This window comes from Leptosomus discolor, chromosome 5, assembly GCF_034619465.1.
Source record: "Leptosomus discolor isolate bLepDis1 chromosome 5, bLepDis1.hap2, whole genome shotgun sequence".
Lineage (NCBI taxonomy): Eukaryota > Metazoa > Chordata > Aves > Leptosomiformes > Leptosomidae > Leptosomus > Leptosomus discolor.
Window position 1 is genome coordinate 18648499 of NC_141395.1, and position 70057 is coordinate 18718555.

The 70057-nt window shown below is 40.5% G+C and overlaps 1 protein-coding gene across 1 annotated transcript; it reads right to left on the bottom strand.

Annotated features, from left to right (window-relative positions):
* Nucleotides 1-345: 345 nt before the first annotated feature.
* LY75 (lymphocyte antigen 75) lies at nucleotides 346-50792 on the bottom strand. The gene is made up of 35 exons (XM_086465297.1): nucleotides 50708-50792; nucleotides 48068-48442; nucleotides 46895-47068; nucleotides 46458-46622; nucleotides 45750-45860; nucleotides 41870-42010; nucleotides 39958-40146; nucleotides 39135-39292; nucleotides 38106-38216; nucleotides 36768-36856; nucleotides 36240-36412; nucleotides 35827-36023; nucleotides 34195-34337; nucleotides 27798-27879; nucleotides 27022-27093; nucleotides 25477-25600; nucleotides 24570-24605; nucleotides 24141-24316; nucleotides 23008-23072; nucleotides 21670-21746; nucleotides 20427-20563; nucleotides 19292-19397; nucleotides 17144-17304; nucleotides 16338-16467; nucleotides 13649-13875; nucleotides 11762-11930; nucleotides 10399-10560; nucleotides 9339-9461; nucleotides 8715-8909; nucleotides 8125-8345; nucleotides 6811-6985; nucleotides 6127-6294; nucleotides 4754-4876; nucleotides 4145-4312; nucleotides 346-3146 (listed from the first exon to the last, which is right to left on the bottom strand). The coding sequence occupies exons 1-35, from the start codon at nucleotides 50790-50792 to the stop codon at nucleotides 2962-2964; spliced, it is 5193 nt and encodes a 1730-aa protein (XP_086321423.1). The 3' UTR covers nucleotides 346-2961.
* Nucleotides 50793-70057: the final 19265 nt, after the last annotated feature.

The following is a 70057-nucleotide window of genomic DNA, read 5'->3' on the forward strand; positions in this document are numbered from 1 at the left end:
GCCATGAGGCGCTAACGAACTGCACCTTGATTAAAAAAAAAGGCACAGAGGAATGTTCCCTTTCTGTGTAAGCCCCGAAGCAGCTTGATAAAAGCTAGGTGTATAACCATGGTCCATGATAAAGTGTGTTTTCAACTGCAAAAAGAAAGTTACTGGCATTCTTTTTAAATATATCAAAGATTTTTATTACCTCTAAAGTTTTCTTATCATGGTAACACTTTTCTGCTTTGTGATCACAGCCCCTGTGCTATGTGGTTTGGTGGTTTTTTTCTTTTACCCAGTGATTAATGAGCTGTACCTTAGCTCTGATAACTGCTTCCACAGAAATAAAACCAGTGTAAGCAGTTCAGTGTTTTATTTAACTTTTATTTATTTGTTCAATAACAATACTGCTAAATAAGCTGTGTATTTCAAATAAAGTGGGCTATTCACCTGCACAATGCAGTTGTGCTTACTCAAATAAGAATTACCAGTGATTAGACAACTTGGGTATGATGAAACAAACATGAGAAATGGGGCCTTAAAAATTATTTACATCGTTCATAAGAATAAAATATACAATTTTTTATAAAAAGTATATATTCATGCACGTTTGAGAATTAGGATTTTACTACTAATTTCCATTTCCCATTTCAGATTCACACCTAAAAATGCTCAAAGTATAAACATCTATAAAATTAGCATATCTCAAAACATGAGAATCTGTAAATAATTTTCCCACTTGTTACTGCTGTTAGAAAAGGACAATAACCAACACTTTTTTCAGTCCATTAAGTTAGAAGTCATTTGGCAAAGCACTTAGGCATAAAAGCTAAACCAGAAGATCACAGGAACCAGGCTGTGTTACGTTTCAAACCCTTCTCCTTTACGGGTACCTTTACGCAGCGGGGCAAGAGTTCTCCTCACTACATAGTAACTAGCAATGCAAGTACTTTTTCTATAAGTTACATCGAGAAAGAAGAAAGAAAATGTTCGCAATTGTGCCCAAAGTACTGAAAAAACAACAAAAGTGCTTACTTCTTTCATCAGCAAACTAACACAACGGTTCCTGTACTGTGCCCCTTCAGGCTGCGGTTCTAACAGGCTCTCAAGCGGTACCTGCAAGAAGGTCTCTATTTCTCAATACAAATGATAAACACTTGCTTATCAAAATAGTGCAAACAGGAACAAACAAAAGTGCTGTCAACGCAAGTAAACTGCGGGGGGAAAAAGGCAGTCGAACATCACGACCTCACACCGTTGCTTCAGAGAAGTCAGTAGTACTTTCCTCAGCTCGTCAGACCAAGTGTATTCCCATCCACCGCATCACACCACCGCTGCACTGGGAACGGGCTGTGTCTTTTACATCTCCTCCTTCATAAAAGTAAATGCGCCTGTTCTTTGTATTGTGCATTAAAAAAAGTCTAAAGACTTTTTTCAAAACATTAATTGAGCAAATCAGAGTAATCAATGTATACAATTCTGTCTTCCCTTTTTCCCTTTATAGCTTTCTTTGGAGTGCATAGAAAAGGCCACAGTGACACATCACGTACAAAATCAAGTTTAAGTTTTACGTAAAATACTCAAGTACTTTTAGCATTTATGTACACAAGTTTGTTCACCATACACTCTTTTTCACTCTCCTTAGATATGTCTTTGTCTTGTTTCTTGGACAGATGACATATTTCACCTATAAAGTTAGGCATTTAATCCTAGTATAAATAGGAGTCCTAGGGGAAGGAAGTGTCAGGAGGATCTCATGGCAGAGCAAGGAACACTGTCACTGCAACACTCCTGTCCTTGGGTGTCACAGTGCAACAGATCATAAAATGGAGCAGGTCTTTTCTGTGTCCTGATCTAAAGAAAAATCACTCAAGTCTAATTACAGAGTAGTTTGAAGACGTAAGATAGAATATGGTACGTCTTTCTCTAAGTTCTACTCCACGTGCAGGTTTTTAAATCTTAATTAATGCTTAGATCCAGACACTGATTTTCACTGTAAACATTCCTGCTATTTGTGACTTCAAAACTCTGTGAAAAGAAACTGAACCATTTACTTAAAGAGCAGTCACAAGATAAAACATTACGTTCATGCCTTTGCTTTTATGGGGCTAAGGCTTTTATTATACCTTGAATTCTGCTTGTGTTTGCAGTTAGCCCTTAATGGGTATTTTTGTTAGCCCCACTACGCTCTTTACGGGGTAAGAGTAGTGATCTGCCAGCTTGCCACAGTCTCAGGCTTCAAATATTCTATGTTTATTCAATTTACTCCTAGGTGGCATGGCTTTAGCACAAGGTATTCTCCATAACCCTTTATTCAAAATGTACATCCTAAGGAAGATTTTTCTCTCACCACTATAACATGATTTTTCTTGTGTGTCTTTGGAGAGAAAAAAAAAAGTCACAAGATGATCTTCCTCCACTAGAACAAGAAAACTTAATTCTAGTTGGATGGGAATGAATACTTCGCTGTCAGGTAACTCCCTTCTCCCCTGCTGTATCAAAATTTATAACTGCTTATTCCAAAAGTTGCTTCTACAGGGTACCCCAATGCCAGCAGTAAAACCCTTATATCATATCAAATGGTGCATCGTTTGGCATGAAGCTTTTAATGGATAATTGTACAAAGTAACAGAATTCATGTAGCATTTTTAAGTGCATTCATTAAGGTGATGTTGCATGAAGTACTGTTGTCATTAATTACTCCATTAAAAACTCTTTCCAGTAAAAAGAGAAACTACTGCAAATTAAAAAAATATCACAGAACTCTAGAAACCTTGCACCTTAAAGGGCTGAGGCTAAATGCAAATCATCATCATGGACTTGAATAAAAATTGCACTTGTATAAAAGAACAAAATTTAGCCCCCATTAATATCCTTCTTATTACTTTTCCGAAAAGAAGTAATAAACCACCAAGTAGTTCATTCCTTACGGCTTCACAGAGTGAAGTTCACGCTAAATTGCCCAGAAGGAACAGTTTCTCAATTGCTATCTTTTGTGAACACATCATCAGTTTCATCATCATTCATCCCTCTTTGGTAGCGGACTGAAGAGAAGGCACTCCAGTGAAGATGCCTCTTTTTATAGAGATACCACACTAATCCGACAATGAAGACTAAGATAATTAGCAAGGCAAATGCTACAGCCACCCCGGTATGATTAGAACCTGTAACAGAACAAAACACAAAGAGTTACTCTTTAAGAGGTTTGGTAAGAATATTTGGGGTTGGTGCTTAGGTAGCCACACACTAATACTGCACACATACAGTTGAAGTTATGGCAAACTCTTTCATCATATTAATAGTCTTCACTTCATCAGATGGGAAGTTAGATTCCCATATGAATCAGCATCTATTAGCTTATTTTTGATCATTTTGTTGTTAATTCCCTAATCATATTTAGGTTGGAAGGGACCTCTGGAGATCAAAACCAACCTACTAATAAATGCTGCACGCATTTCAAGGTTTGTATACTTCAGAAATTGAATGAGATCCTGGACTCTCTTGGAGTGGAAGGGAATTATGCTTCCCTTGGACCAGAAAGATCTTGTTGAGGTCTTCCTTAGCAGCATAAAGTTAAATCTATTCCTGCATTTCCACTTCAGTGAAAATGTATACAAAATCAGAAAGATTCCACTGCTTCTCAGGAACTTGCTTGCTTAATTCTCCTGTACAGGGCAGAGTACGTAAGTAGTAACATGAAGTAACATGAGGCCTGATTCTTCTGGAGCTGCAGGGCACCTTTTCCAGAAGGCTCCTCAAGACTGGAAACACAACCTGCAGTACCTGCTTACTCAGCTTCTCTTACAATCAGAAGTCTTTCTGTTCCCACCTACACAGACTCACCCATGAGAGATACCCTGTGGTAAGAAACAGTAGCAACTACACTATGCTGTCTTTTAAGTGGAAATTTCAGTTCTCTCCCTTACCCTTCAAGTGGATAGTGGGAGCCTGGAGAAGGAAGTTCCTAGAGAATTTCTCCCTGAATGCAATTTTACGGCAAAACACAATAGAAGGCTCTTGTGAGGCAAAGGTACTTGGAAAGTTCTTTTGTGAATTGCACTTCCGTTATTACGACACAGACTTTCCCCACCAAAAAAAAAAAGAAAATCCTGAATATAGTCACTACAAAATTAAGTCTTTGCTAAAATGAATGCTTCCATACCTAAAGGAGCTTTACAAACCACTCTGCTTTGACTATGACTGCAGTCAACTTTGGACCACGTGCCAGTTGTGGACAGGATAACACTGCATTTTTCATTGACTTCTGCAGTTTTATTTTCCCAGTTGACATAGTTAACTGACGAGCCATCAAGCCAGTTCAGGGACTGATCTGCTGGGAAAAAAAAAATTGCTTAGTTTAGATCACCAAAACATGCTGCAAAGCTACACAATCTATTGATTTCTTTACATTGCTAAAAGAAACAGGGCTGACTATCTAACCCATATATTAAAAGCAATAAATACAAACACATCACTTTAGCCACACTTTTTCTCCAGACCTTTAGCATTTGATGCATTTGCAACTAAACCATTAGGCACCAACAACAGTGTAAGGGAAAACGAATTTCAATGACTCCTGATTACCTTAAGTGTGCAACAGGAAGAGACAAGCTACAATGAAGTCCAAAGGGCTTTATAATGTGAAATGAGGGATTCCAACCTCAGGCAGAAGCTACTATAGGCTATCAACACTATGAAACTGTATCCTTATTTGAGGATTTTTATTTACCACATGAAACAGTCATGCTCATATATGGTTGCCACTTCTTACCCTTAGGGCTCTGAGCCAGGCCAAGCCACACATTCTTGGTAATGAGATCATTTTCCTTTATGTGCGTGCTCACAAATTTGTTTTCTTCAGCATCCACTATAGTCAGAAGGGTGGCTGAAGGATCTAAGGGGAAGAGGAAACTGGTCACAATTGCAACAAATTTTTCATGGTGCTTGTACATTGAGTTTCCTGTGGGAATAATTACTGTAAATAAAAGATTTGCTGATCTGGGCTTGTAACACTAGCTTGAAGTAACCTTCAGAATAAAGACATAAACCTCCCATTCCGTAAAACACAGCACATTATACAAGATGGCTCCTGATGATTATTCATCTGAATAACCTGGTTATTCAAGCAGGTCATACAATATAAAATGGGAGAAAACTTACTGCAACTGTGGACAACATACATGGAAGACATCAGAAGATATGCCATATTCAGAATTACTAGTCTTGTCCAAATAATAAGCCGTTTTAAAAAATGTAGTGGAACAAAACCTATGCACTTTCCTGAGTCAAGTTAATTTATAAATCAATCTTTCACTGTGCGTCAGGTATTTATACACAGTGTCATAGCAATTAAGGAATAAGAGTGAGGAGATGGGCTCAGAGTGTACCCATTCTTTACAAGTATATGCAAATACAAGTCAAAAGCTTAATTTAAAGAAAGGTCACTTTCAACTACCAGGCCAGGTAAAACTCAACAGAAAACTGCATCCAGGACTGTGACTACTTGCACCTTTTCTTCTTCATCCTACACAGCAAGTTCACATTGGAATATAATTCAATAAAAGAAAGTCATGACAGTCACTAGCTTCTAAGCTAAGGTGAATACAAATTCTGTAGACCAGACTTAACATCATCTTCCACAATACAATTCCCCACATAGCTTATCAAAGAAGAAAGAAAATCCTTTAATTTGACATAAAAGTTTTTTAGTGACATTATGTGCCTTAACAGTATCTATAAAGCACATGCTTTGAACCATTTGATAGGCTGGCAAGCTCCCAATTAGCAAGCAGCTAAAGCAAAGACATAATAAGAAAGCACTGCTAACAGCACTAACTTTATAATAAATAAAGTTAATTGTATGCAAAAAAATTAGTTTTCTCCAAACTGTAAGCCTTAAATTTCTGAATCCTCTATCAATGACTACCTGCACTTTACTTGTAGATATCTGCGTGCCAAACAACGTCAGCACGTTGCAGCATGTTATCCAAAACTTTTATTAGACATTCAAAGATAAAGCTTGCTATTACTTTTCCTAAACTAAAGAAGCATAACAGCTGAAAAGTTGAAGTATAACCACTGCGGATTTTTTTGGTGGTTGGGTTTTATTTCTTTTCGAGTAGTGGACTAATTACAAGTACATACTCAGTTTCTGGCAGACTTTCTTAGCATCTTCCACATTATACACTGAAAAATTGTAGAACGCCATATCAAATGCATAACAATGATCTTTATACTGTATCCATTGTAGGGTACCACTAATCTGTGGGCATCCTGGGGCTCTGCTCACTTGCTTTGGCTGTAATTGTCTCTCTGCAAAGACAAAGAAATTGGTATTATTTCTGCTGCAGGAGTTTGTGCATGGTCTCCTTGTAGTAACAGGACAGTACGTATTAACAAGGACTGCTCCTACCAACAGCCATAATTCAATTAGCTTACATTCCTTCTTCATATATCATTGATGAATTTATTTGAAAATGAGCATAAGACAACTCCCAAAGGCTTCGGAACCATTTTTACTTGCCTTTTATGGTTTTCTGAAGTTGTATGTGTTTGATAAGCACTTTGATTCAGAAAAGAGACATACAATTTGATATTCATATCACAGGTGATCAAAAAGGGACCAGGATTGCTTTAGATTTTCACCACTGGAATGGAGAGAATTAATCTCCCTTAAGTATTAAAAAGTGTTTTACCGTTCCTGATAGACAACTCTTCTTAAAGAGGGAATCATGTGTAGTATTTCAGCCTTCATTTCTACTTCTAAATACAACATGGAAAGATAGAATACACAGGACTATTACACAAAACATTAAAAGTAACACTTACTGTTTGGAGGGCTATAGCAAATGGCACCTTCAGCAACATTTGTACATTTTGTACGGTTCCAAGACCCTTTAGTATCCAACAGAACACAGTTCTCTGTAGTATTCGAGTTTTCTAATTCCCAAGGATAGTAGTCAAAGTCACTTCCATCCGACCATTCAAAATTAGCTTTACTTCCCTAATTAAAGAAAAAACCCAGAAATTTTTAAACCACAACATATGGTTGTGGTTTAAATCTCGTCAGTCATTAATAAGTCACATAGCAGTATTTATCCCTTGTAGAGTGAGAAATTAAAATGCAGGTGGCCTATTTTTTAAATCCATACTAAATAAACGTACAATATAGTTCACATTTTCCAATCCATTCTTAACGTAGGAATCCCGATTATTTGTGGGAACTGAGAAAGTGAGGCATGTTTGTAAGTTTAAACCTGCAATGTGCCTTGTTTTATTCTATGGGGAACACTTTACTTAATTTCATCCTGCTGTTTCATTTAAGCAGTCTGCCTTCCTTGCTATCAACATTATTAGAAATGTCACCAACTGCTAAACCGTCGAGACAGCCTCAGTGAGTAAAGCTGGGCAGCTCGGGATGTTTGCAGTCCGAGATCCTACTTCAGATATGCCACTGGAAGCCCATGACGAGGACGAGTCAGTTGTGTGGAGGGACCCATTCAGACCAAAGGACAGGCAGAGGTAGCAAAGGCATGCATAGAAGTCACGCACCTCTGCAGAGGGATATGCCTGCCAATTAACTACCATGACCAGGTCTGGCGATTAGTGTGGGGCACAGGGTCGGGGCTGCAAGCTTTTGGCTCCAAGGTTAAGCAGAGAGAGGAGTAGGAGGAAGATCTGCAGCTGCATCTTGCTGAGCCTTCTGGGAGAACGGTCACAAACTTGCTCCAAAGCCAGTTCCTGAACCGCCTTGAAGAGCCAGTCCTGACCTAGACTAAACAGGCTTCATTCAGCCTTGATGATTCTATTTGCTAATGGAACTGGACCCTAAAGAGGGCCATAAAATCTGGAGCCTCCTAAGGCAGTGTTGCAAATTGCACTTCCTTGTGCTGGAAGGAATGACGTGGGACCACTGTATGATTTTAAAATGTCAAGGATTTGGAAAAACATCTTAGTGTGGCTACATACACTAAAATTTAATATACTTCAACATGTTACACAGGGTTGAAAAAGAATGTAATTTACTACATGGAATAGAGATTCTAAGAAACTGGAAAAAAAAGCATCAGAAAGTATTTCATATCTTGTGCAGAAAACTATTTACAAGCTCTGTTACCGCTGTCACCAAAAGTATACACTTACATCATGAATTGACAGCCCAAGCCACAGAGGATAGCCATCCTGCTTCACAACATCTTCTAGAAATAACTGCTGTGATTCACTGTGCACGCTTGCTAAATCACTCCTATTTTGTTTGCATTCTCTCAGTGCCTCATACCACGTTAACTTCTTCTGAAGGATCCTGTATGTTCTGTTTCCATGTGGAATAGACTCAGGCAATGGAGGCTTGTGCTGTTGAGGTCCTATTTCAAAGAAGAAGGCGACAAGTTCTGTGCACTTCATTCACGTTACTAGGAACATACAGAAAGCATTAACATCTATCTACATCAATGTAACTCAAGTGTTAAAGTGTTCAGTACAAGCCGCTTGTATCAAGCAAGTTATCTTTTGCTACTTTGAACACTGTGAGCAGCTGATGGATGAGCACAGCAAACACATTCCTCCTGATCAGGATCTTACAGCGGTGATGCACAGACTGACCATACAACCCCAGAAGCCCACGCCAGCTGTGCCACACGTTTCACAGGGAACAAAACCAAAGCCTTATACAGCAGGTACTGCAGAACTAGGACTTAAATTATGACCCTCATCAAATCTTCTCTACTACTTACCCCTTTCGATTTTACAGGCGAGAATACTGTACACATTATAGTGATGAGCATGCCAACTTTGAGAATAATTATAAATATCCCAAAACCCATCAAGATTTACACCAGCAAAAAAACTGTTCTTCTTTATGTCAGGTCTTCCCAGCCTCCAGTTATTGTAAGTCAGATGAGTTTCATCATACCACTTGAGAACTTTATCTGTGGAAAACATTGCATGTTTATTAAAAGATTGGCATTTTGCGTACAAATACCATTTAACTTTGAATGTATTAATGACATTAACAAATATTCCCATTGGAAAAAATGGAGTGATACTCTAAGTTACTGGAAATCAGTTCCATGTACAATGATAAAAATGTTAGCATGACTCATCCAGGCCCTTTTAAGTCCTGCTTTCCAGGGAAATCAAATCTAGACTAAACACAACATACTGGATCTAATTATCACTCAAACAGAAAGCATGTCTGGTTATTTTCTTCTAGAAGATAAATACAAATATAAAGCATTATTACAGGTTTGCATTCAGTATGACTTTATTTGTATACTGAAACATGCAAGCAACACATAGTTAATGCTGCAAACTTTGTCTCCAATCCAGTTACTAAGAAAAAAAAACTTAAATCTTACCACTGTCATCATAGATCACACCCAGCCAGACCCACATAGCCAGACCACTGAATGAATGAAGCTGCTCAGTAACAAAGTTATTCTCTTCTTCATCTCGAACACTCAGAACAAATGCTTCTGGGTCTGTTGAAATTTTTTTAAAATTACTTTCTTAGAAATTCACCTTTCAGTTAGAAAATATTTTTTTTCTATTATTGCTAACGTTTATTACAGATAGATCAAGAATGTGTAAAGACTAGACCTTTATAACAAAATAACTAAGTGAACAGTGCGAAAAAAACTTTCAAAGGTATTATCAACAGTGCTTCCCCTGGTTTTGTGGGTAAGTGAAAGACATCAGCTCCAGAGATACTTGTGGGTCTTACTGTCACTTCAAGTTGTATGTAGTAAAAATTCTCTGCATAGAATGTAAAAATATCAGCAATCTTTCATGATTTCCTTGAACAGCCCAGTAGAGAAACAGTATTAGGAAAAAAGACTGAATTTAAATCAATTCATGAAAAATAAAACGTTTCTGGAAAGATGCATGTCTGGAGTGCCATGAGCAACAGTTTAATATAAGAGGGCAGCCGTCGCTACGCTTACGCTTTGTTCAGGATGGACAGGAAAAGCCCACGTGCGTTTCCGAACTGCACTACTCTGAGCCTGTTTACTTTGTTCACCTGAGTGTCCCACATAGGAAGGGCGGTTGGGGGGAACCCATGAAGGAAATGAGGTTGGAAAGCCAGAATGTTGCCAAGGGGATAACAATTACCCATCTTATTTAAAATTTCATATCATAAAGAGAAAAAAACCCCAAACCCTTCTGATTTTTCAAAGATCTCAGAATTCAATAGTTCCTAACTATCTCTCTCCCACTCTCATACCCATGCTCTCTTTTTATGAGTAGTGCAAGGGCAACCCGCACCAGGCAGTGCAACACTAATGCACGCTTCCAAATGCTACAACCTTTCTCAATACTCACTTTGCTGCCATCGTAAGACAGTGATTCAGATCTAAAACTCATTTCCCTCAAGCTGATATAAGTCCATAAATACCTGTAATATGACAAAGTACTTACTCATTTTCTTGCATAAATTATGAGCTTCTTGAGACTTCAGTTCTCTCCATCTATTTTTTGTTATCATAAAAGTGTAACAATTGTTTCTAAATGATATCCAGGGTGTATTTTTAATCTTATGTGGGCACTTGACTTGGGTAATTTGTTCTTTTTCAGTCTTCTCTAAGGAAAGGAAAGATGACATTCAGGACATGATTTATTAATAGCACTTAACCTGACACACCACAAACCACTTTCAGGTACCATTTAAGAACATGCAAGACAAATTAAGTGCCATCCTCTAAATACATAATACTTTGTTGCTGTCACTTTCCTCATGATGGTGTTTTTTTTTTAAAGCAACAAATTCAGCAGTAAGCATTATCAAAGAATGCAGATACTTACAACTTTCAACAATTGTTATGTTATACAGGTTTAAGAATAAAACCCCTACATAAAATGCTAAGTGTGGGCCAGTAACTCAAGGCTCTTATTGCCTCTTGTATGAAGGCAGATCACCATAACAAATAAACTACTTCATAGCTGGGAATACATCCTTTATCTAATACTTGAGGAGTAGGAAGCACTCTTCCTGCAGTTGCTTAGATTGCAAGCACAAAACAGTTAAAAATGTCATAATGCCAAGTATACACTCTACTGTATGACTCAGTATGTACAACAATGGCTTAACTGTGTCCCATCATGGAAAAAAAAACCCAAACAAATCACAATGGTCTCACAGGGAAGAAATCTGTGATGATGCCTTGGAAAGACCTTTTTTATTTTTCAGAAAAGGGTTGTGCTATATACGTACACCCCCCACACCCCCCCCCCCCCAAGATGTCCTGCTGTATCTCCACCTGTCTTGCTATAATTGGTACGTATTTAGAAAGGTTTTGTGAACCGCAGATGACTAATTTACACCTTTCAACTCAGTGTCTACCTGCTATCTTTCTTCCCTGTGTAGTCATGTACGTCCTCCCTGTACAGACTTCCATGTCCGAAGATATTTCAGGAGGCCCCAATATTAAGATAGAAATAGTACAGAAGTAGCTGAATCTTCTTCCACATGCAAGTGGGAGAGATTAGCATGCAACAATCTTACAGAAACAGTGTAAAGGTAGAATCAGCTGGCAATGTGAAGGGTACAGCCTGGCCAAGGGTGCACTCACGCCAAATTCATTTCTAAGTAACATGTGGATTAAGACCAAGGAGTTCCCCCTTATTTGAAGTTTGTTTCTTTTTTTTTTCCTGTCACGCAAAACAGCCTTTTTTTTTTAAGTTAAAAAAAGTTGTAATTTTGAAGTTACAATCTGGAATTATCAAATATGCTTCATAACAAAACAAAATTCAGCTTTTATAAATACTATGCTAGGATACATACTTTCCGATGCATAGCAAATAGCACCTCGATTTTCAGAGGAACAGTCAGAAGTTTTCCAGAAGCCATCAGTATCCAAAAACACACATTCTTCGCTTGTTTCTTCATCATCTTCAGACCAGCGACTAAAACTAACATGTTTCCCGTCCAGCCAGCCATAATGTTTTCCACCCTGGCATTGTATCAGTAAAAGGGATGAGCTTACATGTTAAAAAATACTGGGTACAGAAAAAGACACGATAATATATTTACATTGGCTAGACATTTACAGTGTTTCTGGTGAGAACTGTAAGTGTTCCACTGCCCTCACAATCTGATCTGCTGCTCGCAATACAAAAAGCTTTGTTATTTTAGGTTTTGCAGTTGCAAAAACATGAATTAGCTGAAGCGGATGGCAAATTATCAAATGGTGATGTTTAACTACTATGCTTATGGAGGAAGGCCTGGCAATGAGATGTCCAAATTGCATCATTTGCACCTGCACATCAATGGTGGATATAATTATCTTGTCTTGGAAACCTGGTAATATCTGAGAATAAGACCCAATCTTAGTTACTCCACACTGAGTTGAAAGTAATCTATTAAATACTTAACTGATTTATTAAATCAGGTACATTCTTGCCCTGGAGGATGCAGAAGGAATAAGAAAAAAACCCACACACAACAAGCATGCCATCCTTTAAGAATATTACATGTAAAAGTTTTCTTCAGGAAATCCCCCTGCTGCTTTGTAAATTAATTTATCTTATATCTTTTGTGTCTATGATTCCAGCACTGGAGTAACAAGTTCTGTTGACCACTTTCATTGTAATAACCTTTCATGTGACTTTTTAATTGTGCCCAAATAATGAAGTGTTGCAACAGTGAAAAGCCAGTGCATGCCTGAGTTGTAGGCAGCAAAACAAATCATTTGATCTTCACTTGCAGATAAAGATTCAAAAGAGGAGGGAAAATAGGTTGTTCTGGTTTCCCCATCTTCACTAAGATTAAATGCCTGTTTCCTTTAAAAAATATTCTCCATAAAGTATATACTCAAATTTCTATTTTCTTTCCCCCCCTAGAATACTCAGTAGCCCATTACGGACACAGGAAGATCATACAGCATGGGTGCTGAGTGACTACCACTAAACTTTGTAAACAAGGCACTTCTGAAATAAATTTTAACCTTTTTCTTGCAATTATCTCAAGACTCATATGCTTAACAAAAAATATAAACCCTGCAAGCAAGCCCTAGCTATTTCATCAACAGCTGAGAAAGCTCTCAATCCACAATGAAGATCTTCAAGAGGTCCCCTGGCTAATAAAGGCAAAGGCTTTTCCAAAGACAAAGCAAACAGAAGAAAAACCCACTAACCTGTCCCAGGGATGTTTCCCCCTAACTCAAAACACATGCACAAATAACATGAATAACAGAATCTTAAATTAAGCTTTAGAAATGTATCTCCAGAAGTGTTTGATGATTCATTTTGGATTTTATTCGCCATTTCTAGTTTCTCCCTTTTAAAACAGATTTTGGGTTGTCTTTCTAGAGTGGTACTGTAAACAGAGGCGATGATATTAAATGGTAACACTAATTACTCATTCATTAACAAAAGAGATAAAGACGATTCAGTGATCTATATTGCTGCCACCCTACAATATAGCCCTTCATCCTATAATCTTTTAAAGAATTGTCTCATCTTCAATCCACCCAGTGGAGTTCAACAACTATGTAACCTGGAGAACGGTAGATTTAGAACATTCATCTTGAGATCCTCCAGATAGTTATCCCTAAATGAACACAGTTACCCCAGAAATTAATTTTCCATTGCATTTCTTTATCCCAGTTTCTATTTTGCACAACTCTAAAAACTACCTCAAGCCACAGTCTGAGGGGAAAATAAAACTTACATCTCTACTGAAAAGTCCAATCCACAGTGGATAATTACGAAGGGCAGCCTGAACAGCAAGAAAAGCCTGCTGGAACTGATCTGTGATGCTAACCAGCTGCATCTTGTTATTTATGCATGCAGCCATTGCATCATCCCAGGACAAATTCTTCGGAATTACCATGTATTGAACATTTTGATAGCTAAATGTTTCATTAAGAACTTGCTCTGTCTGGTTGTCAGCAGTTCCTATATGTAAGAAAGAAATTCAAGTTATTAGGTGGTTAAACACAGGAATACATTTTAAATCGCCAAATTCCCTGAAACAAACAGAAAAACTCATTTGAATTCCCCCTGGAAAAAAAAAATTCTTAGACAGTAGATCATGCTAATAATTATAGTTAGAATCAAACGCCATTGACACTTTAGATAGGAAAATATATAAAGAAAAAATAATCATTATTTTCAATCAACCAATTGTTATATCTTTCTCAATTTAGGTTCATATCTTTTTATATTTGCTATTTTTAACTAACTGCTAAATAATGTTAAGAATTCTATTTATTGAATTTAAAACATATTTTATAACTCAAATACATGAATGGGAGAGAGCAACTGCTTTCTGCTGCAATACAGCAACAGCTAAACTTGACTCATTTCTGTGGAGCCTGTGGATCTATGCTTTTGTGCATCTAATGGGCCACAAAACTTCTCTATGCAGATCTCAGTACAGCACAGTCCCAGAATTCCTTACTGCCATCCATGGGTATAGTAGGAATTGATTTTGCCTCCACATGTGCTTAATTAATTGCAGAAAATCCACCTTACATAGGGAGGGGTATAATTCATCATTTGTGCTTTAAGCACTGAGTGTTATCACAGGTGTTAGCATCCCACTTGAAATGATACAGCTCAGCAATGCATAGCAACAGCAGTTAATAAAAGATGCAAACAATCCTGTGGATGGTAAACTAAAGCATGCAAACCTGGTAACCCCCAAAGTTTTATACACAACCAAAAATTAATTGGCTCTCCAAAACGGAGAAAAAGCCTGACATCAAAACATCTCAAGCAGAAAAAGGTTCACTGAGAGGGGAAAGTAGTTAAATAAATAAAACCACTCTATAAATAACAGGATATAAACGGCTGATTGAGAGGCTGACAGGGCCATTTTCCAAAACACAAGATGACAAACATAATAATAATTTCATATTTACAGCTTTCAACAGATCAGGAAAGTGACAAGGCTGAAACAGATTGTTTCAAGTGTTCGTGTCTGCTGTCAAATGCTTTCACTTGGTAAACAGCTACAGCTAAGAATCGTGGAACCCGGGGTGCCATCACACATCAAGGGGTACCACACTGGAAACAAGGTAGTAAGGAAAGTGCCCATTTCTGAAAGAAGTAATTGCCTATGATTAAGGTCTCGAGTTCTGTAAATCACAATCATGTCAAGATTTCCAAGGAACATGAATCATCTTTTTCCCTAGGATAAAGCCCTAGGCAATCTGGACTCTCTCACAGCTGTCCCTGCAACCCTCTGAGGTCCCTTCCAACCTGAATCATCCTTAGATTCCCCAATACAATGACGATACAACGCCAGACTGTACCAGGACACATTCTCTGGCAGTCCAAAAACCTTTCTTATTACACCTTCTATAGCTGTGGCAAGGAAGAAGTGCTTAGTATTTTAGTTAGCCCAGACTAATAATATATTGATCTACACAGATATATAAAAATCCCCTTTTCGAATTTTTATGACTACATCTCTTCCATTCAGACTTCTAATCTGGACACTTGGAATTTATGAAATATTTGGCACTGAAATAAAGAAGGTTTTTCTTGTGTTAAATGGGGCAGGGAAATCTCTTTGCCTATTTGAGAATGAAGAAGGTGGGCATATTCTTGGGCGTTTTGCACGCCTTTTTTTTTTTTTTTCCAGAAGAGAACATGTTAGTTACTTAAAAGAATTACTTACACAGAGGAACATGCTCAGAAGTGGGTATGCTGAACATTAGCCCGTAATTAAATGCATATAATAGCTGTATGTGCTTGATCTGATTCCAGTAATTGGTATCAATCAACCCACATGGCTACATCAGAATATTATTTTTAGTTCAGATTAAGAAAACCCACTCACACCAACAGATCTGTATGAAGTTAAGGAAAGCTGCATCACTCCAAATTACCACTCTCCACATATGCCCTCAAGGTTTGCTCTGGGGAGACCAATTTCAGTGTTAAGAGTGTATGATACCTCATATTCTTATAGTGCTAAAAACCACAGGATATGTTTAAGGAGGATGGAAACACTGTGAGATTCCTTTCCAGGGCTTCTCATTTCCACAGTTCTGAAGAGAAAAAAGGAGCCACTTCTTCCACCCCTTGATGTACATGACCTCTATACCCACAGAACCTTAAAGCCCCGTCTGCAGAAGTACGTCTCCACCGAATCCACACAGAGTCTCTCAGGAAAACCGATTTCCTCTAAACTGGGCTGTGACAAATGAAAGGGAAAATTCTGAATGGCTGACAAAACAAGTCCCAGATCATCCTCTGTACTTTGCTTTTCCAAAATTTACCTCCTCAGTCTCTACAAGAATCTTGCTCTTCAAGAAGGTGCAACAATTTACATGCATTAAAAGGTCTCCTGGCACACGCATCTTAACTGCAAACGCTGACTATAATTTATTTTGACTCTTCACACTTACCTATAGGCCGCTGGCATATACCCAAGAAGTGCCTGTCAGCACAAGCAGTGAAATTCCATGTTCCAACATACTGTGATTTCGGATCATTAAGGATTACACCGCACTGATTGTTAAATTCTTCATCAAAAAGCTGAAAACCAGAAATACACTTACCAGACTCAAATAAGGCATAAACATACTTGTGAAGGTGAAGTAACATGAGGCTAAGAGAACCTGAGCTGTCTGAACTTGTTTAAGAAGTTTCAAAGGAATGGTGCAATACAGCTTACCTATTTTACAAACATTACCAGGTGCCCAGACTCAAAAAAATTTGTAAGTTAAATACAAGGGAGAATATTAAATGAAATGATTTAATGCTTAAAATAAGACTTGTTTGTAGGTGTGGCTTGATTACATTTATTATGTTTCTCCTTGGATGGAGCAGCAAGCAAAATACCAATGTACAATGGCTTACAGATGCATTCTAAGTGTGACTGAACCAAGAATTATTGATGACATTTTTTGATGACTGTTTTCATGGAGTCTTTAAAGTGAAAACAAAAGTTCCAGAAAAGTCACTATATAGTTGGTTCAGCTTTCCACCTTCCCCCTTCAGTGTTTCATATCTCAGTTCAGAAGCTGTCATCCAAATAAAGGTAAACAGAATTCCATTAGCATCAGTCACCTTGTTTGCCAATTAAAACCACTAACTGGGGAATTTGGTCTGTTACATATTTTTTAGCCTTTTTTTTTTTTTTTTTTTGATACAGTCAATATTCCAAATTTCATTAGTCAACAGTCAAGTGAAGTCAAAAGTTAGAACTTACGTCCAGTGGAATTTTCCTTAATCTTCCTGTCAGGAGCGGGTGAAAGTTACTATACAACAGTCTACTCTCATCTATCCATTTGTTTTCCCTTGTGCTGAACAAAAACTGCAAACCAATCCAAATATCTTTTGGCGTACCAGGAAGCAAGGATGTTACATAATCTGTTGGGCAGAACAGTAAACGTGCACATTGTGGTTCAGACAACAACAGTAAACACCTGAAAAAACACTGCACATAAATAAGATAATGCAACCCCTGCTTGTAGCAACTTAATTTTCCCAGCCCTTTACGATTGCCAAACGCTTATCATCCCTTCCTTCCATAAGGCAACACCTTTCATGTTGATTTTATCTGAAAGGAGCAAGACTATCGGTATTTGTCCTCCAAATTCTGAGCTGAGGAGCAGGCAGTTGGTTTAACCTGTTTCTCAGCCCACTACTTTGTTTCTTGCACTTACATCCAAATTTCAGAAGCTGCTTTTCCACAGGTCTGCAAGATCTTCTATTGCCTCCCTGCAGAGATTAATAGAAGAGCTCCCTCCTGCCCTCTCTGAATTGGTGGGGGAAGTCTTATCTCCCATCTTCCTCTCCTACTGACATGCACCATAAACCAGAACCCTTTCTTGGATTCTGGCAGAGTTTGCCCACCCCACCATCAGAGAAAGGTGGACAGGACAAAGGAAGCCAGGTTTAGTTGGAAAAAAATTTAAGGAAAAACCTTAAAATCAGACGGCTCTCAGTGAGCATTCTCATAAAACAATGGCCTTTGGTAAACCCCCAGGCACCAAAGGGATTCACTGAGCCTGTCTAGATTAGGAAGACAAATTGAAGCTATGTAATTAGCTACTGCTGACACATCTTAGCTATTGGCCACATGCCAGACTAGCCCAGCCTATTTTCTGAGCTAGGCAAAGCCAATGAATTTTTACATGTCGGAGCCAACCAGCCATCTAATGCCACTGGGAAAAGCAGAAGCAGCCTACAGAAAGAGGCATCCTTCTTTAAGAGGACTGTGCCTTCTTTCCATATAGGTGGCCTCCATGACATGAGGGAAAGAAAAAAAAAACAAGAAACAGTAACAAACCCTTCCATATGCACCAAAGCAGGCAAAAGGTGCTGCTACGTAACATTTCAGAATGGGTGTGCTCTTGCAATCTTAAAAGCATCCAAAACCACACAGGTCTTGGAATGTATATTCCTGTAAGGTTACAATCCTATTCCTCTCCAGTAACAGCAGTAAAACAAAAAATTACCATTCAGCTGCTGCCTGCAGGTATACTAGCAGCCTCCCTAGCCCACTTTCCATATGGCAAGAGGTTATTTGCTTATAAAGAAAATACGCACTGTGCACATTGCAGAATTCAACCAAGCTACTTCAGATATACCTGCAGAGAACTGTCACTTGTCCACAAGAATATAGATGCAAATACAGCTGTCTCATTCAGCAGTTTATCACTGAACATTATTTGCAGCCAATGTGACATTTCTTCCTCACTGCATTTACCTCAATGACTCTATAGTTTATATGTCAGCTGAGAGGCAGGTCCCAGAGGTGAACAACTCTGTGTTTTGCAGTCCCCCTGCTTTCCATCCTCCTATCAGTGTCCTGGAGAGCTTGCAGGTGGTCAGTTTAGACACACTGCCATACTAAGCTGCTCAGCACACCGAGACACAGAGGGTCCTATGTGTTCCAGCAGGTATTGTGTTTGCCACCTCGTTCCCACACAGACAGCTGAAGTTGTCTTGGAAGCAGCTCCTAAGGTGGTTTTCACAGTGCAAAGTCTACAGTCTCAGTTATGTTTTAACTTGCAAAGCAAACCACAGGAAGTCTTCAGAGGTGACCCTTCTACCCTCAACCCTTAATGCAAGGTTTTACAATTTTTTTTTTTTTTTTTGTAACAGGTTAAGATCATACAGAGAAGCTGCTCTTCGAACTGGCTCAAATGTTTGCTGACTGCATTTCCATGGTATGTTTCCAGTGATGCAAACAACAACAGACAACATATTTTTAACTGGTGTTGGATTTTTAGAATGCTCCCAGTATGCCTGTAGATAACCAGGTGATTTTACGCCCAAGTTCTTAAGCAGAACTATACTGAATTTGGAAGAGAAGCTGCATACTAAAAATGCCCCCAGTTCACCATCGTACCTTGCTCAGCTTGATTTGAGATAGATGGAAGAGAGCCTCCAAAAGTTACACACTTCTCATTAGCTGCATTAAATGTTAAATATTCAGGTTTCATCTTTAGAAAACACTGCAAAATAAACATAATGAAACCAATTTTCATCATACCATTGCTTCCTAAGAAATAAGTCCTAAGAAAAGATTCTTCAACCAGCCCTAGAAACTCACTTCTCATTTCCTACAATAGTATATAATTATCTTTCTCAAAAAGCAAGGGAACTGATACTAGCTGCATGCACTTCTTATTAGATTCAACAGAACAGCTAAATATAAAATGATCCCACTAACTCTTCATTCACTGAGGATTAGAACTCATTAATTTTTAATTGGCTACATCAGGATCACATACTGTTTTAAGAATGAGAAATTACACATGAACTCTAAAGACAGACAGGGTTGGGCCAGCAGCCTGTATTGTAATGCGTTATCTTTTGGGAGAAACTACATGGGAACTCAAAAGCTATATTCTGCAATGATCTGAAGTAAATTTGCAAACCTTGGCACAATGTAATGTGCAGATTTGACGCACGCCTCTTCTTATGTACAGAAAAATGGTGCGTCAAATAACAGGAATCAGTCTCACTATGACTTTAGATGACTGCCTTAAAACAGTACTGAAATATATCATACTACGGCTTCTGAACTGTGGGTTTATTCTTAAAAGCTGCTTCTAATTCTTAAGTGAGTTAAGTCCTTAAGGCAACTTAGGAAGCAGAATGTCTGCCAGCTTGCTGCCTGCCTATCATTACTCAGCAAAAGAATCAAGATGCTTCTGCCACAGAAACCTCATCCTCTCCCTTTCTAATCCTTCTCTTCCTTCAAAGCAGAGCCCAAGATTAGACATACAACCAACGTTCTTGGACCCAAACATGTGGTGAGGGGAAAGCAAAAAATCTTTGCAATTAAGAAACCATCAATCCTGAATAAGGGAGAGAGAAGTGGGGGAGATTATTTTAATCACTACACATAGTTTTCAAAAGCCACCTCTCAGTCCATTCCTGAACACTGGGGCTACTTCCTCACCTCTTTCAGCAGGGCACTCCAGCTTACTGGACTATGAAAAACAGGTAAGTATGACTGATCTGTATTATCTCTGTACCTTATTCCGGAAACGACGCCAACCTTTAGGGCAACCTCCTCTGACTGGGCGGTAACTGGGATCATGTTTCTCTAGTAAGGAGGCATTATTTTTTTCACAGATGAAGGGCAGTTTCATGTTACAGTTAACTGGGTAGTCTGCAGAAATATAAGTTTTAAAAAACAGTTATGGTAATACCTATCATGCTCCAATTGCCATCCATACTTTATGAGATGACAAAGACCAATCTGAAGTGAAGTCCTTTTCAGTGGAACCACAGTGAAGTACTACAGAAGCTAAAGCATTAAAAGTAACAGTAGAAAAAAAGACAAACATAAATTATTTATATCAGACAGTAATATAATATGCCTAAAGATCCAGAGTCTGATCCCTTACTTCCAGGAGTAACACTTCATATAGGCAGAGACAACTTCAAAACAGAAAAATCATGAAATAAGATTTCGAATATGAGGACTAATCTCATATTCTGGCATAGAAGGAGTGTGACCTGAAGGTCATTAAAGCCAAAAGGACACCTTTAACATCCATATGGAGGGTGCCTGGCCTGTACTGCTGTACACGACTCCTACAGTAACTGGACTGGCTTCCTAGTCAAGAGCAATTTTTGGCTGACAGGGATGAAAACAGTTTAGCAGCATACAACGGAACCATGGGGAAAGTGTGCTTTGAAGTAGGAATGGTAGTAGACAGGAGGAACTATTCGATCTCCAGGGGTTATATATTTTCCCCAATACAAAACAATGCTGAAGAGAAAGGAATTAAGCATCAAGTACCACCAGGTGGCATTTCTATTACTCTGTGTTCCTCTTCCAGTATGACTCCATTACTTAATGAAATTTGTATCTCCAGATGCGTATACAGTTGTGAGTATTCAGCCAAGCTCCTCTAACTAACAGAACTCTTAAGACTTAACTTCCAGAGCCCAGATTATGTAGCATAAAGAAAAAAGGTAACCACCAAAACCAGAGTTCAGCTAATTAATTTATGTCGCAAAAAGAGTGACAATCAATCATAAAAATTTGTCACCTGAATTCAGGTTTGCCTCTTGTCATCAAGAAATATTACCATGGCTTCTCCCATGAGGAAGAAATAAATGATTCAAAATTCAATCAGATTATCATCAAGAAGCCATTCACTCCTAATTCAATATCAATCTGCATTCAATACAAGTTTGGGCAGAACAGTAATTACTTTTTTTTTTTAAAAATATGATAATGACAGAGAGGGGTAAAAACAGCCTTACCTCTATACCAGTTCTTTCTAGAAACATACCAGCAATCTCTCAGGAATCGATCATGGAAGCGTGAAAACAACTGTAAACTGGATATAAACATTTCGGAGTCAATCTCCAATCCAATGTGATCTTCAAGCAGAAGCTCTGATAGCAACAGAGCCAGTGCAAACAAAACTTTGGGCTGGTAACTGTTTCTAGACGCCTACAATATTGGGAAGAACAGAGCGGGAAAAACTAGACCAGGAACAAGTATGTGGTAGGTTCAGCTATGTACCATGCCCAAATTAACTCTGTTGAGGTGATGTGCAGAATGAGGGTAGGAGGTTATTTATCACCACACTGCAATCGCAGCACATTGGCAGGACAAGGGATGAGAATGGGCAATAGCTCCTGTTTTATTTTCAAGTAGTATATTGCTATAGTATTCTGGAAAGTGAAGAGTTTTCCTTGTAAGAAGCCCATGATCCTTTGCTGCAGCCATGAATGGCACAATGCAAGGTTTGCTGTGAGTCATCTCAGCTTACAGGGCTATACTATAAGCCCTCCAAGTCTCTGGCATTACCTAACTGGAAGACTGATGTCTTAAACCAATTTCCCATTCCCTGTTCTCAGGTATTTCTCAGATATCGTCAGAGCCAACATACAGGAGTTTTTCCAGAAACATTTTTTTTTTTTTTTTTTTTTCAGTTCCCTGGTTATTAACAGTACACAGAAGTGGGCTTAAAATCCAATAAAAGCATTTTAAAGATCAATGGAATACATTAACTACTAGGATCACAGATTTAAAGGATTCAGATGACAAGACTAAGATGTCAAAGCCCAACAGGCTGAAACCTAAAGGCTCTGACAGACACACAAAAAATGGCTTACCAATTCAGTTATTATTAAGTTATCAAGAATTAAATTTTTGATGGGAATAATGCTTGTAATGGGAATAGAACTCAGAATTTGGCAGCTAATTAAAATATTTCAACAATATTTTGAAATATACCCACTTTCTAATTGTACATCCATACTATCTTAATCGCTCTCTGCTTTGTCTGAGCGCTACACAGTTCTGTTCTCTCCGGTTTAGGTACTCTATGGTCTAAGTTTAGCATGGCAAGATTAGGTGCAGACACATGTGAACAAGAACAGATAACAGCGGCCACTGAATAATGCTGTATTTTTTTCTAGATTAATTCAAATTATTTATCTTACTTCTTTTGGATGACAGAGAAAAAGTAATCTTTTACAAATTTGGGGATAAAGTATTTTCTTTTGGAAATTATTCTAATTAACTATATCCCTAAAAAGTACATCAAAAAAAAGCTTACAATAAAAGCATCCCATAATTATTCTACATACGGTGAATGATAGCTGTAGCCATAATCAATGAACTTCAGCCACCACTTCTGTTCGCTGTTTGATAACTGTGGAAATAAAGAACAAAAACCCCAGTTTTTACAACCCACAGAGAAAGAGCTGCACACTCTACCAAGGATAAAATGTCAAAATTAACTCTACCAAAGATGAATGACAAAATTAATTTTGACTTAAAATGTTTGTAAAATGTGCAGGAATTACTATTCTTCAGCAATAGGAAAGGATACAGATTGAGACTGATATGCCAAGTAGATGGACATGCACCTATTAGAAAAAGAAGACCACTGTGCTGGAAAAAGCTACAGGAAATCTTGCAGCACTGTCTTAAGTGTGTGCTAGATAGAGCATTCACACAAAATTCATAGCAGGAACTCTATCAGACAACCAAGACATAGCTGCAAGCTGCCTAAAGCTGATGTGGTTCCACAGGACCTTTGTTCCTTCCTCAGAATAATCCTGTCCTTCCAGCAGACAGCCTATCAATAAATACTTCATGAGAAGGCTAGAGGTGTAGCGGGTCAAATCCTCGACTTCCACTGCCTTGTAATTTCTCCTTCCAGGTAACTTCTTGTCAGGAGAAATTTCATGATGAGAGCTTGCAAGCTGCTAATTTCACAAAGTATTGTCTCACAAGCAGTAGCACTGAAGAAAGGTAGTAATAGAGGTGGTGGAATTTGAAATGTTTTGGTGAGATTCCTTAAAAGAATGTACTTTCATGCTATGAACACCACAAACCCCTTTCAGTAAAGGCTATCAGACCATCATGCATTTCTAAATAAAACCTCTCATCAAGCGATAAATGATGTGCTGTCTTGTACATAAGATTAAGAACTGGCACAATTGTTAGTGAAGTATTTGCAGACAACAGGATGCTTACATGGTGGTCCTGTTCTGACACCTTCTCTCCGTTTGGAGGCGGGTTGGATTTTTATTTCATGTTGTTAAGACTACTTTTAAAGTTAAAAATTCTTTTACAAGACTAACATTAAAATATTTCTCTTTCAATTCATCTTTTCCTTTTAAGTACATTAAAAACTATTAAGGCCAAGAGGAAAAACTGGCAAGAGAATGTCCTTATCGTGGAAAGTATCTGTTAGACAGATTACACCCCTTACCTTTTCTATTTGAGACAGTATTGTCCTGAGTTTTGTGTAAGACTCCACAGAGGCTAAATCACTATCATTTTTTTGACAGTAGAAAATAGCTTCCTGGAAGCTCAGGTTTTTATCTGGTACAAACCACAGCTCTGCTCCATCAACAACAAGTGGGGCTCCATGAATTCCAATTTCATCTATGCACAAGAAATACCATACGCGTAAGAAATCAATTCTGAAAGAGTCATCCTTTCTTCTTCTGAACGTAACAATAAATTCCACTTTGTCACTCCTTGCATTCTGAGCTCTCTTGGAATCAAATTCCAGCAGTCATGACCTTCGCCGGTATCAAACAAGTATGACAATAGTAATATAACAAAACTAATAAAAGATACAGAGTATTAACAACTACATACACATAGCAGAAGAATACACAAAAAGTCCACTTACCTGGTATATACCACTCGGGTGTCTTTGGAGTGCTACCTGTCCAAAGGAAAAAAGGAATAGTCACTTCAAGTTCACTTTCTAACAAGACTGTGGTCACCAATAATGGAAGTGATGGATTGTACTTATGCTTCTCAGTATGCATGATGGAAAAAATAAAAGGAGAAGGAAATCATACCCAGGTTTAATAGTTTAAAATAAGATTATGTAAAACTAATGGGAGTTTTGCACACCTCAGTCTTAAACCCTGTGGGTTTTTTTTTTTTCTCCCAAGCAGAATACAAGCATCAAAGTAGTACATCTACTCATATCTCCTCACAACAAGAAACTTTCATCCCCTGAAATGCCTTTTCATGAACAACCAAAACATAAAAGCCTACTGGACTACAGCACTTTTTATGCTGCGTGGAAAAACCTGGATCTGTGCAGATATGCCATGCCATTCTATGGTATTCCCAGCTCTCTGTCTCACTACAATGAGGAGCTAGTACACCAGTTTTTCCAGAAGGCTAATTGACCTAAGGTTGGAGCAAACTGTACACCTAAGATGTCTGTGGTCATATAGCTACAAATATCACTAAGATTAAGTGAAGTCCACAAATGCTGCAATTCGGTGGCTTATACCATCTCACCTAGTAAAAAGCCACTTCTCACTTCATGGGACAAGAAAGAATATAGGAGCAGTGATACTGCATCCTCCTCATGGTCATTTTCTGACATATTTTTGAATATTCTTAGTGCACGTCTGTTTGTATGTGACATAGGCAAGACATCTCATGTACTGTCCTCTTCACAGTTCAGAGAGGAAATGATAAAACGCTGCTTGCAAAGTTTCTGTTATTGAACAATAATGACAACTCACTGGTAATAAACTCTTTTATATGAATAAATGGATGTAACTGCAGTTTACCTTTTGTAATCTGGCAGACCCATTCAAGTTTAGCTTCACAATCAAAAGGCTTGAAGTAAAATTCCAGGTCTCTGCCTTCATGGAAATAAAACCTCCAAAATGATCTCCGGGAAAACTGAGAGGTCTATATAAAAGTAGAAAAATAAAGAGAACTGAGTGAGTACAGCATAGGCCTCTGAAATGTGAAAGGAAACTGTATTAAAAAGGTACTTTGGCAAAGTCAGTGTATTTTATTGTGGTGTTAGTCCCACAGCTTATTTTGCAAAAAATGAGCAGATACAACTGTAACTCTCCACACTAGCCAAGCTTGTGAAGCAATTAGTTAAAGGGCTTAAGGTCTGGCTACATACAAAAGTCTCTTCTTGCAATGTTGTTTCTTTGGGGTTTTTGTAGTGCGCAGGATCTCATCGATGCTCATTATTGAATTATTGCAGGGCAACTTGTTGCCCTGAAATGATTCTCATTTCTGCTCAAAAGAAGAAACCATCTGAATTGGTACAGAAATAATCTTTTTTATTTAAGATTATTTCTTAGAATCAAGCTTAAAATCTGACTTCACTCTTGCTCATCTCTCCAAGAAGGAGACTTTTTTATCATTGAATGAAATAACATGTCTATACCTAGCATGGTAGGGAGGTTACTATATCCACAGTGTCCCTTTCAAACCACTCTCCTCTTGTCTAAAACTTCTAGTAGCTTAATGCTAACAGCTTCTTGGCGTGGGGTCATGAACAGAGGAGAACAGAATGAGGGGAAATGGCTGTGAACAGAAGTAAATGGATGGAACTATCCTTTCCTTCAGTAAATCCTAAAAGCAGAGATGGTTCTAATTAGGTTAAAAGAAAAGATGGTATTGGAATGATCTTCTTAAAAAAAAAAAAAAAAAAAAAAAAATCAAGTGATGCCTCAGAAGAGTGAAAGGCCATTTTAAAACTCATGCCATCAAGACTAAATTAAGTGATGGAGAACATAATTACGAATTAAGCAGAGGCCTCACGTTTTGCATTAGAAACTGACACAGCACTTACAGTCTACTTCACAAGTAAACAAGGAAATTCACACAATAAACACAAACACATGCTCTATCCTGGCTACTGCATTCCTCTACTTTAGGTTTCAAACATTTTCTTAATTTACGGTTCAGAAAAACTAATCTAGACTTTAAAAGTTACTGGTAGGGCTCTGTTTGCTTCTTTGTTTTAGACTCCACGTTACATCCTGAAGTGTTACATGTAATATACAAGAGACTCTGAGTATGGCATTATGCAATAGAGAATAGCATTGTTACTAAAATATTTTGTAGTTCAAAAGAAGTCTTATGAAAGGTTATCATTAGCACAGCACTTGGTTCACAAAAAACTGCTTGAATAAGTGAAAATTGATAATAGGTGTAGACTGATGAAGGGAACACTAGCAACTTTTTCACCATGCAAAGAAAATACCTCAGCAGTCAACCTAAATTCAATATATGGCTGGAAAAAGTATTTTTTACAAGTACTTCCATGTAAAAATATTCAGGCTGTTATTAAAACCCTTGAAACTAACCTTTAGTGCAGCACAGTCTCTTGTGTCATACTCATCTTCCAGATAATCAAGTGGCATAACAACACTAGTTACCTAAAGGATGGACAAGATGAGAGAGTCATTACTTTACAACTATTTTTGCTATGGTAATCCCCAGAGATAACCATTTGAACCTGGGATCCCATTATTTTTATCACTATAAAAATATCTGTTAAACACCAGTTACTGGTTCAGTTTCGAGCCTGCTGCGTACCTGTTGTTATTCTGGGGGCAGGAAGAACTCACAATTTCAGGCAAATAGAATCATAGAACAGTTTTGGTTGGAAGAGACCTTCAAGATCATCGAGTCCCACCTTTGTCCTAGCTCTATCAACACCACGAAACCATGTCCCTAAGTACAACACCTACCCGTCTCTTAAAACACCTCCAGGGACATGAATTACAGTGAAAAAGATATTTTTGTATAAGTCTGACATATCAAGGAGATTAACCGATAAAACCTCCCTTTTGTTGTGGCATGAAGGCAACTTGTCCTCTCCACCAGCTCTTTACTACGATACTTCTGATAAAATGTTTTAATGCAATAGAGACAGAAATCAGGTTAACCTTATTAAAGATATGTTTTTAATTGAAAATCTGCCTGGATGGCAGCTCTTAAGCATACAATCTTCTTCTGAATTATTCATCTGTTGAAGGATCTGTCATATTTTAATTAAAATATTTATCAATTTACTTTCAATCCAGCTCAAGCTGAAACAAATCAGGACATGACGTTTCCTGGTTAAAAGTTAACTTACAGGTTTATCATCACTCCATTGCCAGGTCCCCAAAGAATCTGGACTCCTCTTATTCATTCCAATCCATACCCATCTGTCATTGCTGTAAATAAACAAGATAAAATCTTAAGCCAAGTACATGGTTCAGCTTATTTAATAAAAAGACTTGATATGTCATGGCTTAGGATCAAGCAGCAAAACGAAGGTTTACTACTGTAAGTTGTAGCAGTTCAAAGAGAAAATAGGCGTAAGGGCTAGGACCTCTTCTGCACTTTCTTTAAGAAGATCTGTAGGTTGTCTTTCCCTGACCACAGAGAAAACTAACTAAATTGGGCAATTCCCTTGTTTGCTGCATCACCACTTCATCAGTTGTCACTTGATATAAAGGTCTCTTTTCTACACTTTTTTTCCAGAATCACACACATAATTTGGCTTGTCTTGTCCATCTCAGGTCGTCTCTCTTTACACCATCAGCTCAAATATACTCCTCCTCAAACCACACAAACACTTCTACTCATACAGAGTAACTGGCTCCATATTTCCCTTAAGTTTGTCAGTGATAGAAACAAAGCAAACACAGGCACATATTTCACCTACGCACCTTCATAAAAGGGGCATAGACACAAATGAGCACGTAACATCACTGACTCCAATGCTTGCATAGAAGAATGGCAATAGAAATTTTACTCCATTTTACAGGATTACAGTCAGCACTGTATTTTTAAACAGATCTCAATTCTTCATTTTTCATAAGCAGGAGACGCTTAAATTCAAAATTTCAGCTACACTCCAGGACACAGAAATTGCCAAAAAAAATGGGTTTACAGTGCAAACACTTAAATCTGCAGTAACAGCCTTTACCATATTCTTTACTATTGCTTATGCATCTAAAGATACTGTAGCAAAATGAAATATGTACTAGTCAAACTGCAAGGTTAGTTTTATACTGCAACCTCTGCTTCTGGTGGTCTGACAGCAATAGTAACGTATTGATGCCACTGTACATGGCTCTCAAAACTGTAACAGAAGTACTGTTCCAGAAATTTGTGTTGTACCAAATACAGAGAAGGAATATAGGATATTTGAGGAAATGAAGAGTTTAGGTTATCAACAAGAATTAAGGATTTTCTTGTCTAGCCTTGACAAAGAAAGTCAGGGAAAGGACATAATTATTCTTCACAATCTATTTGGAGACTAAGCCCCCAAGAAAAGGAGCTATTTGAGCAAAAAGGACATTGTGTCTGAAGGAACCACAACTCAGAGATAAATCCAGGCTCAAAATTGGAAAGCGATGTCTGACCAGCAGAGGTCAGAGTTTGGAAAAGGTTCCCAAAAAAGTAGTGCTGAGAAAGTGATTTTAAGACAGAACTTGAAAAGTTTATGAAAATAACCTTATTACATGGAGGGATGGACTTAGACCCAGGCTTACCTGCATATGCAATATTATGAAATCACTGGGCTATGTTAAGAAATTCTTTGGCAAGACTGTGCCGCTACCTTTCCATACATATAAACCATAAGGATGCTAAATTTAGCCTGAAATGGTTGACAGTGCAGTACCAAAGAACAGCTTAGCCCAGAGTACATGGGATAAGTACATGAAATACAAGAAGGACAACAGCATTTTGTTTGGTAGGGTTACCATTAGGAAGAAAAGCATCAGCCATCAATAAATCTCTTTTTTTTTTTCCCCTCCCTCAACTCCAGTATTGATTTTCTGACATTGGTGTGATCTTATCATATTGAATAGTCTTTAGTCTTCTAATGATACTACTAAGCAGCCTTCAAAAAGCCTATAGGCCCTGTATCACTCTAGAGGGAAAACTGTGAGCCAAATATTCACAGCTGTCAAGCAGTTAAGTGGCTTTTGGCAATTTGCCTTTAGGATTTTATTTTTCTGTGATTGTTCTTTCCAATTATGAATCAGACATTGCTTAACCCTCCTCTCCTAATTGTCACCCACAGGCTTAGCGTGGTTTAAGCAATTGATCATGACAGAGGAATATCTACTAAAAAGGAAATTTGAGACACTCATTTCAAAAGGATCTGCAGTAATTAACTGAGGAACTAGAGCAATTTTTCAAAGCCTTTCAACTTGTATTTGGCTTTTATGTAATAAACAAATTAAAAAAATTAAAAAGTATGCCAGGTCAAGAATTTCTCCAGCTTATCTCCCAATTTAGAATTACTGGACTGCAAACATAATGTTTTCCAGCTGACTGGGCACCTACACATTAATGTACATTTTTTGCTTCTTTTGGAACTGTTTAGACATGACCATGAGTAATTCAGTAACTGCTACACTATCCTTGTTAGCACTTTCAAGCTTAAGTAAAGCCTTTTGATAGCCATCTGAAATTATGCTATCATCTGATCACAGAAAAGAATTCCACCAACTATTTAAGACAAATATAAATTAAGACTCTGTATTGCAACTAAGCTTGCAGCAAGGAATTTGCTTGTACTTTAGGTATCTGTCTCCTAATTGCAAAGCATTTAAAATTCATCCAATGGGCTGGTTTCAAAATGTGTTTCATCAGTGCTAGAGTATTCTTTGAGCTACATTTCTGGAACCACTCTAAAACCTAGATTATCCCGAGTTTTAATCTGAAAAATAAGAGCAATTTGTGCTTTACAATGGACTCAATGCTGATTAACAATGAAAGACTCTAAATCTCCAGCAGTCCCTGCAGAATACCAGTGGCTTTTCTCTCACATAGAAGTAAAACTTCCATAAAAGTCAATGTTGTGCAGGAGTGGATAAATACAGTTTAGATCAATGTGAAGGGAATATAAACCAGTAATTTTTCTACTGTCATATTCTAACTGCTGAAACAGAAAAACGATTTTTTCTGTCCCTTATGTCGGTTCCAACACAAGATTAAGAGCCTAAGTGAAGTCACTGTGGCTTGTAGTTCAACCTGGTTCTTGACAAGAGGTAACACGTGTACATCTGGGCCAACTCCCCAATGGCGCAATTGAAAGCACCATTTAACCTTAGGCAGTGCTGCCCTAGAAGTATGTATGAAGCCCATCTGACCCCCTGCTTTTTCCATCTGTAACGGGGTACTGCCACTCGCTGAATACCCATCCTGCTAATCACCTGCTCTTTAGCGGAAGAAAACATAAGCTGTATTAACGCAATTGCTACAACTTGCATCTCAGGTTTCTTGCCATTTTGGCCAGTGTGTTGGGAGCAAGCTCACTTTTTTCATGCAAAGTCAAGTGTTAGTGAGGCTTTCTAGACTCAGAACAATTACAGCAGCAGAGCTATGCATATAAAAGGCAACTGATTTCTTTTCAGTGAGGCGTCCTCACTGAAATGTTGTTTCTAACCAATCCAAGCTGTTACTCTCCTTGCATCCAGCGTTGCTGCCAGCTATAAGCTGCAGAATGCTCACAAAAACAATCCCAAAAGAATGGAAGTAACTGAACCAGATCTGTTCCGCCTGTATTATGTCCCTCAAAGTGAAAAGAGGTTATCTCCTATTTCTTCCAGACAGGGGAATGTCGGCAGGCAAATTTTATTTTCCTTGCCAATGGCAATTGCCTGACTTGGCTGGAGCAGTTCTAGCTCGTACTTGCCTCTAAGGTGGAATCAGAGTAAAGAACAGAATGGACTAGGCACGCTGCCCTTTTCCTGGTGAACCCAAACTGATTTTGCTAACATTTAAAAACAAACAGTTCTCAATGAGTCACTGGACAACTGTGCAAGGGGGAAAAAAAACCTGAAACAAAAAAACCCCAAGGTGTGGCTCCTTCCCCAAGCTGAAATGAGTGCACTGATTGAATAGTTTAGGTCAGAGCATGCACTGAGTAAGTGCAGGGAACATGAACAAACTGCATGCCAGTGCACTCCAGCAGCTAATCACGTGTAACATTATCTTAGGGTGATTTCTCCCAGTTACCTGAATTATTTGTTCTTGGTAAAATAATTCACTTGGTTTATTTTCTCTTTTCTCAAAGGAGCTTATTTTCAGATAAGCTACCCTTGACTTTTGATCTCCAAAATACTTTATGTAATCACCACCTCCGAGTAATTTGAAAACATAACTAACTTAAACACTTCATTATGTTATCTAAACAAACAAACATTATTTAAAAGACTTCCGGCAATATCAAATGTGTATATTTCTGTTCAGGAAGTTCTGCAATACCTGAAAAGGGGTAAACCCAGATGAAAATACTGTATATTGGTGTATATTTGATGCATGCAGTTATTGCAACACTGACTGCAAAGTCAGTTTATACTGGGCTCAATATACTGCCCCTTATTTAAGTTCTGGTAGAATAATACTGAAGTACTGGGACGTGCCTTCTTCCTGGATAAGTTCAGTTTTCTGAAATACAACAAGAGCAAGTGTAGAGTCTTGCATCTGGGAAAGAACAACCCCATGTACCAGTATAGGTTGGGGACTGAGCTGTTAGAGAGTAGTGTAGGGGAAAGGGACCTGGTGGTCCTGGTGGGCAGCAGGATGACCATGAGCCAGCAATGTGCCCTCGTGGCCAAGAAAGCCAATGGCATCCTGGGGTGTATTAGGAGGGGTGTGGTCAGCAGGTCGAGAGAGGTTCTCCTTCCCCTCTCCTCTGTCCTGGTGAGACCACATCTGGAATATTGTGTCCAGTTCTGGGCCCCTCAGTTCAAGAAGGACAGGGAACAGCTTGAAAGAGTCCAGCACAGAACCACAAAGATGATTAAGGGTGTGGAACACCTCCCTTATGATGAAAGGCTGAGGGAGTTGGGCCTCTTGAGCTTGGAGAAGAGGAGAATGAGGGGTGACCTCATCAATGTCTATAAATAGGTGAAGGGCAAGTGTCAGGAGGATGGAGCCGGGCTCTTCTCGGTGATGTCCAGTAACAGGACAAGGGGCAACGGGTGCAAGCTGGAGCACAGGAGGTTCCACATTAACATAAGGAAAAACTTTTTCACTGTGAGGGTGACAGAGCACTGGCACAGGCTGCCCAGAGAGGTTGTGGAGTCTCCTTCTCTGAAGACATTCAAAACCCTCCTGGACGTGTTCCTGTGTGCCCTACTCTAGGTGGTCCTGCTCTGGCAGGGGGGTTGGACGAGATGATCTTTCAAGGTCCCTTCCAACCCCTAACATTCTGTGATTCTGTGAAATATGGGAACTGTACTAGCATCGTGCATTAGCCGATTCTCTGGAAAGACAGAAAAAGTCTCCACCTTTAAACTCCTACCCAAAAACGGTCATTCACTATAATTAATACCTCAGGCTGTCTGCAAGCTGAAAAGTATTTCCAAGTACTTGAAAGAAAATAAAATCAGTTATTTTTCTATCCATGTTTCACAGTAGATTAGGCACACTAGAACAAAATTTGTAATTGCAAAACAGTAAAATAAGGTCTATAGCTAAAAATAATTTATGCACTAATTTTTATTTGAAGTACTTCAGTCACTTTAGCTATGGAATCACAAGTGGCTTTTATACAAACTAAACCATCTATATATAGAGCATACAAGTTTGTTTTTGTCTCTTATTAACATAAACATTGAGTAATTTTCATTACCTCTGCACTTCTAAAAAAAGTTCACTGGGTTTTCAAGAAGGCATCTCTTCAGTCATCAAGTTTTAAAATTTAATCACAGTGTTGTACATTGGCAGCTTCTGAAATAATCCTGATTTAGTTTGTTGATGAAAAAATTTAGATCATATAACTGGCAGCATTTGAATTTAAGCTGGCAAAAGTTCTGAAAAACCAGGCTGCCAATCAAAAAGACCATATTACACAAGGATCTGACATCACACCAATGCCTAATAAAGCTTTGCAGTGACAGTTCCTTTGATTAAAAATAGAGCCTTGGGCTCATAAATTATGCAGCATTTAATTTGTTGATACCAGAAAACTCAACACACCCATCTAATGCCCATACAGTGTCATTGCAGTTATGCCAAATGGGATCCATGCCAACCAGACTGCTGGACACTACATTATTCACATTTTCAAAAAACAGCACCCAGTTTAGTCAGGAAGCATTTCATGAATAAAGATGAGACCTATCTGAAAAACTGAAATAGTATCTTGTCTCTAGAGAATATATTAATAAAGAAGAGGAAGAACTATCATCTAGTTGTGCCAAAACTCGACATAAAGAAAGAAATACTTATAATAACACAGTCCTAAATTCATGCAATGGAAGATGCTCAAAGCAAATCTCTCTTTTCCTGTGCTCCCTCTAGCAATGTGAAACATTTGCCCAAGCTGTACTCCCTTGACATTTTCCAGGAAGGCAGTGACATGACCAGCAGTTCAAATGCCACATCTAGCCATTTTTACTGTGGGAAACACAGTCGCTGCACACTATCTCATACTTGCCATTTGGGGTCAGCAGCAGCATTTGTGATCTACTGCAGAACATGACTGAAATCAAAATTTTAGTGCATGGCTAGTTTGTTACCTGATTATTTTTCTCAGAATAGAATGAAGCGCCTTGATTTCTTCTGAATGACTAAAACTAGGCAGGTGGCCTCCGAGTGCTTCACAGAACCTTTCTGCCTCTTCCCAGGTCCTGGTTCGCAGCACTCTTTCACTGTGGAAGAACTTCACAACAGCCAAACATCAAGAGTAGAAAATGAGACAAGTGACAGCATTTCAAAATCATTCCTGTACTACTCAAATATGGTCACCCTAGGTAGGAATGACTAACTGGTATTTCCACAGGGAGAGAGCTTGACTTCTTAACAATTATTTTATTTTTTTCAGTTTGTTTGATAACAGTCAGACTCTGAAGTTTAGCTGATAACATTTGTTTCAAATGCAACATATTCCATATGTCAGACTTGCTCTGTTTTGTTTTGTTTTGTTTTACCAGAAAGGTAAAACAACACCAAACTCACTCCAAAACTGCAAGCCAAATTATAGGTTTTAAGGGATGTTCTTTCAAATTTACGGTGAACTGCAAAGCCCAATGTTCAAGAAAGTTCTTTGGCACGCCCTTTGCTATCTGTACGTATCAGAGTTGCATGTTTGGCTCACGCACCTCAGCTAACATGTCCACTTGATCTCTTTGAGTTCAGTCCAAGCCAATTCCCATCAGCTGGATCTCTCATGATGCACTTGGTCAAAAAGAGTTTTGGAGACACTGCCATGGCCAGCTGTCACATCCCATCAGCTATGGGACAGCTATGCTGCATATGAGCTAGACCCATCTCTTCAGGATCCCTGCCCAGAGCCTTGTCATTCAAGCTGGGTTTGCCCACTTTGCTACATGAGCTGTTTACAAGACACAGCTCATTGCAGACACTGAGTCCAGAAATAATGAATAAACAATCCAATAAACAGCCTCCGTTTTAACTTGATTTGACTGTTAACAGGAGGAGAAAAATCTGTATTTCTAAAACTTGTTTATGCCGTTCCAGCTAACAGCATGGCTGCTTACTTCCACTACTTACTTCAAAAACAGTAAAATACAACTGAGGCTGCACTTTTTTAATAATATTTGATATCTATATTCAAACCAGAGAAAATCCCACCTCTCCTGTCTACACTCTTCAAATATAGAAAGGAAAAGGACAAGGGAAGGCGATGCAAAGTGCTTTCCTTCCCTATTCAGGTGCCTGCATGCCAGATGATGGCAAGAAGGCTAGGATATTGACATCCCATCAGTACCAGGCTCCCAAGATGGCAGCACGGGGCAAATGCTGTTGCCCCACTCAGCTCTGATGTCCAGAGCTGCCCACAGAAAGATCAGGGAGAGGCACACTGCATCTTTCAGGAATCAGCAGAGAATGATGCATGAGAACATCTGGAGCCAGTCAACATGAATCAACATGAATTCCTCCTCCCAGTGTAAAACATAGAATCATTGAATGGTTTGGGTTGGAAGGGATCTCAAAGATCATCTGGTTCCAACCCCCCTGCCATGGCAGGGACACCTCCCACTAGACCAGGTTGCTCAAGGCTCCATCCAGCCTGGTCTTGAACACTTCAGGGATGGAGCACCCTTCAGAGCAGCTATAAGCCACAAAATGGCTAATCTTGCTGCAAGACAGTAACGAACAATTAACATCTAATAGGAATAACATTTTACCTTGTAGCAGGCAAGGCCAGATCCATTGTGCCACCCAGGGGGACAGGGATCAGTTGGCTTTGGGAGCACTTCCGGCTCCTTGGGCAGCCCGATATATTTTTTGCAGATAGAAAATGCTTTAGTGGTTTTACAGTCCTTAGTTTCCCACTTTCCAAGAGACTTTCCACTGGGCATGGCCACACATCCTCCTGAAAACTCTAAGATTTAAGCCACCAAAGATATATTTAAAACTACTGGCTGGTTTTCCAAAAAATCCACAGATTTCTGAATTACTTTTATTTCATGCTTGGAGTTCTGTAACATGGTACTCCAATGCTTGCTCAATATAAAAGGATAGTAATTTTAAGTATTTTAATGCTTGCTCAATATAAAAGGATAGTAATTTTACGTATTTTTTTAATTGTTAAATTTACCTGGCTGCAAGGAATTCCAGTTAGTGTATGTCACAGCTTCAGTTTTTTCTCCATCCACTGTACCCCAGGAATATATTCCTGATTGGCTAATATCCTGCAAACCGGTCCAGAAGTATTTTTCTTCAACTTTGGTAAGTTTTCTAATTAGACTGTTTATAAATTCTTGCTCAAATCTGAAAATCCACAGATTAATTGGAGTCAACATCTGAAAGATATCTGAAACTACTGAGACAATTTTAAAACCAGGCATATTGTTACATGAGTTAGGTCAAGTGGTTGTCCAGGCAGCCCCATATTCAACATGGGGTCAGCAGGCTGGGAATTCACATACTTCCAAGAAGGTTCTACACTGTAGGTTGACCATTGTCACATCATGGAAAACACAGTTTGCTAGTTCTCTGCAAAAGCAATTTTACCTCTCTTTTTTTCTTGATAAAGCACTGACTAGCATACGGAAGTTTTAATCTCTGACTGTATCTCCAGGATATACTGTAAAACATGCCCATCAGTTACAGAGATGTGCTTTACCTGTTCATCACTGTAAGATTGCACTGTGCTCCAAATGAAACTTCTGTTTTATGAATCTTGTAACAGTAGTTTCCATGTCTCTCCCATCCCTAGTTAAAGAATGAAAAACATGTTTATACCTAACAACCTAATTTAGGCACTAGCTACAGGAGAAAATAAATCATTGCTAACACTGGTTGGTGCCCACAAGCTGGCACAGCATACACAAGAAAGAAATGCAGCGCATCACATACAAGGTCCCCTATCATCAACTCTCAGATTCACAGCTGGAAGAAATAATGCAACCATGAGAATAAAATACACCACTGTTTTAGCTTGACTGTGCAGAGTCTTCTGACTGCTATGTGCATACAGAGAGGGAAACACAAGGGCGACAGCCTAGTCCTATTCAAAACAATAGGAGCTGTCATGCTGTTCCACCAATGCCAGGATTCACAGGAATAATAAGAGGGCATTACCAGTGTTTCTTTACTTCTGAAAAAAAAAAAAATATATACTGAAAATGAACTTGCAAAATTTCACTATTATTCAAATCTTTTTCAATGAACATTAAATGTTTTACCTCTTTGCTAGCCTATCAATGCCACCGGTGTCTGAACAGCACAGAAAGCTTTAACTCTACATGCTGGCAGCCTCTGAAGAGACAGAGCAAAAATACCCTGAGGTTGTGCAGAAAGAAAGATAAAGGGCAAACATGTTTCCTACTGCAGCCAACATGCCACACAAAACTGAACCAAAGAACTCTGAAGTAGCTAGTAATACTATCCCAAGATTGTTCAAAACAGAAAAGACTTCTTTTCAAGCCTTATTTGTGCTGTAACATGTTACACCGAAAAAAACCCACCAAACAACAAAAAACCAAAACAACCTAAACGGTCCCCGCCCTTATTTAAGTCAAAGAACAAAAATGAGAGCCCAGTGAAGTGTAACAGAAACCTAATCTCAATTATCAATCTCTGCATATCTTTATGTAGCAAAGTGCTTATCCTAAATTTTAAAACATACTTAAAGCAAAAACCACAGAACAAATGGCATTATCAATAATGTATCTAATAAAAGCTTTTTTTTTTTTTTTAAACAAATAAGACAGACACAACTCCTCCTGGGTCCAAGCTCATAATACTTTCATCAATAAACAGAATGGTAACACATCCAGAGCCTGCTTAGGAGAATCTGAAGTTTGGCTCACGCTTTATAAATGTTCAGCTAAAGTGTTCCATAGATGTTACTGTATGGTCGGGAAGGAAACGGGAAGTAGAGGAAATGTGATTTTATGCAGGTTTCTGAACCAACTGAAAGCAAAAAACAAAAAACAAACAAAAAAAGACTTCCTATTACCTCTTCCAATGAACAACTTTTATCTGATTTCGTTTCATTCAAAATCTCTCCTTTTTTCTTGCACACATATTTCAATTTTTCTTCACAAGATTTGACTCTCCACTGTCCCAACTGTGAGAAGGAAAGAAAAAAAAAAGTATTTAAAATTCTAAAATATTTTGATTTCCACACTGCAGGGGCTGTTTTCATAAGAGGGAAAGCCAAAATGCCTCTAGCAAAAATATCAGGGGTGGGATGCCCCTGACTATATGCATAGGTGCGTGTTTGGAAGGGAGAGAGAAAGCTGACAAATGCGGAGATGGGAGGATTCTGGATCACATCTGAAAAGGGAAGAAGAGGCCAGGGTGGTGCCTACTCTCTTGGATCAGGGAGGGAACGGGTGCAGGGAGGGTGCTTCAGTTCACTGCGGAGGTGGGGAGGAGGCACCTCAGAGGAGCTGGGCACATGAGCTCCGCTGCCAGCCTGACAGCACAGCAGGCACACACTTGCCCCAGTTTTCTAGTGAATCTGGGAGATGGGATACAGCCTGCCCCCCTCTCCACCCATCTTTGTGACCTCCTTCCCCCACCCACCCCTTGCTGCTTCTATACTCTACACTCTCTGTGTCTGTCCTGTCCTGTCCTCTCCTCTCACCAAGGTATTTCACTACCCATCCTCAGGGTGGCCCAAATTGGTCCTGGAGATGACTGAACCCAGCTTCTCCTTTCAGTAGTTCAGCCCTCCTCCCTCCTAGTGCTCTGCCATGGACACACAAGAATACGGTAACCCAAAATGCAGAGTGACAAGGACAACTGGCTGGCCAACAGCAGTGGCAGCCTCAGAGCTGTGAGCAACTTCTGCCATTCTTTGCAATACGCTGCTATCAAGCGTCAGCTAAACAATTTGCTTGTAAAACAATTATCTGTATTTTACAGATTATTCCAGAAATCAGTTATCTGCTTTATCCCGCTCCTTGACTTTCACACACATCAATGTTGCCTCTACTATGATGGAAAAAAAATAAAATAAAAAACCCAACACTATTCCTACCTCTCCTGAGTATGACACACAGTTAGGAGTGCTGTTAAAAGGAACTCTTGGTTGATTCTGATCCCAATATGTAAAATTCACAGCTGAGTGATCTGACCATTTGAATAAGGTTGGTACATCTTCATTCCTGAGACCCATCCACATTTCTTCTTTAGCACCTGTAATTTAAAATTATGACAACACTGTAGTTTAAAAATAATATTCAAACTAATTGGAAAGGAAAGTGAAATCTGCAAAATTAGGTTCTTGTCACTATACTGCACAGCATGAGTGGGGCAATTTTTTTCTTATATTGAGAAAGTGGATTTGAGACAAGCACAATGTATTTTCTTTACCTTGTTTCTTAACTTATATTTGCGAATATGACTAAGTTTCACAGAGAAGGTAACGAACAGAAAAAAAAACGAGAAATAATGAACACACAAGCAAAAAAGCTCAACCAAATTTAATTTTTAGAGTGCAGACAAAACGTAAGACCAAAGAGTACAGATAACATTTATGAGTTCAGTGACCCCTTAGTCAAAATACTGACCAAACTATTTATGATTCTATTTGAATGGGAAAATTAACCACAAGGTATTAGGCAACTAAAAGTAGGTTAGCCCCGTAAATAAATAAATGAATAAATAAAATAGATCAAATCAAAACAAGAGCTAACACAGAGGGCCTCGACCTGAACAGCAACACTCAGCACTAGCCTGGGTACAAGCTGAGCATTAGCACCTTCATTCAAAAGCTAGAGGTTATGGCAATCGCAGGCTAGAAGATGGTTTGTAATTTATGCTACACTTGGTGCTTGACCTTTACAAGTATCCCAACTCACCATTATGAAGCTTTGTAACAACCACTTCGACATCTGCTAATGAGTGTATGCTGATGAGGTTACTCTTACTTGCTTTGCACAACTCATCTGCCGTACTCCAAGGTGCCTGGTTGTTTACCAGCATGTAGCAAAAACCATTGTGGGGAAGCCAGCCTGAATCACAGCGAGTATCCAAGTGTCTCCAAAACTCTAACAGTGAAGAGAAACTGAATTAGAGGCTTTTGTTTTATGTTGGCTAGTGCAACGGTTTGGCATTTTCTTTGTGTTCTAAATCTGGCAGCACCTTGAAAACAGTCAGAATGCAGTGATCAGAATGTGTTCACATCTCTTCAAGGCTAATGTTTAGTCAAGCAGGTCACAGTTTAGTCAAGCAAATAAGACATGACTGAGCACCATTACAGGGTTTCGTAATACTTTAGGGCCACGAAGTAGGCAGAAGGAGAAAGAAGTTAGTTGGAGTGAAAGTAAAAAGCTGGAATGCATTACATTAAGCTTGTTTTAGTGCAAGTGAAAGGTTCAGGAGTAATTGTAAGCAAGATTTCAAAAGCAATTAAATGCAAACCAAGTTACTTCACTGTAGGACAGCAGCTTCAAAAAAAGTTGCTTGTTTTGTTCTAGCAGGGGTTTGCACTTTTATAGTGACTATCTACAGGCAGTACCACGCATAAGACCAATTTTGAATAGCTTGCAATAAAACAAATTATTAGTTTTAAATATCTTTTTCTTCTGAAAACTAAGATATTCAAGAATTAAAAGTGGCTTTAATGCATGCTGAAAAAGGTATATACTAATAGCCTTTCTGGTTCAAAACACACTACAAAACACTCCAGTCACAAGAATTTTGGGTTTTTTAATTAATAAAATACGGTATAAACAGCAGTAATCACTCCACATACCCCACTGAGGAGCCAGAGAACAGATAAGGACGGTTAATTGACAACTAGTTTTCAAGGGACCATTTAAAAATTTAAACCAGTTCAGTTAAACTGCCTTTTTTTCCTCAAAGGCACACATCTCTCTTGGGGGAGCTGCAGAGAACATGCCTTAGCCAGAGATACTCCATGACACTTTCCACCTCCATGACACTGCTTCATCCCTCTTATCCCCTAGTCCTCACCCTCATCCAAGAACAATAATTTTCCAGCAAAAGTTTTCCCATGAGAGCCCCACAAGCACAAACCCTGGAAACTGGGTAAGGCCAAGGTACACATGGAAGAATAGGCCATGGGTATGGGAAGGGTTGGACATCCAGGTGTAGGTAAATGGTCAAAGCATGGAGGCAGTTACGTGTTATAGCTGGAGACTGTGAAAACTGAAGGACTGTACGCGTGTAGGGAGGAGAGAATAAATATCTTGTAAGAGCTATTATGGATCCAGTAAAGATTATACACTGGGCAAGCTACCAACTCTTGCACTCTTGATTTCCAGTGCTGGGCCTGGTTTCAAAGGATAGTAAGGTCATTTAACTACTTCTACCTGAATTCAATAGAAGCTGGTCCAAGCCCCAGGTAGGTCCCATTTTACATCAATACACACCAAAAGAGAAAGAAACGGGCTTAAGCAGAGATGGAAAGGTTTGAGGTGCAACTGCCAGTTCCAGACTTTCAGCAGCATATGAAAGGAGGCACAAGCCATGGAAGAAAACGTGATGAAAAGGGCAGAACTGTGCTGGGAAATGCTTTACATGTGAATGAGAAAGCTGCAAAAAATGAAAGCTGTTTGACACTGAAGATACAGAGTTTGCTTCTGCTCTGCTAAAAAACCCAAAGCTGTTGTGAAAGTGTTTTGGCAGAGATGCCTAAGAAGCTTGGGGAGGGGAAAGAAAAAAAAAAAAACCCACAAAACCAAACACTCCATAAGTGAACATTACACTCCTATTAACACACAAAACCAAAAATGCAATCTGTCCTACCTGGGAGGCTTGGAACTTCATTGAGTGACTTCTTGCAAATATATGGAAGTGGAGTCCCACAATGGTAACTCTGCCACTGACCTGAGGCAGCATTCATCACCACACAGCTAGCCCCATCCAGCGGAGACAAACCTTGCATATCTATAGATAGGAACAAATAAAAATAGAAGAGCACAACTTATCACACAGTGCCTGCTTCTTTTTTTCTATTGCTTTTCAATACAAGAACAACACGACTTTGAATAGTACAGCACCTTGTATTTGAAGAACATAACTTCTTTGAATGAAGGCACCTGTCTTACCATAGGTCCCACAGAAAGTTTTTTGTAAAAGAGAAAGTTTCAGAATCAAGGAATCTGGACTTCGTTTCCAATGTTTAATCATAGAATCAGGAGGAATGTTCTATTTACAATACAACAAACTCTTGGCGAGCACTTTCCCAGACTACAAATATCTCAGGGGAGAACTGATTTTGCAGCCCTCAGTTTCCTTTGGCAACCCCTTTCCAGCCCCACTCCAAACACAGCTCTGCGCTTCCTCTCAACTCTAACCATAACCCTTACCTTAACAGAAACCTGAGACAAGGCCCCAAATTTAAAAATATTACAGTCTTTTCTGCTGTCCACAGCTTCTCTCAGAGTCCCTTTCCAGTGGCACTTTCTGGTTTCCTCTTTCTCTGAGCCCCAGTGGAAACGCGAGCTGTCCCATACACAGAGCACCCCAGCTCCTCCTGCACTGGTTGGTTCAGTCTCATGCAGAAAAGGCTCAGGGTGGATCTTAGTTCTTTACGGGAGAGCACAGCGGAAACAGGGACAGGCTCTTGTCAGAGGTGTACAGTGAAAGGCCAAGAAGTACTGGGCACAACTTGCAGCTAGTAGATAGCAGTAAGTTATTTTTCAGGAAAGGGGTAGACATCAGTATGCCCTCCATGACTGCAGACTAAATTACGCCACTGTAACTCAGGATGGTCTAGTCTCTAGCTCTGCATTACAGTCCTACAGTGTCACCCATAGTCCCAGAAGAAGGTGCAGCCAGTAGTACAAGCAGCAGAAAAGTCCTTAACATTTCTAAAACAATGACCACATTTGGAAAATCTCACAGAAATTCCTCAGTAAAGCTTTCAAACAAGTACCAGAAATAACTTCTTATTTTTTCTTATTTCTTATCTTTTCACAGAATTGATGTTGCAGCAGTTTCTATTCCAGAAACTCAAGGAAAAAAGTGTGTTCCACTTTAAAAAGGTCAAATTCAGCTTCAATGATGGAAACATATTAGCTTCAGTATTCCTGATTATTATTGCTCCAGGATTCTCATATATACACATCCATGGCACATTTCTGAGAACATTACAAATACATGCTGAAAATTCCAAACAAACAAGATTCTCACCAATTCTACTAGGAACTTGTGAGTAATTATAAAAGGTTTTTCAAAGGTTTTATACTTCTTTCATCTTCACCTCAAAACAAATTTAAGCAACTCTGAAGTTTAAAAACACAAGTTCGGCTTCTAAGTAGTATCAGTCCTTGCATATACATCAATAACTGTAATACTTGAGGGAAGTCAATGCCATTCTGTCAGTTAGAGGAAAAATTTAGCAGCTAGAGAAGCTGTAGATTCTTTACTAAAATGGATCTCAAAGATACCATTCAAATTTTACCTTTTCAGAGATTTATTAACCTAATCATCCATAAATACAGAACGAGTGCACAAAGATTCACTGGCTAGGATAAAAGTCATCTCCGTCATGGAAAATCTCTCCATTATTTATCAGAAGTCCTGGTCAACAGGGGAGGCCTCATGACTGGAGGCTTAACAATGTGACACCCATCTACAAGAAGGGCCAGAAGGAGGATCCAGGGAACTACAGGCTTGTCAGCCTGACCTCGGTTCACACGGCAGGTGCAGGACAACCAGGGACTCAGGCCCAGCCAGCATAGGTTCATGAAGGGCAGGTCCTTCTTAACCAAACGGATCTCCTTCTATGACCAGGTGACCCACCTAGACAACGAGGGGATGGCTGTGGTCATCTACCTGGCACCTCCTTTGACACTGTCTCCCACAGCATTCTCCTAAGAAAGCTGGCGGCTCATGGCCTAGGCTGGTGCACACTAAGCTGGGTTAAAAACTGGCTGGATGGCCAAGCACAGAGAGTGGTGGTGAATGGAGTTAAATCCAGCTGGTGGCTGGTCACAGGCAGTGCCTCCCAGGGCTCAGTATTGGGACTGGTCTTGTTTAACATCTTTATCGATGATCTGGATGAGGGCATTGAGTGCTCCCTCAGTAAGTTTGCAGATGACACTAAATTGGGTGGGAGTGTTGGTCTGCTCGAGGGCAGGAAGGCCCTACGGAAGGCTCTGGACAGGCTGGATCGATGTGCTGAGGCCAACTGTAGGAGGTTTAACAAGGCCAAGTGTTGGGTCCTGCACTTGGGTCACAACAACCCCTTGCAGCGCTACAGGCTAGGGGAGGAGTGGCTGGAAAGCTGCCTGGCAGAAAAGGACCTGGGGGTGCTGGTTGACAGCCGGCTGAACATGGGCCAGCAGTGTGCCCAGCATCCTGGCCTGTATCAGAAATAGCGTGGCCAGCAGTAGTAGGGAAATGATCATGCCCCTGTATTTGGCACTGGTGAGGCTGCACCTCGAATACTGTGTGCAGTTTTGGGCTCCTCACTACTAGAAAGACACTGAGGTGCTGAAGCGTGTCCAGAGAAGGGCAACAAAGCTGATGAAGGGTCTACAAGTGTTATGAGGAATGGCTGAGGGAACTGGGGCTGTTTAGTCTGGAGGAGGCTGAGGGGAGACCTTATCAGTCTCTGAAACTACCTGAAAGGAGATTGCAGTGAGGTGGGGGTCTGTCTCTTCTGCCAAGTAACAAGTGATAGGACAAGAGGAAATGGCCTCAAGTTGCACCAGGGGAGGTTTAGATTGGACATTAGGAAAAATTTCTTCACTGAAAGAGTGGTCAAACATCAGAACAGGCTGCCCCAGGAAGTGGTGGAGCCACTGTCCCTGGAGGTGTTCAAAAAAATGTGCAGATGTGGCACTTTGGGACAGTGGGTACAGTGGTCTTAGGTCAATGGTTGGACTTGATGATCTCAGAGGTCTAGTCCAACCTTATGACTGTATGAAAAGATGCTTCTGAACTTCTAACAGAAATAGAACAATGATTGTTTTGATGAAGTCCGATAGAGAAGGGTGTCCTGGTTTTGGCTAGGGTAGAGTTAATTTTCCTCCTAGTAGCTGGTATGGGGCTGTGTTTTGGACTTGTACTGGAAACAGTGTTGATAATTCAGGGATGTTTTTGTTACTGCTGAGCAGTGCTTATGCACAGTCAAGGCCCTTTCTGCTTCTCACACTACCCTGCCAGAGAGTAGGCTGGAGCTGCAGAAGAAGCTGGGAGGGGACACAGCTGGGACAGCTGACCCCAACTGACCAAAGGGATATTCCAGACTATAGGACATCATGCTTAGCATATAATGCTGGGGGAAGTAGGAGGAAGTGCGGGGATGCTCAGAGTGATGGCGTTTGTCAGCCCAAGTAACCGTTACGTGTGACAGAGCCCTGCTTTCCTGAAGACGGCTGAACACCTGCCTGCTGATGGGAAGTGGTGAACAAATTCCTTGTTTTGCTTTGCTGGTGTCTGTGGCTTTTGCTTTACTCGTTAAACTGCCTTTAGCCCAACTCACACACTTTCTCACTTTTACACTTCCAATTCTCTCCCCCATCTCACTGCGGGGTGAGAGTGAGTGGCTGCAGGGCCTTAGTTGCTGGCTGGGGCTAAACCACACAAAGGGTTATAAAAAAAAAAAAAAAAAAAAAGACAAGCAAATACTAGTTACTGTTGTGAATATTGTTAATACCAACAGAAACATCATTACCTGGATGCCAGTTGAGAAAATTCAAAGGCTTGTGATCTGACCACTGCCAACCTCCAGAAACATCCAGTTGATTTAAGCCAATCCAAAAGATCTCAGCGATGTCATCCTTAGCTGCAGATACATTCATTTTTTATTTTTTTAAGAAAGCAATTAGTATAAAATGCTCATCCTTTATTTGGCTCCTTTAATTAAAAATATGATCTGAAAGGGCATGCATTTGAGGAAAGAAAGATTGCTACTAAAATCAGACATGCAAAATTTCTTGAACCGATGAAGAATTCACTCACACAAGTCTTCCCTCCCAATGACTTCAGATATTTGTCCCTTGGTTTTATGTTCCCAAAGGCACACTAATAATTCCTCCAGGGAAAGCCTGAACACCAGTGAAGAACATTTCATAACAAGAGGGTAACATGCTGCTAAAACACCAACTGCCACTCTGGCCTGTATTTGAGATTTTGGGTACATTCCTTATTATAAATCTGGATAACAGTTAACTACTATAATGAAATCACACAGATATATTTTAAAAATCTTCTCAAGTGAGATTAGCAGCTGATTTTTGCTACACAAATGAAAGCACCAATGCATTTTAAGTACAATCAAGTTTTAACCCAGAATTTTAAGACTGAAACTAAAATGCTGTCTTCATTTTATGTTAATTTGTCAAGATCTCCTGATAACTCATATGTGCATAATTACACCTACCTTTTATGTAACTTAATTCAGATGCATCTTGGATGCTAAGTAAATCTCCTCCTTGCCTTTGACATGAAATAAAAGCTTCCTTCCAAGAAAGAGCAGACTGCGTATTAAATTGGTAGCAACTTTCAGACCCTGGATCACGTTCCCAGATATCATGACAACCATCCTCTGTTTAAAGGAAGAAGGTACTTGTAAGTCCAACCATATTGAAGTATCACGAAAGTTTCAAAAGAAAAATTACAATACTGAAGGTCTATCGATTTTTATATCGGTAATCACATGCACTGCTGAGTAAGTGTGAGCCGATTGTCCTGTCAGCGCTGCAATAGAGAAAGGACCAGCTTTTACTCAGCTTAAGAACAACGTGCTACACCAAGGTGGAGCCATACATATGTGAAGTGACAACACTTTTAGGATGTCTATTTAGAAACCAAACGTGCCTGGTTGTAAGCAGATTCCCCATTTTCCATCGTGAGTATAATCTTCAGATGTGGCGCACCATTTCCCACCCGTATGCATTTCATCCTGAATGCAGTCATGATGCCATGTCTTATTATACAGAAAGGGGAACTCACAGGGTTTTCCATAGGAGTTCCCATCTCTGGTATAGACCTCTGCAGGAAAAAAAAAAAAAAAAAAAATTAAAGAAATAGATACAAGCTGTTTTAGGGGAGCAAAGGACAGCAAATCAATGTTACTGCTTGTAGAGACATAGATAACTTAAAAGCATGCAAACTGCACTCGTGGCCCTAAAGCGCCATATCTTGGTGTTACAGACAGTATACAGCAATGCCAGAACTGAAAGAAATGAGAGGAAAATATTTTTCTCTACTTTTTTCTTCAGAATGGAGCATAACATAGCAGAAATTTGTTTCCTCCTTCCTGGTAAGTTAAGGATAAATATCCTGTCCTGTTGAAATCCAGGTGGTTTGCACAGAGTACTACAGAACAGGGCTCTGGGAATCAACACATACAGGACAAGGAAAACACTTAAAACTGGAGCCTACTGGGCTCTTCAGACTGGCCACTTTGAACAACTCAAATACAAAGAAAATTCTGCTTTTAAATATGGTAAAGCACATTTCCACCACTTCGTCCAGCAAGCACGAGATTTCAGCTGAGACTGGCTTCCATGGCAAGTGGACAGACTACCAGACCAAAGCATACGGATGGTTCCTGACAGTCCAACAGGCTGCGAGCTAGCAGCATGCACTGAATTTGACTGTACAGCCTACCAGCAAAGAAAATATCTTCAAACCCTGCTAACAGCAAAATCCTCATCACTGTGAAGAGGACAGTGACAGTTCTGACAGAAGGTGGTTGATATCTCATAATTAAAAAGGCTCTCACTAAAATATGGGGTGAGGGATTTAAACATACTAAGAAAGCCACTCAATAACACAACATCTGCAGTTGTGCATATTTATTTTTTATTAAAACAGTTAAAAGTTTCATACTTCAATACCAGGATCTCTCTACAGCAAAACATTCTATCGCTTTACTGATTTACTTTTCCTATGATTAATTTTAAGAATTTTTGGCATAGACATAGAGCAAAAAGCCCTTAACAACAACAACAAAACATCCTCAAAAAAAACCCTGTGCAAACTTACCATGGTAAGGATACCGACATATATCATCAAAGGAACTGTTGCTTCTCCACTGATCTGTTGCATTTATGCTTGCAGTTACATAGGTACTCTTGATAGTCACTTTGTACTGAGATGCACCAAGGATGGAAGCATCAGCACACCGCCACCACAGCATCAGTTCCGAGTTACAATCAACCATTTTCAGGCGAGACAGTGATTTGGTAAATATATCAAGTCCCAGGCACTGCTTGGACCCCAAATGAAAGAGGCGATTCTGGGACACCCATTTCCATAAAGCTTCACTTGTCTCCCTGCAGTCATCTATCACTATCCGTGAGTTTTTAACTTGTATGCACTTGTTCAGTGTGTCATGGCGAATGGTAAAAGCATGATTGCCTGTATAAGAACAAACAAATAGGCACATATGGGTACAATTCAGTATCACTTTCACAGCAAGTTAATTTTTAAAATTGTAATCACATTCCGAGACATGCTACCAGAAAAGTACTGCAACTGCTGTTCGTACATTATGCTGTCTCTTTCGTTTGAGTCCTGCTCTTTAGTAAGTATTCTTTACTTCTGGGGGAAAAAGGATCTCTTTTAAAGTTATTATAAAATTAGGGGAGATAAAATAAGGCTATTTTCCAAGTCCAATCCTATCAATGAGAATTCTGCCTGAAACACATACAGATTGGATCAATCCCTGATTAATTTGCAAGCTTACTGGGTAAGGAATCTTATCCTCACGCCTATCTGCAGATGCAGTAACAAACAGCAGGTACCATAAAATACAATTAATAATAATCTTCACTTTGTAAGCACTTTTTTTTTTTTAACTGTGTATCATGTGGGATACATAGCATGACAGGCTCATACGTGAACCAGTTTGTGGGTGCAACTGCAGTATTACTAAAATAACTGGAACTACTTTTGGGAGAGAGTTTTAGAATGAATATGCCACCAAAGATGCCACGCAACAACTAGAAGTATCATTTCCAAAGTGATGCAGGAACCCTAGTTTCATTTTCAGTTCTGACATAACTCGTCATTAAAAAAAAAAAAAAAAAAGGCAAAGCAAGTATGCAATTTGAAAAAGATATGAATCACCCTACTGATAGAAGCTGACACCTCTGCCAGCACAACATCATCTCTATGACAAGTGGAAGTACATTTAAACTAACCAAGAAAAAATGTCGTAAAACTATTTCTATGCCACAATAAAGCTGACCCCACAGTATAAAACTTTCACTAACCAGGCTGAAATGGACCTTGGCTGTCCCAGACCCACAAGGCTATTACACTGCTGTTTAAATAAGGAATCTGCTGAGTAGTGTTTTGTATTTAATAGTAATGCACCGTTAATCACATTCCTACTGCGTTTTTTGAATATGACTTAAAAATAGGTTTGGCTGAACAGCAAGGAAAATATTCAGTGATATCATGCAGGGAATTTTACCGCTATTCCCCATATACTCGTGAACTTTCCACTGCGTAAGTGCCAAGCAGTATCTAAATAGTACTGAACTGGTCAAACTGTGAAGAAGAATCTCGTAAGTCAGCCACCTACTGCAGTGACTTTTTCTAAAAATTGCCTTTCAACCAACCATCTCTTTCACCCTCTCTATTAACTAAACAAGAAATTTTCACAAACAATCGTGCTTTTGTAGCATCTGGGCTTTTTCAGCACTATCTGCTTTTTGCCTTTCGTTCTCCCCTCCAGACTTTCTTCTTTCCAATTTCTTAAAACATGTTCTCTGCTTTTTCTCCAATCTTCCCTTTCCTCCTTCTTTCACTTCTCCTCACACAATCATTCTGGCATGAAGAAGAAAACCACTTCTTAAACTTTCCCGAAAAAAACTGCCGATATTGTCCCACCAAATCCCCCTGTACAGCAATTTGTTAGTACTGGTGCTCAATTACTCCAGTTCAATGCTCTGGCTGTGAGGTTTTACCTGACACCTTTAGCTGCAAAACTGAGCCCGTCACTGTCAAAGGATATAAAAATATGTGAGGTGCAATTACTTAGAAGGAGCTGAGCTTGTTTCCCAGCAGCTCTCACCAAGCTAGCGGCTTTGGCTTACAAGAAATTGCTCAACGCAAAACTTTTCCACCTGCTTTCTGAAAGTCGGGGTAAACCTCCTTCCTCCTTCTCTGCGCACAACGCAGCGAATAAAAACGACGGCGCGACGCCAGGCAGAGTGGACCTGCCCGAGTTCGGGTGCTTCCTCCCCTCGGGGTGCCGGGCCCAAGGCCCGCCGCCCGCCTCCCTCCTGCCGCTCCGCTCCGCACCGCTCCGCGCCGCCGGCCCGGAGGCGGCCGCCGGCCCCGCGGGCACGGGTAAGGCGGCACCCGGGGGCGGCGGGGCAGCGGCTGGTTTCGCGACGCCGCCGGCGAAGCGCACGGCGCGGGAGGGAAGCTTGGGGGTGGGTGTTTTCCTCCTGTTTTCGTTCCTCCTTGGAAGTTTCCCACGTTGTTTCCGCGCAGTTGGACTTTGCCACCCAGCGCAACTCGGAGGTGCGGAGAACCGCCCGGGTGGCAGGCCCGTCTCCGCGCCGCCTTCCCCCCTCAGGCGCCCGGAAAACGGCCTTCCGCGCCCCTCGCTCCGCAGCGCACCCGCGCAGCGCAGCCCCTCCGCCCTCGCAAGGTGGGCGCTCGGCTTACCTGAGGGGGCCCCGAGGGCCGCGCAGCAGGCGAGGAGCCAGGCGAGGCCGCAGGCGGCCAGGCAGAGCCCCGCCGCCCGCGCCATCCTTCCGCGGCGCGTAGGCTGCGCGGAGCGGCCGCGCTGCCGGGCTCGCTCTGCCGGAGCGTCGCGCCCGCCGCCGGCTGGCCGGGACTGCGAGCGGCCGCCCGGATTGGCCCGCCGCGGGGAGCGTCACCTGTTGCCAGGAGAAGAGCGACGCCGGGTTTGCGGCGAGGTGTGGGGCGGGGCCGGGGCGTGAGGGGAAGGGCCGGGGCGTGAGGGGAAGGGCCGGGGCGTGAGGGGAAGGGCCGGGGCGTGAGGGGAAGGGCCGGCGGGAGCGGGTTTACAGCTGAGGGGAGCGAAGGGGAAGGGGAGTCGCAAGAGGAAAAAGGAAAGATGAGCAAAACATGGGGGAAATGAGGGGGAAATGAGGAGAGGGGAGGAAAAAAAAGAGGAAAAGTGAAGGAAAAAAAGGAAGGAGGAAAAAATTGAGGAAAACCCTAGGAAAAATGGAGAAAAAATAGAAAAGCAGACCTAATAATCACGTGATAATTAAAGTTAAAGCGAAAAAAAGGTTTTAGAAGTTCCGTTGGGCAAGGAAGGGAAAGTGTAAGTGCCAAAAGTGAAGAAAAGGCAGAAAGTGAAGAGCGTATAAACCAAAATTAATAAATAATAGCAGACACTGAGATGAAATACTTAAAAATGGGTTAAAACATACATTTCTAAATGTCACCCTGTGATACTCACCCCTCTCTGGCCACATGCCGGCCAGGCCTGCCGCGACGCCATCCCGGGCAGGGCAGCACCAGGCCAGGGGACTGGCGGCTGTCCCCGCAGGGCACGGGCCAGGGGTCACTGCCCCGCCGGGCGGCAGCCGAGGGGGTCTGGTGTCACCGCAGGGTCCCTCTGTGCTGCAGCAGCACTTGCACCAGGGAGCAGCTGGGGCCCCACGACCCTCACCACCATGTCTGGGACCCCCACAGCCAGGCCTCAAAGCCCTCCCTCCCTCCCTATTACAGACCCGCCTCTGCATGGACCTTTGCAAAGCTGAAGAGGGAACAGAAGAGGCCGAGCAGCCTTGCCATACTTTCTAAGAGTTTTCTGGTAGCTAGCAGCTAAAATTGTGATTGTTTGACCTGTTTCTGCCAGGGAAGGGGGAGGAGGGGATGAGATTGGGAGCAGTTGACATAACTGTTGCTGAGAAAATGATGATGCTGGCTACAGGAAGTTACAGAAACCAAAAATAAAAACACAAAGACACAGAGAACCTGTTGGCCTGAAGGAGGGAAATAGAAAGAAAACTGACAGAAACTATGTAAAATAAAATTGTGTCTTTTATAGCTGCGCGTTGGGTGGTTCAGCACCGACCTGGAAAGGCTATATAGCTCAAACCCCAGCTGTGCAAGAAAGCACTTGCAAAGTCACAAGAAAAAAAATTTGGCTAGGAAAAATCTATTTTGATTAGACTTGGAGGAGCAGTTGTTCAGGGAAAGAAATATTAGATTTTCACAGAGATGGGAAGTGCAGTCTGTTTTATGCATTTCAGATCTGCCCATCTTGTAGGAATCTGGACACCCGGGGAATGCGGGAGTTGAGGGTGTGCCGGGCTAGGAACTGGGCAGAAAGACAGTGAACAAAACCAGGCATCTGTAAGTGAGCAAATGTTCTCTCCTGCTGGAAACCGCAGAGCAAAACCTGGCTGCCAAGTCTGGAGCTATTTGAAAAATCAGAAATCAGGTTCAGGCAGAGAGAGAGGTCCGTAGCTGCAGAAAATTGAAGCTGTGCTACCAGAAACGGTTCATTTTATGGAAAAGCAAAGCTTTAAAGTCTCCGCACAGAGAGTGGGAGGCAGAAATTCCCCACTGGTGAGCCTGATACAAAAGCAAGCTATTGAAACTAAAATTAAATACACGGTGGGATGGTGTGTCTCTTTTTAAATAAAACATCGTAACAAGAAGCAGTAGGTGTGAACCCTGCATCCCCATGAACTTTTCCGAATGCATGCTATTTTCAGTGTCATAATAGACTGTCCCAGTTTTGGTATGGAGAGTAGTAAAGAGTTTAACTTGGAAACTAGGAGCGTGCAGTGCATATTTACTGAACACACACCAGCAACTCTGAAATTAACAGCATCCTATTTACCGAACGTGTATCAGCAATGTGTGGAGGTTCTTTTAAGGTAACTTAACATACATGACATATGCACTCCAATTTGCACTTCCAATTTGAGGTCCTTTCTCGTTTATCGCTTTATAAATTACTATGCTGGCTAACACAGGATCAGGCCCTGATCCTGACTCAAAAATGAAAGAATGCCCCAGGACAGGAAAGATCACAGTTTGCACTCGTGCCTCTTAGTTTCAGTTTCGTGTGCCTGTGCGTGCCCTGCACTTAAGCTCTGTCATACGTTAAAGTAAGAGGAGATACACAGCGTACAGCCCTGGGGAGCCCACCAAAATGCACCCCTTCCCTCTGCCTCCAGCAAGCGGCAGACTGGTAAGAGTACATAGACTCACACCTGTACAACTGTTTGGTTAAAGTGCTTTATGCACAAAACAAGAAGTCAGTGCTTTGATGACGGAAGTTTAAAAAATAGGAAGTTATTGAAAATCACATGTAAACAGTAGTTTTACTGAGTTTTATAAAAAAAAAAGCCTGAACACAAATACTTTTTTTTTGGTTTGTTGTTTCTTTCCTTTTTTTTCTCTTCTACTAAGATGAAATAAGTTGCAGTACAATGTTTTGTGGTCTGTGGAAATGATCAATTAAAAGCTCATATGCAAATTGTGGTGGTTAACACTTCAGTGGGTTTGCAGAGTATCTCTGTGGCCAACCAAATTTTGTGTGCTCTGATGCCGTGCAGTCCCCTGCTAAGTCAGTCAGTCTGCCTGGCAGCCACTGCAGGGCAGAACCCACCATGACAACACCAATCTGTGTAGGATGCACAGGCCGGTGCTACAGGAATTAGAAGGATCTGGGCACTGGAAAATGTCCTTTGATAATTTCGTATCCCAAGAGCTCAACCAGAAATCCACACCACCTACTCAGAAAAGCCAGCCTCCATGTTCATTACAAGACTGCCAGTTGCAACCAGTAACTTCCAGGCTGCCGGCTCCTCACCTGAGTAGAGCCAACGTGCTTCTGTTTCCTTAAAGAGCTGGTGCATATCAGCATTTATACAACCAGTGTCTGTTTCTGGTACTAGTTCTGCGTAACACTGCTAACATGCAGTTGGAGAGTAGAACTTGGAAAGCCGTCTCACTCCTCTCCCCACTGTGCTACAGTGTCTTTCTCATTCCCAAAAAGGTGAAAAATTCCCACACATCTCTTTCCAACGGAGCTAGCTTTTAAAGCCGTATCTCAAACAGCCTTTTCTCTGCTGAATTTGCTGATCCTCTGACCTAAGCAATCTCTCCTGTGGAAGACGCTTGGCCTCCTCTTGTCACTCATGTTTTAATCATGCCAGATTTAAAAAAGAAGGATTAAAAATATTTCCTTGAGGTAGATGGCTGTAAAGGGAGGGATCACTCTGCAAACAAAAACTAACGAACCAACTAGTCCTTTGGAAAGAACAGTGCAGGAAAAGATGAAAATCAGTGTACGCAATTAGAGTTCCACCTGTGGAACTCTAATACAGTTTTCCATTAATTGAAAAAGTGGGTTTGTACCAAAGCTTATCAAAATTATAACAATGCCAAAGCCTACTTCTTAAAGGATTCATCCAGGCTTTATCAATGAGGCTTCTGCATTTAATGTGAGCTGAGCAGCAGCATTACTCACAGCATAATCGGCGAACAATTTCTGTGTTGCGAATCATGTCCCCATGAATACCTACAGCTCATTGCCGAGCAGCACTAATAACAGAGCAAGCTTCAACCATGCCTACAGAGATAACCAAGCACAGAATTTCAGATACAGGAGGGACCTGGCCACAGAGCTGACAGTGATGCACAGCAGCCTTTTCTCTTGCTTCCAAGTAGATTACTTTGCCTTTCTCATCAAAAAAGCCTTTCGAGATGCTGACATCATGATGAAGAGCCTTGTATTTCTAGCAGGAGTCTTTCTTGCTCATCAACAGATAATGTCTTTGTTTTTATGCCCATATGTTTAGAACAATAGCATTACCCGCAGAGAGCAGTCAACACCCATCTGTCCGTAGATCTCCACCCCATCTCTCTTCTGCTCACCACATGAAATAGATACTCTGCATGAACAACCTTCCTCCCTCTTACAATCAACACATTGTAATCCAGTTTTTCTGGCTAGGTTGAGTGCATCCACATGCCACTGAGCACAAAGGGAATGCTGGAAAAGGGTTTGCTAACTCCAGCATCTCCCAAGAGTGGGAAAAGGCTCTGGAGATGGTAATTTCTGCTCTTCTCTGCTCCTCCCAGCAGTGACTTTGAAGCTGTGACATCTGAACAGCGAACACTAGTTTATTACTTTTTCCACTTTGCAACATTGGTGCTTGCAATACACAAGCCCTTATAGGAAAAAACCAAACCAAACCCAAGCAACCAAAACAAACAAAAGAACCAACAGCCAAACATACGAGGGCTTACAAGAGCTGCAGGAGCAGAGTTATTTCCTGAGGCAGAGGACTTTCTCTGAGAAAGTCATGGTGCCCACAAAGCAGCCAGCAGACAAAAGATTTCAGTCCTAACTCGACTTTGCTGCTAAGTTTAATACCAGAACATGGCTCTGGTTTGACTAAAGTGCCTGCTAACCATTTAAAATATCAGCCCTGGACGTGTTTAAAGATCGTTTAACTGGACCATTGCAACATTTACAATAAGCGTGGCTAACAGCCAAATGATTCTTTTTTGACATATACACAAATTCGGTTTGATAGAGTTAATCCCATCCATGGCCATGAAAAAAAAATCACTAAAACTCAAAGGGGAGATGACAAGCATCCAGCAACTGATTTGGATACAGAAAGACTGTATCCAGAGAGGTCTTGAAGCAATAACTTTGATTTGGTTTTGCTCTAACTCCACCTGAATGGTCTTTTCTTCATGGACACTTACTTTATTTACTGGCTTGCTTTTTTAACTAGATATTGAGAACTTAGTTATTTTTAAACATTAAAGAATATTTCACTCTTAGCAAAAAGGGAACAGAAAGGAAAATAGGTTTTCTCTGCTGTTGCTTTAGATTTTCTGTTTCAGTGACAGCAGCCTAACCTTTTAGCTCATTATGAAACTGTCGTATTCCACGGTAAACTTAAGATGAAATCACATCCCCTTTCAGATGAATTTTTATGTATTTCTTACATCTCTTTAACAACCTCTATATGAATCTTTGGCATGAGTTCCAAGATTTTGAGGTTTTCATTGCATTTGAAGGGTTTATTATTGTTAGGGATCCTTACATTTGACTCTCTTAACGTGTCATCATTCATAATAAATAAGCTAGATGTTATGATAGCATTTTAGAGCCTGTTCTGTTTCTCCCACTGCACAGAAACATGGTAGGCAACTTCCAGAAATAATAAAAGTAATGGCAAACCTTTATTCTAATACAAACCTCCTTTTTTTTTTACTCAAATGTGACAGTGCCAACTTCTGTAGCGCTGCCTCCGGCTCTGTCCTGCTGTGTATTCAAACTCAGATTAGGAAAGGCCTACCGAAATACTAGAAACAGTTTGAGAAATAGACAAAGAAAAGAGTGTGGACCCATTCGCTCTGCATCTTTGTCTGTTGATAGCAGGCAATGTCTTTCTGTCGGTGTTGGTTTGACTTTGACTCCTGGGATCTCTTCATGCTCTTGGGAAAACAACAAAATAATACAAGCAGTACTTTAACGTTCGTAAAGTTAGTGGTAAATGATACTCTTTTGTAGCACTTTAAAAAAGGGTCTCTGACACCTGTGCTGTGCAATTTTAATGGAAATTATGCCTCAGTGTAGTAGCTCTGCTGGCAGTGTTAATACGCTCAGTCTCCTCAAAAGCTGTTTTCTGTTGTCACAGTGCCAGTGTAGGATTATTACTCAAATTATTATTGTGGGAGCTGGCAACTCATATGATATTTTGTACCATATTACATTTGTTGCAAAAAATGTAGTTTAGAGGAATGGTTTAAAAGAACATCAGTTATAATTTGGGAAATTTTTTTAAGCAAATACAAATTAATTCCGGTGGAAAAGCTTTTAAATTTAAATTAAAAAGGTTTCTTTTTTTCTTCTTCAAACATGCAAAGCAGATCAGCTCCCTAGAAGTCCTGGGGAAGACCCTGTGGTTTTGGGTCTCACATGATGTTCTGGAGGCAAAATTCAGCTTGTTGAAGGGAAGATGAAGACAAGACCCTCTCCAAAAGGCCCCCACTGCCTTATGTGTGACCAGAAAGGGGCAAACTTTCCACATGCAGCTGAGAGGATGGTATAAAGAGCAAAATTTCAGATTGATCTGGGCTGAGGAACACTTCTGAGATAAGAAGAGCCTGTGTAGAAAGGGTGGACTCATGGGGGACTAAACTGCTGGCATTTAAAGGTTGTGATTGATTAAGCTACAAATTGAAGAGCAGCAGGTGTAGGGAACAGACAGTTCAGTATGCCATCAGCAAAGGCTTAGAAATTGTGCCCTTCTGAGTGCAGGAGAGGCCAGAGAGCAGAAATAAGGAGCAGAAAGCAAACAGAGTGTCTTTCAAATGGGAGATGAAGAAGGAAACAACACTGCAACAACACATACTTTTACACAAATGCTAAAAATGCAATTAATAAATTGAGAGAAAGCAAATGCTTAGTCTTATGCAAAGACAATGACATGCTAGACACATGCAGGACATTGCAGCCCCAGAACATAAAATATACAGAAGAGTAACCTCTGCTGGTGATGGGGTAATGAAATTCACTAGTGAGATCTTATAATCAAATCAAATGAACAAAGCAGGGACCCAGCAGGTGACACAGAATCCACATGGACCGAAATGCCACACGTACTTCCTAAAGGAGTGTGGATAAGAAATAACAGATCTACTAATGGACCTACCTTTCTCTTCAAGCTTTCTCTGTGCTTGGAGACTGGAGGGTGACAATGTGACGCCAGTCTCTAAAAGAAATTCCAGAGGGCAAAAGAGGGGACAGGATGGACAATACTAAAGGCTGACAAGCCTAACGTCAGTGCCAGGAAAAGCAGTAGAAACTGCGATAAAAGACAGAATTCGTGTGCACCTGGATAAATATGATCTGTTTGGGCAGTGCCAACATATCTTCCCTAAATGTATTTATCTAGGCCTCTAGACAGTTTTTTGATGAGGTCAGCAAGCATGCAGACAAGAGTCATCTGGCTGATATGGTCCGCCGGTAATTTCTTGATCTGGATGAAAGCTCCTACTGGGTGAACAAATCAGCAGGCACTCCTAACTGGAACTTGCTGTTCACATTTTTCTATTGATTTGAGGGGGTTTTGTTGTAAAGTGGTTATTTGTACCTTACTCTTATTATTTCTGAAAGTGAGACTGAAATAGCTTTTGTTATTACCCACAGCTTACATGAAGCTGGGACTTGAACAAGAACTACCTGTCTGTGACTCAACACTCACACAACTGGAGATAAAGTTTGTGGGTGGACAGTGCATACAAATGAGTTTACAGAACTTCTCTCTGTGCTTGACACCATTGGTAGATCAGGGAGAGACTATGAGAGTATTGCCATCAGCTTTTCATCGGTGCACAAGTACTGCGGGTGAGCTGGTTTCATGTGCTTGACACAGAATATATGAGGGAGAATGCGGAAGATAAAGATAATACAGAACAGCGTAGATTCCCCATGACTCAGATCCGCAGTGCTCTGCACATGCACTAACCATTAATAAGCTTCTAGATAAAACCTCAGAGAAGATTTTAAGCTATAAAGCCTTCAGGATTTGGTCACTTCAGAGATCAGCTCTGTGTATGACATACTGCCGTTGTAGAGATCATCAGTCGTGTCCAAGCTGAGCCTGTTCCTGGGTTTGATTTTGAGCCCACTCTCTTTCCTTTGCTGAGGCTGTCTCTTTATGGTGTCTTATAGAAAGCTTACTTTACAACACTGCATGAGTACCTCCACCTGTATTTTTAAATGAAAAAAAAAAAAGAAAAAAGAAAAAGGATAGTAATACTACGTAATCGCTAAAATAGCTAAACAGTACTATTACCACTTTTTGGTTTGCATATGTCTTTGTCTCAATATTCCTAAATAAATCACAAAATTCTTTTAAAAAATGGAGACTGAACAAAAGGTTATAGTAGTGAAAAAAATGCAACTGCATGTAGAGTTCTAGTTAGCAATCTATTTAATTCATCCCTAGTTAAATAGACCTATATCTTTAAGAAGTACATCTACATTTCTTTTTTGGGTGCAATAATATGCCTGTAATACCAAAACATCAATTTTTGCATGTATTCTGTTAAACAGCAGCACTTCACTCTGTGAAGTCCCTAAGTTTCTTAAGGTTTGTGTGTATTTCACAGTGCTGAAACAGTTTGGCCATGCAGAATAACCTGGGGCTGGATCTATCATAGGTAGTATTTAAATGCCCCAGTAGGAACCCGTGGCCCATATTTAGGTCCCATGGGCATGTACAAACTTTGGAAACATCAGAAATCTCTTTACAACCAGTGAACCTGGAAGAAATACTCAGATGTTGTTGAAATGAATCCAAGCAACTAAATCAAAGAATCACAGGGTCTCTAGAGATCACCTAGTGCAACCTGCTGCTTAGAGCAGGATCAGCTGGAGCAGGTTGCCCAGGGCTGTGTCCAGTTGCATTTTGAATATCTGTACGGATGGAGACTCCACAACCTCTCTGGGCAATCTGCTCCAGTGTTTGACTGCCACCACAGTAAAAAAATCCTTCTCTTCTGTTTAAAAATAATTTACTGTATGTCAGTTGGTGCCTGTTGCCTCTTATCCCTTCACTGAATGCCACTGAGAAGAGCCTGGCTCCGTCTTCTCTACTCTTCCCAACTTCAGGTGTTTAGATACATTGATAAGATCTCCCTGAGCCTTCTCTCCTCCAGCTCTCAGCCACTCCTCATATGACAAATGCTCCAGCCCCTTCATCATCTTTGTGGCTCTTTGCTGGATTTGCCACAGTAAATCTGTATCTTTCCTGCACTGGGAACTCCAGAACCGGATCCAGCACTCCAGATGTGTCTCACCAGTGCTGAGTAGGGGGAAACAATCACCTGCCTCAACCTGCCAGCCATGCTCCTGCTAATGCAGTCCAGGATACCGTTGGGCACCTTTGCCACAAGGGCAAATTGCTGGCTCGTGTTCAAGCTGGTGTCCACCAGGACTCCCTGGTCCTTTTTTGTAAAGCTACTTCCCAGCCAGTCAGTGCCCAGCCCCTAGTAATGTGTGGGGACATTACTCAACAGATGCAGGATTTGGCATTTCCCTTTGTTAAACTCCATCAGATTCCTCTTGGCTGATCTCTCCAGCTTATCAAGATCCCTCTGAATGGCAGCACAACCATCTGGTGTATCAGCCACTTCTCCCAGTCTTCAACTCTCTGCAAACTTGTTGAGGGTGCACTCTGTCCCATCATCTGGGATCATTAATGAGGATGTTAAACAGTACTGGCCCCAGGAGTACACCATTAGTGACTGGCCTCCAGCTGGACTTTGTGCCACTTATTATAATCTTTTGAGCCTGGCATTTCAGCCAATTTTCAATCCACCTCACTGTCCACTTGTCTAGTCAGCAGTTTGTTAATGAAGATACTATGACAGCCAGTGATGAAAGCCTTGCTAAAGTTAAGATGGTGGACATCTTCTGCCTCTCCTTGTCCACCAAGCTAGTAATTTCATCATAGAAGGCTATCAGGCTGGTCAAGCATGATTTTCCCTTCATAAATCCATACTGATTACACCAAATCACCTTCATGTCCTTAATATATTTGGAAATGGCTTCCAGAATTATTTGCTCCATTACCTTGCTGGATATCAAGGTAAGGCTGACCTGTAGTTCCCCACATCCTCCCTCCTTTTCTTCTTGAAGCTAGGCCTAACATTCACATTGAACTTCCAGTCCTCCTCTGATCACTGTGACATTTCAAAGATACTTGAGACTGGCCTTGCACTGGCACCTGCCAGCTACCTCAGCACTTGTGGATGCAGCCCATTGGGTCCCATGGACTCATTTGTGTCTGATTTGTTTAAATGTTTTGATCTTCCCTACTGAGGGTAAGTCCTCATTGCTCCAGATGCTCCTGCTGGTCTCGGGGCCTGGGATTCCTGAAAGTGTATCTTACTAGTAAAGAAAGAGGTGAAGGAGGGATGGAGTACCTCTGCCTTTTCCATGTCCTTTGTTACCACCACCCCACTCGGCAGCAAGCCCACATTTTCCCTAGTCTTACTTTTGCTGCTGATACACTGGCAGAAGTCTTGACAGTGCAGAGCTATTCAGCTTCTCACTTTTCTCTAAACTTTGTCAATGGACTGGTCCACTAGGAAGGTTCCCAGACAGCAAAAAAGAAGATGCTGTTGTCCCCTTTTTAACAGGTACATGGACAACTTCAGCATCTTTGCTGTGAAAGACTCAAATGCAATCCTTTTTTCTAAGAGGAATCTGAACCCACATCAATCCAGACTAATTCAGTAACTACTAGGCTAAAGCAAGTTCTCAGCGTCTCCTTTTGGAGCTGATCCACTTTATTCAAAGCACTGAAATATTTATTAGAACACAAAGTGGATTTTAGGTCTCCCTCTTCCCTTTCCCCGCAATGAGTTCTGTTACTACTGGAACACAGTCTCACTCATATTCTCATTGTGACCTGTTGAATGCTTACTTATTGGTATGAAGTCCAACATAAGACTATGTTCCCCTTATGAATCTAGCCCTTGACCTGACAACCTGGTCTTCAGAAAGACAAAGTGCTAGAAGTATATCGATTTTAACTTTAACTCAGGCATGGATGTGGAATGCCATTGTAATCCTACCTTAAACATAGCATGATCCAACACCAATTTCAGAAGTGAATCCTTCTGGCAATAATAACCATATTTGTTAAACCTAGCATTTATCTTTAACCTTTACTCCCACATGCTTTTATAGCCATCAGCCCTGCCAGAGAGGACATGACAGACGTGGCAAAGTAGGAACAAGCAAAAGGGAAGCCAAGAGTCTTGTCTTTAAAAGCAAAAGTTAGTGGAGACTCCAAGTCAGAGTATATTTTATTCATCTAACAAAACATATTTAAACACAGACACTGGACGTAAAAAGAAAGCATGAGCAAACACAAGCATAGTGCTAGAGTTCGCTTTAAACAGAAGTTGCCTTCAATTAGTTTGTTTTTATAAACAAAACCATGGATTTTGAAAGATTGCTAATGCTGTAATATAACACCGTAACAACGCTGTAAAGAAGTTTGGGATGGTAATCTCACATTTTTAACCCAATACACAACTGAAAATAGACTTTGTTTATCCATTACATCATCATTTTCGCTCCTTCCTGGTACTGCTATTAGCCTGAACTGAGAACAAAAGTTATTTCAAGTTTAGTTGGAAACAAGAACTTTGGAAATTAAATTTTACCAACAAGTTTCTGGCAAAACATATATCTCTCTGACCTCAGAAGCAGTCTGGAAACAGTGATGGAATGAGGTACTTCACGCTATACTAAGGGGATTTCCCTTTAGTAAAAAAGGTGTTGGTTTTGCCACTTGCGTGGTACTTGGCAACCATTCTCCCTAGAAGACCGCCAAAGAATATTTTTTTTTCCATTTTATATGTGGAATACTCAAAGCAAAAACCACGTGTGTTGGCCAAGATGACATAATGGTAGTAGTAAAGCCAGGAAACAGAGCCGGGACCCCCCCAGCTCCCAGCATCAGGCAAATCCTTTTGCCTGTAGCTGCCACCAAACAGCACAAATGAACAGCTTTTCTTTTCTCTTTGTCCAGTTTTTCTCTGAACTACAGGAATAAAGACTGGTTGATTCGTGGGCTCAATTACTGACCATTGCTCTGATGTCATTTGGCTATTTGTTTGTTATCAGCATTGTAACTGCCTAAGCAAAGCAACAGCGATGTATGCCCACACATCTTGAATATTCCACCTGTCGGATTTGTTTGCTTGGTCGGAGGTTTGGGTTTTTTCTCACAAGGGCAGGACGAAAGCAGTAGGACCCACAATCTAAGGCATCTCCTACAACTGGCCCTTCACCAGCAGGAGTCAGGGTTGGGTCCCTTTTGCATCAATTCCTGTGCAAATGTGTGGATTTCCCTTCTAATCTTGAAGTGTGTGGAAACATACGAAGACTCTCATTCGTGGCCACTCTGGGAAGCTTGAGTTTAATGCTTTCTGTCAAACTACTATTAAGTGTTCACCTTACATAACCAGTTGCAATTTAAATCAGTCATGGGACACTCAGGGAACTGTTGCAGCATTCTGGAAATGGGACACTTTACTCCAGTTCATCATTTATAATAGCTATCAGTACACACACACGAGTTATATCAAAGCAAATAAAGAGAGTTGCAAATAATTAGAGAATGGACAAGTTCAGAAGGTCCTTTGCTAGCTACTGTATTGCCTACTGGATAGGACTTTAGCTAAGCTTGTAATACCACCTACACCATTAAAAAGTAAAACATTAACTGTCAAGCAATTCAACTTTAAAAAGCCGGCCTAACATAAAGAATAAGATTTTTCTCTAACAATCTGACACCTAAAATGACTGCACACTGAATTATGGGGAAGAAAACAAAAATTAGTTCAGCATCCCATGATCTATTTGTTTTAAACAATAATGCATTCTGCTACATCTGTTTCGGCATTTACTTGGTAACAGCAGATGTCTCTGTGCTGCAACCAACGTATCACGCAGGAAAAGAGCTCCAATGTTAAGCAAATGGTGGAAGTTGTTCCTAAATTTCTTTTCTTCTCACATCTTTGGGTTTTTTTGTACCAGGATATTTTTTCCTATAATCTCTTTTTTTTCTGTTCCCATTTCATGCTGTAATTATAGCTAAGACTGTCCACAAGTTGAATACCGAACTGCACTGGAATTTGGTGTAGTGTCCATATATAACTCTTCCTTTCTTCTATCCCTAAAACATCTGAAATGGGGGAAAAATACCTGCACATACTATGTAGTCACCTCTCAAGCCAGGTTGTAGAGGAAGGATTAGAGCCTCCAGGTAGAACAAGATGTAAATATGTCACAGCAGATCCTACTGTAAATAGTCCAAACACTATTACACTGGATTTATTTTCCTGTTTGTTATTTATATTTTTACATTAGGTATCTGAATATTTATCACAGTAGCTTTTGACTGGTATTTTCTAAGGCACAGTATGCAGTTTGATGCTCCTCTCCTCTTTACAGCTTTGAAAATCCTCCCTTCCCTTATTGCAAAGTGGTCAAGAGGCTGACAACAGGTGGGGGTTTTTTCCCCTCTATGGTTTACATCATGATAAATGTATAACTTCTCTTCATTCCCTTAAGTCATTCCTTAATGATAGACTTATTTCAACCTCAGGACTGCCGAATCATACTACAGCGAGAAAATGAGTCTAAGACTGAATTATTATCCATCTTGAGGAATTCAGTCATACATCACAAACTGTCTCCTCCCTTTCTGCTAAAAATACAAGCCACAGTGTAAGTATTTCTTTTCCAGAGATCTACATTATTTTTTTATATTTTCCCAGCATGTTTCATATGCACATTTCCAATTCAATCTCTTCCCTAGAGGGTTAATAATTAGGAAACTGACTTCCCCAGCTGGTTTTGTTCAAAGTGCCGTCATCCTCCTGAATGCAGTCAATATCTATCAGAAACAAAGAAGTCAAACAAAACATATTAGGCTTCAGTATTCTCTTGTGAAGTTTTGGCATCCAGCCAGAAAGTTTTGTTATTTTCTATGTAAGCTTTATTTTTCTTTCTCTGACCACAGTTAGTATGGATCAAAAGAACAATTGCTTTAAAATGCAATCATAAAAATAATAAACATTAGCACTGACATAGCACTGTGCACCTTAAGTTAAGACTTGCATCTGTTTCGGGTGTCCTTGTATTTGGGAACACGCTCCAATGCGGGTTTTCTGGGGCTTCAGCTTTTTTCAGCATCCCATGGATGTTCCTCTGTCTGCAGAGGGAGACAGAAAACCTCCTGGCTGTGTTAGGTCTCTGTTTAAATACCATTTCCAGAAACATTGAAGAATATCCATGTCAGAATTCATTTTCTTCTTTTAGGTGTTGTTATCCAAATGGATTAAATTCATCCAATTTCGAAAAGGAAATTTTTAATGATTTTATGATCCCAGTAGAACGGAAGTCAGCCATTCCTGCCCTTTCTCACAGCTTATGGCTTTGCTTTGAACATCATGGGCTTTACAGTCTATCCAGCAGCTCTTGAACCAGGTTTGGCCACAGATACACACCAGCAGACTCACATGGAGCTAGGAAAAGATATTTGTAAGTCAGCCAAAAGCTGACCTGTAAGTCAGTTGTATTGCAGTGCTTCGAACCAGGCAGTTGCTGTGCAGGGAGCTGCTGTTTCCACTAACAAAAGAGGAAGAAAGGGAAGCCTGGGACATTGCTGCCTCCTGCGCAGAAGCGAGGGCTGCTGCTTCTCCCAGCCAGGTGTCCCCACTGGGGTCCGGCTCCAGAGCTGCTGAGGCAACTGGACCACTCATCACAGAGACATCTTCAAAGTACAACCCAAGTAAACAGATCATCAGGCATCCCAACACCTGGGTCTGTCACCTCTCTGAGGGGAAACAAAAACAAAAGCAAAGAGAGTAAAAGAAACAGAAGCAAAAAAAAAAAAAAAAGTTTCTTTTTTGCATGTATCCTTTTAATTTTGTGCTCTTCATGTGGTGATTCTGGGCCTTCACCTCCTTTATCCTGGATGTGGATTTTAGGTACCCAGAGCAGGTTGGGTGCCTGTGTCCCACTGGCTGCTGTAGTAGATGAATTGGATGATTCAGCTTTATTCAGTTGGGAACTGTCTCTTTCTATCCTGAGGCAGACCACAAATTTAACGGGAGGTGTTTCCCACATCCCAGTTGCATGGAATTTGTGTCCACAGAGATCCTAAATTCTGGCTGTTGAACACTTGTGTGGGTCAGAAGGCTAGAAACTAGGTTTGGGCTAGAAGGCAGCGGGATGATGCATCAGCCATCCCACAACCACACGCACACCAATATTTTCAGGTCAGGCTTACCGATCTTTACCCAAACTGAGCTGAAAGGGCCATCCAGCAGTGTAGTGAATCTGTTCCTCCGTGGTGGTGGTGGTGGATTGATTTGTGTATTTCTAAATCACTGTTATCCAATTTAACCGTGCACACTGCCACTGAATGTGACCTTACCCCTTCTGTTGGCTGCTTATTGTTTGGCCCAGCGATTCCCATGGTTGTCTATCACATATTTCCTGCTGTGGTTTTAGTCAGTTACTTCTTGTTTTAGTGTTCCCGACTAGTAGGAATAACTGATCCCTGTTCTCTTTATACTTTTGCTTTCACCAGTGATCAGTTCTTCCTTTCATCTTTCCTTCCAGGAGGGTTTGCTTTGTGCTACATCAGGGCAAGTGGGCAAGTAGCCTGTAAGAGCAGCTGAGACACACCCAACGTCCACTTTACATTCTTTCCATCAGGCAAGAATGAAGCAAATTTATATGTAAATAGCAATAGTCAAAATATGAATCATCAACCCAGACTGTATTCGGGAAGGCCAGTGGAGGATGGGTGGTCAAGGACAAGACAGAGCTGACACTGGCTTTCCTTCCCTCTTCCATAAATTAAGTGTACTGGGACACCCAGATGCGTACACTCCAGGGGTGCAGAGTTCAGTGGGGCACTCCAGGAGCCTGCAGTGATAAAACCAACATCAGCTGTGTTCTTGGGTAAGGTATGTGGGGAGGAGCCACTCTGCTATTTATACTACAACTACTTTAAGGGGTAAAGTAGCTGCTATTCCTGTAGGTGTTCTATTAGTCTGTTCTTTCCAGATGGAAAGCCTCCCGGAGCTGTTCTGATGCATTTCCACATTCCACATCATTCCACGATACCTTACGTTTTTTATAGCCAGAGTATGTCCCATACGTACAACTTCATCTCCAATATTTGCTTTTGAAACAATATTTAAAGTAATTCCCTTTGCCTCTCAACATCATTTTCATCCCACAGGACTAGCAGGACACAACATATGGCAGCAGAAACATTACCTTCTTACCTTTTCAGGAAGAATCCTTCTGATATTCTTGAATACTAAATACCAGAAAATATAATGTCTAGGTCATGTAAGCATTTAAGTAGGTGTCAGATTTTGGATACACAATAGGTAAGCCTGCTAGCATCAGGAGAAACTTCCCAAAAGAAACTAGTACAGATAAAGCAGAATTATACGTAACCGATGCTAGGACCATAACAAATGAAGCCTTACATATTAAAAGTTTATGCACTTCAGCTCATTGGCAATGTCCAATGTTAGGGATTCTGCTCGCACACCTGAATGAACCTGGAAGCATCAAGCTCTGGGATGGAGTCCCAAATCCAGCGTCAGTGAAGCCATGCAGCCCAAAGCTGCTGATGAGGTAGAGTCTGTCCTTTATCAGCACCATGCAAGCTTGCTTTTGGCTTCCAGCAAGGGCTTTCCAGGGACTTCTCACCTACAACACACACAAAGTTTATGGCAGGAAGAAGTGGAAAAGCAGATTTAACCAGGTTATGAGTGGGTTCGAAGGCCTAAGATCATGCTTTAGAACAAATGACTTGAGTAAATAGCTTCACAAGAGGAATTTACTTAATGGGATAATTTTCAGTATTCACTGTAAAACTAAAAGAAAAAATACAGAGAGTATTTTTTTTTTTATACAGTATAGAAGTAAACTTAATTTCTTAAGATCAACATCCGTGTATACAAATCTGAAAAGATACAGGGATAGTTCTGTTTTTCCAATGTATGGTCTGAGACATTGACCCAGCTATTGCATTCTACCAGTCAGCCCAGCTGCGGTGGGTGGCCTTCAAGCACCCAGTGGCCGCCACCATTAGCTGCAGGCTGGCCAGCCCCGTGGAAAGCAGATTGTTAATTAGGCCTTTATGTGCATGATTCAGAGAGTCTTCCCTATTTTCCTGTGCTAGCATGCAGAGGAGAGCAACTTTTAGCCCACTACACATTTCAAGATTTATCTTGTATCTACAAGTTTAGCTGTTGTTCTCACTAATGTTTTGAAGCATTTATTTCTGAGAACTGCAGTGGAGGTTTAGTCTGTAGGCTGAGGTTAAGAGTAGGATTTGTTACAATAGCAACAAGTCAACGAACAAAAATAAGTATCAGAAGTAAAGGAAATGGTAGTAGAAGCATTTTTGCTATAATCTAGCTGTGCACTTTTGGAAATGATTGCAGTTGAGAATCACTTTAGTGGTTATAAATTACCACGGCGCTACTCACAAGCACTGCGGCAGGCTGGGTCTAGTACACTTCCTTAGAGAACAGCAGTTGCTTCATCACAGGAGGATCGGGAAAGTCTACAAGAGTTGCAGTATAAGGAAAAGGGGTTACAAAAGCTAAGACTTAAAAGTAAGGCTTTATTACAAAATGATTCTCAATGCCATTTTTTATGGTTTGGTTTCTGAGATGGGAATACAAATCACAGACATCCTGCATAAAGGTAACGGATACAGAAAGGGATCAGCAACTCTTACACTATGAGCCACTTACAGAATAAATTTAGAGGAAGAGAAAATAAATCTGCTTTCAACAGTGCTGTGGAATGAATACTTATGCAATGGATGGCTAAAATGTCTAATAACTTTAATTTCTATGACATTTTCTTTTCCCATGTAAGTTACTAAGTAAATGCCTGCATTGATATAGTGAAGAAATAAAACATTAAAACAAATCAATTTACAGTAGAGACCTGGCTGGAGCATTTCCAGACCTTTCCATCAAAAGGATCAGAACCAAAACATATCACAAGGATCTATTTACGTATTTAATTATTTATTTAATACTTGGGAACCCAAGTGGGTTTTCCCATCACTCACCAAACAAAAGAAAAACCCACAGACCAACATAAGGACTTGGATTGTCCCATTCTGAGCATTTCAATGCATCCCATTGAAGTCGTTGAGAAGGAACACTGAGACCTGGAAAGCTGTTTTAACACAGCTTTGTAATGTTGCGGCCGTGGCTAAGAACTTGTATTTGCAGTCCTGTGACTTCGGAATTTTGCTGCTCATTTAATTAAACTTCTAAAGGATCCCGAGCAGACCCCTCTTGATTTTTTTTCTTGCACAGCTGATTTTGTCACCTCTGTGTGTACCACCACCATCTACTGGCCAAACCGAGACTGTGTTTCCAAGCATGGAGATCAACCTTAATTCACACCACCTCAGAACAGCATAACGCCTGTGAATTTGCTCCTGATGCTTACTTATGGGAGGGCTGCATCAGATTGTGAGAGATCAGCGCTGGCCTGCAGGGGGTTAAAATCAACATACCACTGATTACCAAAGGAAATATTATTATAGCTCAAGAAGAGGCCTCTTTTTTCTTTTTCTTTTTCTTTTTTTTTTTTTTTGTTGTTGTGAGCTGAAGATTTAGAGCCCGGTTGCTGAATATGTGCAATTTAGCTTTTAACCAAAAAACTCTGCTTATGTATAAATGTCCTGGAGGAAGGGTCTGCCACAGATTTCATTACAGTGGGTTTATTATTACAAGAGATTGAGGATCCCTGTTACTACACTAAGGGAGGGGCAACATGATGTAAGAAAGAAGTAGGGGGCTAAATTAAATGGGGAATTGTGCGATGGTGCCCTGGGAACCAGAGCTCGTCTAGTCTCGCAGAGCATGCAGAAACCTACTTTTTCCCTATGCTCCCTCTGGACTGGCCTGCACAGATTTCGAGCAGCCCCATGGCTCTTCTTTTGTGGTAGTCCAGCCACAAAAGCATGTGTGTGCGAATGCAGGGGAAGGGAGAAGTAGAGCAGAAGGGAGGAGGATCCCTGCACACGGAAGGGCAGCACTGCACCCAGGAGAGGCAAAGCTTAGGGCTTTGCTTAGGAGTCATGTGGCCCCCTTACAGCCTTGTGCCACAACCCTTCACCCTGCCCCGTCACGCTGGACATCTCCAGCCCACGTATGTTCCCATTGCAGACTCCCATCCAGCTGGGATGCAACAGCTGCTTCGGGCACCTCTTTCCCTCAGAGACATGCTGCAGGGACTGCTAGAGGGACAAGGAGGCAAATTTTCTCTTGGAATGGAGTGCGTAAAAATATTTTTCCAAACCCTAGTATCTGTTAGACAAGGTTTGTCATATGTGGGCCTGAATGTATCTGTCTCTGGTGGGGATACCCATCCAACCCCCAAGCAAGAGAGTGGTATGAAAACAT

Coding starts and splice junctions, on each gene's coding strand:
- LY75 (XM_086465297.1), bottom strand. CDS start 50,792: ATGGCGCGGGCGGCGGGGCTCTGCCTGGCCGCCTGCGGCCTCGCCTGG. Junction 48,443..50,707: donor GGCCCTCGGGGCCCCCTCAG/GTAAGCCGAGCG, acceptor GTTCTTATACAG/GCAATCATGCTTTTACCATT. Junction 39,293..39,957: donor TGTTACAAAGCTTCATAATG/GTGAGTTGGGAT, acceptor TTTAAATTACAG/GTGCTAAAGAAGAAATGTGG.